At 43.4% G+C, this 68,890-nt stretch overlaps 6 protein-coding genes across 12 annotated transcripts in view; 2 read left to right on the top strand and 4 right to left on the bottom strand.

Moving 5' to 3' along the window:
• The window catches only part of Brca1 (BRCA1 DNA repair associated), a 67,434-nt gene extending 43,680 nt beyond the window's left edge, over positions 1-23,754 (top strand). For 2 of the 5 annotated variants that reach the window (XM_046446636.2, XM_046446634.2), the window contains exons 13-23: positions 2,354-2,477; positions 4,436-4,629; positions 6,427-6,737; positions 9,189-9,276; positions 11,066-11,143; positions 11,675-11,715; positions 15,646-15,729; positions 19,845-19,899; positions 21,481-21,554; positions 22,101-22,161; positions 23,407-23,754. In XM_046446636.2, coding sequence (XP_046302592.1) covers positions 2,354-2,477; positions 4,436-4,629; positions 6,427-6,737; positions 9,189-9,276; positions 11,066-11,143; positions 11,675-11,715; positions 15,646-15,729; positions 19,845-19,899; positions 21,481-21,554; positions 22,101-22,161; positions 23,407-23,531 — 1,235 coding nt within the window. In that variant the 3' untranslated portion in view covers positions 23,532-23,754. The remainder of the gene's footprint in view (positions 1-2,353; positions 2,478-4,435; positions 4,630-6,426; positions 6,738-9,188; positions 9,277-11,065; positions 11,144-11,674; positions 11,716-15,645; positions 15,730-19,844; positions 19,900-21,480; positions 21,555-22,100; positions 22,162-23,406) is intronic. The other 3 variants (XM_058579964.1, XM_058579963.1, XM_046446635.2) reach the window with 2 other exon arrangements.
• A 13,695-nt stretch (positions 23,755-37,449) lies between these two features.
• Positions 37,450-41,484, bottom strand: Rnd2 (Rho family GTPase 2). Its single transcript, XM_046446612.2, has 5 exons — positions 41,366-41,484; positions 40,813-40,900; positions 39,340-39,449; positions 38,489-38,623; positions 37,450-38,260 (listed from the first exon to the last, which is right to left on the bottom strand). The coding sequence occupies exons 1-5, from the start codon at positions 41,465-41,467 to the stop codon at positions 38,009-38,011; spliced, it is 687 nt and encodes a 228-aa protein (XP_046302568.1). The 5' UTR covers positions 41,468-41,484; the 3' UTR covers positions 37,450-38,008.
• A 1,472-nt stretch (positions 41,485-42,956) lies between these two features.
• Positions 42,957-50,177, top strand: Vat1 (vesicle amine transport 1). Its single transcript, XM_046446608.2, has 6 exons — positions 42,957-43,447; positions 46,511-46,718; positions 47,249-47,419; positions 47,525-47,614; positions 48,254-48,495; positions 48,645-50,177. Exons 1-6 carry the CDS (start codon positions 43,034-43,036, stop codon positions 48,726-48,728), a joined length of 1,209 nt encoding a protein of 402 aa, XP_046302564.1. The 5' UTR covers positions 42,957-43,033; the 3' UTR covers positions 48,729-50,177.
• A 146-nt stretch (positions 50,178-50,323) lies between these two features.
• Positions 50,324-58,045, bottom strand: Ifi35 (interferon induced protein 35). 3 transcript variants are annotated; one of them, XM_046446609.2, is made up of 8 exons: positions 57,832-58,045; positions 52,235-52,342; positions 51,999-52,097; positions 51,492-51,639; positions 51,311-51,417; positions 51,023-51,209; positions 50,816-50,922; positions 50,324-50,631 (listed from the first exon to the last, which is right to left on the bottom strand). In XM_046446609.2, exons 1-8 carry the CDS (start codon positions 57,850-57,852, stop codon positions 50,440-50,442), a joined length of 969 nt encoding a protein of 322 aa, XP_046302565.1. In that variant the 5' UTR covers positions 57,853-58,045; the 3' UTR covers positions 50,324-50,439. The 3 variants fall into 3 exon arrangements, with proteins under 3 accessions (XP_046302565.1, XP_046302566.1, XP_046302567.1); XM_046446610.2 differs by having other exon boundaries at positions 52,235-52,348; positions 57,832-58,044; XM_046446611.2 differs by lacking the exon at positions 52,235-52,342 and having other exon boundaries at positions 57,832-58,041.
• A 2,161-nt stretch (positions 58,046-60,206) lies between these two features.
• On the bottom strand, positions 60,207-63,315 carry Rpl27 (ribosomal protein L27). Its single transcript, XM_046446607.2, has 5 exons — positions 63,237-63,315; positions 62,905-62,987; positions 62,195-62,364; positions 60,431-60,541; positions 60,207-60,319 (listed from the first exon to the last, which is right to left on the bottom strand). Exons 2-5 carry the CDS (start codon positions 62,983-62,985, stop codon positions 60,271-60,273), a joined length of 411 nt encoding a protein of 136 aa, XP_046302563.1. The 5' UTR covers positions 62,986-62,987; positions 63,237-63,315; the 3' UTR covers positions 60,207-60,270.
• A 4,862-nt stretch (positions 63,316-68,177) lies between these two features.
• Positions 68,178-68,890, bottom strand: part of Rundc1 (RUN domain containing 1) — an 11,207-nt gene continuing 10,494 nt past the window's right edge. Inside the window, exon 5 of the mRNA XM_046446604.2 lies at positions 68,178-68,890. This exon is cut by the window's right edge and continues 1,810 nt beyond it. The gene's annotated coding sequence lies outside the window, so the exon portion shown is untranslated.

The following is a 68,890-nucleotide window of genomic DNA, read 5'->3' as shown; positions in this document are numbered from 1 at the left end:
TTTATTGGTTTTTTTCTTTGCGGGGGGTGGGGGGGTAGTATTTTTTTGTACTGAGGATTGCAGCCAGGGACACTGTACCACTGAGCTACATCCTCAGCCCTTTTTTAATTTTGTGATAGAGTCTCTCACTAAGTTAGTTGCCCAGGCAGCCTCAGACTTTCAGTCCTCCTGCTTCAGCCTCTGGGGTTGCTGGGATTATAGGCATGCTCCACTGTGCCCAGCTAGCATCTTGTGTTGTATATTTATGTGTTTATTTTTTCAGCTTGTTTGTTTGAGGAGTTGGTTTTTGTTCTGTTGTTTTAGTAAATGAAAATGTGAAGCAAAATGTGACCTGCTTCTTCTTACTTATCTTCATCTGACTCCTCCAACACATGCAAAAACACTGAAACCCCCATCTCACACAGACTTGATGTATAGGCAGTGGGGAAGGAAAAGGAAATGTGCTTTGCGCTTTCTGATACTTTTTATGTCCTGAGGGGTTTGGGTATAATTTATTTTGCTGCAGAGATAAAAATACACATATTCCTATATTCTGATCATTTAGGTCCAAAAAATAGAAATACATGTTTTTTCTAGCCTTGACTCAGCTGAGTGTTTTTAGTTATTGAATTGTATTCTTTTTTGTTATCATTTGTATTAACTCATTCATTTGTTCAATCAAACAGGGTGTTGTTGCCAGTCACAGTGGTGCATGCCTGTAATTCCAGCAGCAGCTCCAGAGGCTGAGGCAGGAAGATTAGAAGTTCAAAGCCAGCCTCAGTAACATAACCAACTTAGTGAGAGTAACCTAACCAACTTAGTGAGACCCTGTCTCGAAATAAAGAATAGGGCTAGGGGTATAGCTCAGTTGGTAGAGTGCTTGCCTCACATTCACAAGGCCCTGGGTTCAATCCCTAGCACCACAGAAAAATAAAGTAAAATAACAAATAAAAAAGGGCTGGGATTGTGGCTGAGTGGTTAAGTTCCCCTGGGTTCAATCTCTGGTACCAAAAGAAAAGAAACAGATTCTTTTTAAGTTGCCCAGGCTGGCTTTGAACTTGCAATCTGCCTCAGATTCCTGAGTAATTAGGATTACAGACCTGACCACCATATCTGACTTCATTTTTATTTTTTAATTGTTTAGTTCCATTCGGTGCTAACACCTGTCTTGTACCACTTATACCTGTAAAATTCTGTCCAATATTTAAGAACAAATTGGAGCAGGGCAAGGTGGCACACAACTTGTAATTCTACTGACTTGAGAAACTTGAGGCAAGAGGGTTGCAAGTTCAAGGCAATCTTGGGCAATTTAGAGAGTCTGTCTCAAAATAAAAATTAAAAGGGCTGAGGATGTAGCTCAATAGTAGAGTGCCCTGGTTTTTATCTGCCAACCTGGAGTAGACAATACATCCAATTTGATATTCACAGATTGCTGCTTTTACTTTTTTTTTTTTTTTTTTTTTTAATTGCAGTACTGAGAATTAAATCCCGAGATGCTCTACCACTAAGCTACCTTCCCAGCCCTTTTTATTTTTTGGTACTAGGAATTGAACCAGAGGTCAATTCCCACTGAGCCACATCCCTAGCCCTTTTTTTATATTTTATTTAGAGACAGGGTCTCGCTGAGTTGCTTAAGGCCTTGTAATTTACTGAGACTGGCTTTGAACACGTGATCCTGCCTCAACCTCCTAAGCAACTGGGATTACAGGAGTGTGCCACCGTGCCCGGATCCTTTTTATTTTTTGAGACAATCTCAGTAAATTGCCTGGGTTGGCCTCAAATTTACAAGCTTCCTGAATTGCTGGAATTTCTGAACCACCACACCTAGTGCAGATCACTGCTTTTAAAAAATAAATATCCTGCTGGATGTGGTATGTGTACCTGTAATCCCAGCACCTTGGGAGGCTAAAGCAGGAGGATTACAAGGTCAAGGCCAGCCTCAGCAACTTTGGCTCTAAGCAACTTAGCGAGACCCTATCTCAAAATAAAAAAAGGGCTGAGGATGTGTGGCTCAGTGATTAACTGCCCCTGGGTTTGATCCCTGGTACCAAAAAAAATTTTTTTTTAAATATATATCCTCTGGCTGGTGTTGTGCCTCAGTGGTAGAATGCTTGCCTTAGCATGCATGAGGTATTGGGTTCGATCCTCAGCACCACATAAAAATAAAATATTGTGTCCACCTAAAACTAGGGAATAAAATATTTTTAAAAAAATATATATATATATATATTTTAATATTTCTATATATACACACACATACATATATATATATATATATATATATATATATATATATATATATATAACCTAAATTATCCCCATCAGGACAAAGAATTAAAGTAGATTTCTTTGTTTTCTCGTTCCATTTAAACAGTGTTAACGTCACAGAAAAGTAATGAATATCCTGTAAGTCTGAATCCTAAAAAGCTTTCTCCTGACAAGTTCTGGGTATCTCCAAATAGATCCATTAGTAAAAACAAAGAATTGGAAATAAAAAGGTAAGAAATGTCAAGTTGTGGTCTTGAAGTAACATATGTATGCACTGCACTCTTATTGTTAATTTCCCCCTACTCTGCAGGTTTTTCCTTTTCTTTTTCTTTTCTTGTAGAAAGGCATTTATAACCTCTCATTGCTCTTTAATACTTCCTTTATTTAACTGTATATAGGCTTTTAGGACCTATACAATGCATAAGCTACACATGAGAATTGTACAGTTACTTGAAGGTCAGAATACACTATAGTAGAATTAAAACCTAGACTGGTCTGGTGGCACATCTGTAATCTCGCTATTTGGGAGGCTAAGGCAGAAAGATTACAAGTTTGAGATCAGTCTGGACAATTTAGCAAGACCCTGTCTCAAAATAAAAAAGGTTGGGGATATTGCTTAGTGATTAGAGCACCCTGTGTTCAATGCCTAGCACTACAAAATGAAAAAATAAAATAGAATAGAACTAAAACCTGAGCAAGCCTGCAGGATGATGGTAGATTTCCCCAAGACATCTCTTTCTCTGATTGAAATGTTTGCCTTTCTAGAAAAAATTTGCCTGTTGATTTACCTCAGGAAATATTTAGAGTATTATTAAAGGATGTATGTTCAAAACATTGTTTATATATGACTGTAAAGCACTTTATATTTTAAAAAATACTCAAGCCATTAGGGTCACATATCTCACCACTCCAGAAAGTATAAAGAATTCATATTTATTAAATCCCTACTGTGTGCCTTTGTGTATATGTTTCTTACTTAACTTTGGGAATGGTGCTAGGTTGTCAATAATCTAACCACATCCTATTTTCTAAGCCCTTTGGGCTTAACTGATGTCCTGGGAATTAAACCTAGTAGTGCGTTACCACTGAGGTACATCCCCAGTCTTTTGTTTTGTTTTGAAGCCAGGTCTCACTAAGTTGCCTCAAACTTGCAGTCTTCCTGCCTCAGCCTTCTGCGTTGTTAGGATTATGGGCATGCACAATCACTCCTGGCTTCTAACCAAGGATATATTTTTGAAGCTAGTAATTGTGATGAATAATGAAAAGATCTGGTTTCTGTAGGCATGAAAGCCATGTTTAGGAGTAATGTCCTCATTGTCTTGCTTTAACCATCCACTTAATATTCAGATTAAATAGAGACGTTTATCATAGACCCTACACATAATTGAACTTCCTCCCTCTACTAGACAACTAGCAATTCAGTTATTGCTCATCTTCTGTCCACAGGGTTTGACTTTAATGCCTAACTCATAGTAAGAAGCCAGTAATTAAATGTTCAAGTAATTAATGTCTGAGCCCTTTAAACCTATTGATAATTATTTTTTCAAAGTCCTAAACACCTGAAAGAGTAGAGGAACTGCTTATGGTTGCATATTCTAACAATATTTAGTGGTTGGCTTTTTTCTTTTTTGGGGTGGGGGGGGACAATGCTGAGATTGAACCCAGAGCCTCATACATGTTAGACAAGCTCTCTACCACAGAGCTACATCCCTGGCCATAATAAATGACTTTTGTTTTTGGACATTGAAAAGGCAAGGCATAAGGATGATTCTGTAAATTCTGCCCAAAGTAGGTAGAAAGAATAAGTATACAGATGTCAACATTAATCAAATTTCTATCTTCGTAAAAGGTCTGATTCTAATATATTCGTGTGGACTCAAGTAGAATACTATATGGAATTTGAGTGAGTGGTGGTGTATAATTTGGTAAAAATTACTGATGTGCTTTTCAACAGCTAGGAGATATATTGCCTTAGAGTAACCCCTCAGGGGAGATGTCATATGTCAGCCATGGCATGTTGGCAGGCAGCATGAATCCAGACTTCTAGGAGGTCATGTGAGCTTTTTTACTAGTCATTCCTTATTTCTCTGACAGTGAACTGTTTCACTTATGCTTGGCTGCCTGGGAATTATGATCAGTCCTTTCAGAGTTGGTGGTGATGGTTTTCTTCTTTCATCTATCTTTCCAGGTCTTCCCCCACTTCTAAATCCCAGTTGGTAGATAATAGGTGGTCTGTACATAGTCACACTACGAGTCTTCAAAACAGAAACTCTCCCTCTCAAGAGGATCTCATTAAGATTGTTGATGTGGAAGAGCAAGAACTGAAAAAGTCTGAGCCACCTGATTTAATGGAACAGTCTTACTTGCCAAAGCAAGATCTAGGTAATATTTCAGATATTCTAATGGGAAAAACACTTTTTATTTTATTCTAATCCTATATAAAGGCATTCTGGTTAATCAGGAATATAGTCATAAGCTAGGCACAGTGGTACAACTTCAGATATACTAACCTATCATGGATGCTTCTGTTATACTGAAGCCTAATTTTGAAAAATAGCTTGAGTTAACACTTGAATTACTCCAAGTTTACTTGAAAATTATTGTATTTTTTTAATCTGTTTATATTGGTTTAAGTAACAGTTTTAAGAATGAAGGAGTCAGGTATACTCTAAATATTTTACTTCAACTATTAGATAAAAGTTCTAAGGCCCTAGAGTAAAGTTTTACACCTGCTTCTTTTTTTTTTTTTAAATTTATTCTTTAGTTTTCAGCAGACACAGCATCTTTGTATGTGGTGCTGAGGATCGAACCCGGTCCGCACGCATGCCAGGCGAGCGCAGTACCGCTTGAGCCACATTCCCAGCCCCACACCTGTTCTTTATTGAAAAGAAAATGGAATCCCAATGCAACCTCTTTATTTATGAATTAATGAATGCAAATATCCATATATTTTATACTTTATAAATCTCTTTTAATGGATAGTATCTTGGATGACTTTTAAATCAAAGTTTTAATCAGTAATGAAAGTTTTTAATTAATCCTCGAAAACACATTATCATCAAAGGCTGTATGTGGCATCAAATGTGGCATTTGGCCAGGTTCATTAGGGTCAATTTTAAGAATCTCAGACCTTTTATTTATCTGCTTACTTTCTGACAGAATGACACTTTTTGAAATGTCTCAAGGATGGTGCCTACTGTTTCTAATTTGGTAGTGCTTTCTGTTGATTTATTAAATAGAAAATGTAATGGTATCATTGTAAGTGCAAGAAGGAAAATGGAGTCTTTCTCATATTTTTAACCTCCTTCTCCTTCCTTATAAAAGTACTGTACGTTCATTGTCCACAATTTGGACAATATAGGAAATAAAAAATGAGGGAAATTAAAATTACCTGTGTTCCTATCCATTAACAATGAAACATTGCTTTTTTTTTTTAGTTACTTTACGTAAAATTTTAATTTTAAAATACAGTCAAGAGCTGGGGATATAGTTGGTATATTCCCCATTGGTAGATGCTTGCCTTGCATGCACAAGGCCCTGAATTCAATCCCCAGCACCACAAAATAATTAAAGAAAAAAAAGCCAGGTACTGCTGTATAGGCCTACAGTTCCAACTACTTGGGGGGATCACTTGAGCCCATGAGTTTGAGGCCAACCTGAGCAACGTACTAAGACATCGTCTCAATCAAAAAAAAAATAAAATAGTCAAGATAAATAATATCTTTTCTATCATCTTTAATATATTAGAAACATTTCTTCATTTTATTGAACATCAGCATTTGTATTCAAACTGTAATAAGGGAAGAGTAACTCCTTTGAAATAAATGTATCACAATTTATTTAATCTCATATTGGACATGAGATCATTTCTAAAATTAAACTATTATAAACAATGTTGCAGTGAACATCCCTATGACTGAACCTTTGCATACATCTCTTATTTCCTTAGGATGCATTTCTAAAATTAGAATTGTTGACTGAAAGTGTGAACACATGTTAAAACTTTTGCTACATAATGACATATTGTTAAGCCACTGCACTTCCACCAACAATGTATCTGTGTATATTGTACCTGTTTCTGCTCTTAACCTAACTTCACCTTTAATTCTTAGCCAACACTGAAATCTTGTAATTCAAGATTCATTGTCTTATAAATTAAATTTCTCTGGTTCCTTTCAGAGGGAACCCCTTACCTGGAATCTGGAATCAGCCTCTTCTCTAAGGACCCTGATTCTGATCCCCCTGAAGACAAAGCCCCAGAGGCAGTTCATGTTTGCAATGTACCAGCTTCAACCTCTGCATTGAAATTATCCCAGTTTCAAGTTGGACAATCTGCCAACAGTCCAGCTGTTGCTCACACTACTAGTACTGCTGGGTATAATGCACGGGAAGAAAGTATGAGCAGGGAGAAGCCAGAATTCACATCTCCAACAGAAAGGACCAAGCAGAGAATATCCATGGTGGTATCGGGCTTGACCCCCAAAGAACTTGTGAGTGTAACTATATGTATCTCTGTAATGACTAAAATTTAACAACATGCTACAAATAGTTTTACATAGTTTAAATAGTTATGTATAGTTTTATATAGGTACTAGCAATGAATAACCTATAGGAAGAAATTTATGCAATAAACAGAATTATATGTGATTTAATTTTCACTCCCAATTTCTGAAAATTTGCATCTAGATAAAGCTCAGGTATGGGATTTCTCATATATTTACTTGTGAAAAAGAATTATTAAATATTAGCAGAAAAGGCATGCTTTTGAATATGATATAAAACTTTAGAATTAGAATTTTCTTTTTACTTAATAATTCAAGTAGGTATGGCTCTGCTCTCTGAGAGGCATTTTTTCCCCCCTCAGTTTGAATTTACTAACATGTTTCTGCTTAACAATGGTGTTTTTTCAGTGTGTGTTTGTCTTTATCCTGGCTCCTAATACAGGTATTCAGTAGCCTGCCCTATCATTTCTGCCCTATAACAACCTTTGCTATTAGAATTTTGGCATCTCCTTGGACCCCTTGTGCCAGAAATGGGAATTGTTTCACATTGTAGAAAATACCCACTAACATATTAAGACCCTTGAAATCTTGTTTGTTCTTAGTTAAGCTTCTTATAGATTTTAGGCATCCTGGGAAATTTACTTTCCCTGTAATTGGCATTGGTATTACTTCATAATAAAATAATGAGTGAATTTCTTTAAGATAAGACTGGGGTGATAGTACGTGATTCTAATCCTGACAACTCAGGAGGCTGAGGCAGGAGAATTGTGAGTTCAAAGCCAGCCTAGCAATTTAGCAAAGCCCTAAGCAACTTAGCAAGACCCTGTCCCAAAATAAAATTTTTTTTAAAAAGCTGGGGATGTGGCTCAGTGGATTCAATCCCCAGTTCCAAAAAAAGAAGACAAGATAACACATCAGACTATCAATTGGATTCAATAGTTGGTGCCATGAACTGCACACAGAGAGGCAACCAAGTCATTCTGAAGTATCTTTCATAATATATCCTTCTTAGGATAAGAACCATTTCTCATCCTAACTTCTCCATGGATAGTGACTCAGAATAACATTCTCTGGTCTGATGGTCTAAAGGGCAAAGAAGCAACCCGTGTATGCCCTGATAGATACAATATTTAAGTGCAAGAAGGCAGCTGTTGATGTTCTCACTTCACAGCAATTGGCTCTGAAAATTCTTATGGTATATCTGATTAAATGGCTCTTGATCACTTGTCCACACATTGAGAATTCCCGTATATCCATTGAAAATTAGCATTCCTTATTCCTTTGTTTTGAGAGTTCAGGTTTTCAGAGATGCCTAAAATGATCTAATCTTTTTTGCCATGGGCAATTCTAAGCTGCAGATTAAACTATAGTGGCTTGGGTACATGCTGTTTTTAAACAAGCAAAGAGGAAAACTTCGAGCTCTTTTCAGACTTGCTGAAGTGTGATAAATTTATGATGAAAGCTACTGACTGTATTACACATGATTAATTCTGAAGCCTGTATTAAGATGATCTTTTCAGCAGTTGCTCTTCTAACTGAATACTGTTTCAAGGCTGAGGTTTCAGCAATTAATCAGTTCAGAATTGCTAATGATCCTGGCAGAGGGCAGTGGCAAAAGGAGGAGGATGTCATTAGCTTCTCTAGTCTGCCTTTTTTCAGTGCCTCATGGCAGTATGGAGTGAGGCAGCATGAAAGAAAGATGGCCTGACCTCCATTACAATATTATACAGCACATAAATATTGAAGTGGGTGGTGATGGCTAGTAAATGATGGCCCTTGGTAAACAAAGTTATTTGCCGTACAGTAGCTACCAATTATGTCAGCTGTGCTCATAATGGTTCTGGTTAATTTCTTTCACTACCTATTGATTTTTATTTGGTTAATAGATAATAGCTAAAGGACTCCAGATTTCTTTTGCAAAGAATGAGTCTCTTCCAATCCTCCTTAGAGAGAATTGATAGTTTTCGCACTGACCTTTAGAAACATCTTCACTGAGTTTTTTTAGCTATCAGAGAATCGACTCTTGTTTTTTAGCCACATTTATCTGTAGCATAACTTTCTGTAGAGGCTAGTTACCTCTTACTTTATAAAGTGAAAGCTAGATTATAGATAAATCTAAATAATAATAAATCTGAAGTATAGTTGAAAAGAAATTGTATTAGGGAATCAAATGATATCTGCTATTAATGATAAAATTTATATTATTTGAATTTTTGGTTTAATTCCATATCTGTTAACACTGTTACATTATATTAGAATGTTTTGCTCTGGTTTGTACATAATTTTTATTAGATTATTCATTTTTTAGACTTCAAGCATGTTAAGATTTAAAAAATGTACATTTTCTGAGAAAAATGGAGATATAGAGCTAACATAATTAATACTTAATTCATGTACTAGATGTAATTTATTATAATACAGCATTTGATTTGATTTCAGATGCTTGTACACAAGTTTGCCAAAAAACACCATATCAATTTAAGTAATCTAATTACTGAAGAGACTACTCACGTCGTTATGAAAACAGGTATACCAAGAACCAACCTATCTTCCTTCCTTCCTTCCTTCCTTCCTTTCTTCTTTCCTTCTTTCCTTTCTTACTTTTTGAGATAGGGTCTCACCAAGTTGCTGAGGCTGGCCTAGAACTTTCAATTCTGCTGTCCCAGCCTTCTAAGTAAATGGAATTATAGATGTGCACAACTGCACTGTCCTAAGAACCTTTATAGAATGTGTTGCATCTGCTGCATAAACCACATGAAGAAATAAGAGCCAGATCTTGGGCTGGGGATGTGGCTCAAGTGGTAGCGCGCTCGCCTGGCATGCGTGCGGCCTGGGTTCGATCCTCAGCACCACATACAAACAAAGATGTTGTGTCCACTGAAAACTAAAAAAATAAATAAATATTTAAAAATTCTCTCTCTCTCTCTCTCTCTCTCTCTCTCTCTCTAAAAAAAAAAAAAAAAAAAAAGAGCCAGATCATGGTAGCACACACTTGTAATCCCAGCTACTTGGGTGACTGAAGCAGGAGGATGACAAATTCAAGCCCAGCCAGGGCAATGTAAGTGAGACTATGTCTAAAAATAAAAGAGCTGGGCTATAACTCTGTGGTAAAGTGCTCCTGGATTCAGTCCCAAGTATCCGGGGATTAAAAAAGAAGAAAAACTTCAAACTAGGTATAGTGGTACATACCTCCAATCCTAGCACATGGGAGGCTGAGGCAAGAGGATCACAAATTCAAGGGTACTAAAAGCAACATAGCAAGACCCTGTCTCAAAAATAAAATGTAGGGGCTGGGGTTGTAGCTCAGTGGCAGAGCACTTGCTTAGCATGTGTGAGGCACTGGTTCGATCCTCAGCACCACATAAAAAATAAATTTAATAAATGATAAAAGATACTGTAAGGGCTGGGGATATAATTCAGTTAGTAGAGTGCTTTCCTCACATCACAAGGCCCTAGGTTCTAATCCCCAGCACCACAAAAAAAAAAAAAAAAAAAAAAAGATATTGTGTGTCCCTCTACAACTAAAAAAAATATTTAAAAATAAATAGATAAAATGTAAAAACACAGCTGGTGCTGTATCTCAGAAGTAGAGCACCCTTGGGTTTGATCACCAGAACAACAACCAAAAAGAAAAAAAGACTTCAAAAATAGTGAAGAATTCTGTGAGGGAGAATGGCCTGCTGTGTTTAGCATCTAGTTAAATACATTTCTCTTGTTTAAAACTAAATGGCTTTTACTTGGTTTTTTAGTTCTTCAAAAGGATCTTTGAAATACTAGGAAATAAATAGAAGTGATTTTTCAGTTACTGCTTTCAGAAATACTTATGTAGGGAAGAAAAAAGCTATGAAGAGACTGTATTTTTCTGTCCCTCTCAGAGGAATACAAGGCGGGTAGGATTCCCCAGGTAGAAGTTATGTGGGTGAAAATTTGTCATGTTGACATTTCAAAATTAGGGTTTCAACAGTGTTTTCTTCTCTTTTCACATGTTACCATCCAGTAAAGTAGATCTTTTCCATCTGCATCAATTACCACTGCTGACGTGGATAATTCCTTGAACACAATAGTGGAGCTCTTGAGCAGGCCTTGGCATCTAGAAGATGGGACAGACACTTCCTCTAGTCTTTCCTATCTTTTTCTTCGGGCTTCCAAAGATCCACATCTGCTGGTGATAATTAGTGATGCTTCCAGCCCCGGATGCTATCTCCTGGGATGGATGATTGATCTTGAGAGCAGGAGCTGGGCTCTTTCTCTTCTTAGGTGCAACTTCCTGACTTTGTTTTCTTCTTGTAATCCTTCATATGCTTTTCATTTTGCAGATGCTGAGTTTGTGTGTGAACGGACACTGAAATATTTTCTCGGAATTGCAGGAGGAAAATGGGTAGTTAGCTATTTCTGTAAGTACAATACAGCTTCTCCCCTCCTTTCTTTAACACCTCAGAATTGCATTTTTACAACTAACATCTTAACACCTGAGGTTTTTGCTGATGCTGTGTCTGAATTACCAGAAAGGTCTTTATTGGTAACACAAAACTAGCCTTATCTTTAATGCATATTGCTTTGTTCAGTTAAGCTGGTGATGTTGGGAAATGGATTTCTTTTATAACTAATAAGACCTAATCTGCTTCTAGCAATGTTTGCATATGAACTGAGAATTTATTTAATAGTAGGCAGAATTCCATGTGCAGCAGGTACTTTTACAATGTTTAAATTAAGCATCAACTGTGTCTCCAGGAGGAAATTTCTACCATAAGCCTCGTTAAAGAACTATGGCTTCAGAGAGAACCTTCTTCCCATGCTCTTTTGTGAATTGCTCAACTTTCCACCTTCACATAAAAGATTGTGTTCTTTTTTTTTTTTTTTAATTTTTTTTTTAAGATTGTGTTCTTCTGCTGTATGTAACCTGTTTTTTTCTGTGATCTCTTTAGGGGTGACCCAGTCTATTAAAGAAAGAAAGATCCTAGATGAGGTACGTATTTGATATTACAAACTAATCAAGAGACATTTGGTATCATTGAGTTACACAGTTAAGAAAAATTTATCTGCTTCCTTCCATGAATGCAGCACTTTCCATAAATTTTCCTTGACGGTGGAGATCATCAGGAGTGATATAGAAACCTGTGAGGTGATGCATCCCAGCTACTCATAAGGCTGAGGCAAGAGGATTTCAAGTTTAAGACCAGCTGGGCACTTTAGCAAGACTGTCTCAAAATAAAAAATAAAATGGTCTGGGCATATAGCTCAGTAGTAGAGCACTTGCCTAGCATATGGGAGACTAAATTCAATCCAGTACCACAAAAAGAGAGAGAGAGAGAGATCCAGAACAGACCAAGAAATTCTGTGTTCTCATTCATTTATTCTAGATTTCAAAAGAAATAATTATCTCTTTGAGGGAAAGGGAAAGGAATTTATAAAACAAAGAAAAGATTCATAAGGACAAGGTTGGGATAGATCTTTTTTTTTTTTTTTTTTTTTTTTTTTTAGAGAGAGTGGGGGAGAGAGAGAGAGAATTTTTTAATATTTATTTTTTAGTTCTCGGCTGACACAACATCTTTGTTTGTACGTGGTGCTGAGGATCGAACCTGGGCCGCATGCATGCCAGGCGAGCACCCTACCGCTTGAGCCACATCCCCAGCCCCTGGGATAGATCTTACATGTGTACACAAACTAATTCTTCACCATTGTTAAAGAAAAAGACTTTATATTAATATGCAAATGTGTCTCCTTAGAAATCAGATTTCTTCAAAGAGATGTTGCTCTTGATGATACTGAGAACAGTGAGAGGTAAATAAGATAAAGTGTAGGAGGAGGAATAATTTTAGAACAGCCAAGAACTGCTGGTGACAATAGATCAGGCAAAATAAAATTAGCAAAAGCAGTTTTAAAATATTATGTGTTATTCAGTATATTCATAATTAATTAAGTGACATTTTTGTTGGTTTTAATTCAGTAACTATTAACTGGGAGCCTACTATGTGCCAAGCACTAGGAATACAATAATAAACAAACCCATCAATTCTGTACTGTTATATATTTATGTTCTATTGAGGGAAGATACTCAATAAAGATGAATTTAAGATACCAGGCAAGGTGGCACACACCTATAATTCCAGTTTCTTGGGAGGCTGAGGCAGGAAGATCACAAGTTCAAAGCCAAACTCAACAACTTAGCAAGATCCTGTCTTAAAATAAAAGAATAAAAGGGCTTGTGGATGTAGTTCAATTGTATCTCACCCTGGATTCAATCCCCAGTACTCAAGGTAGGGGCATTGGGACACAAGAAATGCTCTGAAGAACAACAGACTAGCAATCAGCTGGGGATAGGGTCATGGAACCCCTTTCTGAAAAGATTGAGCTGAGACCTAAATGAAAAGAAAGAATTGTTAGATGCAGTGGCACACACCTATAATCCCAGCAGCTCAGGAGGCTAAGGCAGAAGGATTGTAGTTCAAAGCCAGCCTCAGCAAAAGCGAGCCACTAAGCAACTCAGTGAGACCCTGTCTCTACATAATACAAAGTAGGGTTGGGGATGTGGCTTAGTGGTCAAGTACCCCTGAGTTCAATCCTCGGTACCCCCAAAAAAGAAAAGAATTGTTTTTGAGAAAATGTAGAGGACAACTGTTATAGGCAGAGGAACAGAAAACATTAAAGGTCTTGAAGTAAGAATGAGATGGGTTTACTAAAGAAAAATACACCATGGATTGGGGAGGTAGCTCTGTGGTAGAGCACTTACCTAGCATGTACAAGGCCTTACCTAGCATATACAAGGCCCTGAGTTTAATCCCCAGCACAGAAAGAAAGAAAGACCAGTGTAGCTGGAGAGTAATAATTGGTGAATTACGTGTACAGGGCAGAGATTGGACAAGGGCCAGATCAGGTAAGTTTAGGTATAAGCCATGGTAAGGAATTTTATTCTTAGAATAACGAGAAGGTAAGAAAAGGTAGGTTTGGGGGCTGGAGATGTGGCTCAAGTGGTAGCACGCTCGCCTGGCATGCGTGCGGCCCGGGTTCGATCCTCAGCACCACATACAAACAAAGATGTTGTGTCCACCGAAAAACTAAAAAATAAATATTAAAAAAAAAAAAGAAAAGGTAGATTTGGAATATATATAAAGCTAAGATCTGCTAATGGATTAAATTTAGAGGATAAAGTAAAGAGAAAGCAAAGAGGTAATTCTTGGGTTTGGGACCTAAACAACTGAGTGAATGTTAGTATTATTATAGTTGAAAAGACATGAGGGAGGAGCCCATTGGGAAGAGGGAGGACAGGAGTGGGATCAAGAATTCTTTTAGGGGGGGATAGTAGAGGATAGGAAAGGCAGCAGAATACAACAGACACTAGTATGGCAATATGTAAATCAATGGATGTGTAACTGATGTGATTCTGCAATCTGTATATGGGGTAAAAATGGGAGCTCATAACCCACTTGAATCAAATTGTGAAATATGATATATCAAGAACTATGTAATGTTTTGAACAGCCAACAATAAAAAATTTAAAAAAAAGAAAAAAAAAAAAGAATTCTTTTAGATGAGTAGATTTTTGAGATTTATACTAGACATCTGGAGAGAATGGTTAAGTAAGCAGTTAGACACATTGTAAGAAGCTCAGGGGTGCAATCAGGACTATAAACATGGCAGTTATCTTTAAATAAATGGCAAATTCATCACTAGACTCTTCTTATTCAAGTGACTAGGAAATATTAGGTGTTCTTTCCCCTAGTAATAGCCTGTGATTACAATCTCGCCTTTATTTTTCTTAGTAATACTCTTAGCAATACATGCAGTCTTCTCCATAATCTGAGTTTCAGTTTGAATGTGTGTGTTGGGCATGCATGTGTGGTTCTGGGGATGGAACCAGGGCCTCATGCATGCTAGATAAATACTCTACCACTGTCCTATATCCCTAGCCCCAGAATTATTTCTAAGCATTCTGCCCCAAGTTTCTCCCCAAAATTCTAAACTCCCCGATCCCATTAGTAGTAGTAGTAGTAGTAGTAGTAGCAGCAGCAGCAGCCAGGGATTAAACTCAGGGGCACTCAACCACTGAGCCACATCCCCAGCCCTATTTTGTATTTCAGTTACAGACAGGGTCTTACTGAGTTGCTTGTACATTACAGGGAAAAAAAAAAAAAAAACACAAGCAAAGAACAAAGTCATCCAGTCCAAGAAGCTTAGTTGGACGTGTCCCTCTAGGTTGTATGCATATATACACAATATCCCATTTTGTGTGATTGAGAATGTGGTGTGTATTATGCTTTTCCACACATCATGAATATTCACCAATTCAAAATCCCGAAGCTACATGAGTATTTTTTGATAACCAAGAATACGCTACACCAACTCAATCTGTTATCCTTTCTTGGGGAGTTCCCATTCTTTATTCTCTCTTCCTTGACCAAAGTAATGATTATGAAAGACCTGTAACTTTCTTCACTATAGTAAATACATATTTTATCATTTTAGCTTCATTAACTATAACTCTCTCAGTGGAAATCTGAAAAGCCCTTATTTCTTTAGATGGCAATATACAATTGATTTAAGAGATCAGGAATTCTCCAGTTATCTTTGTAACAGCACAGTATTAGCAGTTTAATCTAAATGCTAAGTGAATATTTTGAGAGAAGATAGATGTTGAAAATTAAAATACATTAAGTCCCAGTGAGGTGAAAAGTCAATTGTTAATTTCTGTATATGAAGATTTGCTTCAATGAATTGATTTCAGCAGCTGAGATCCTGGTCATTTCATCCGGTCCACCAAAAAGAATGACTTTATTTATTTATTTTTGGTTAAAACTCTGGCAATTCTGGATTCTTTAAACAGACCTGTTTGTTCCACTTCCACTGAAGGAGGCTTCTCTTTCTCTGATCCTGATGGTTTGGGTTTGGTTTCTTTCAGCATGATTTTGAAGTCAGAGGAGATGTAGTCAATGGAAGAAACCACCAAGGTCCAAAGCGAGCAAGAGAATCCCAGGGCAGAAAGGTAAAAGCTCCCTCCCTCTTATTGACAAGAACTCCATGGTTCTCCATTCCAGCCAGCTTTGTGGCAGTGGTTTTCATCAGGTTAGGCACTGCTAGAGCACCAGCTCAGTGTTTTCACACAGCTCTTCTTAGTTCTCCCAGCCCAACAAGGCTAATAATGTTTGTTTCTATTGTATGACCAAGAGAACACAGAGGTTCAGAGAGGCTGTATAATTTAGTGACTAGGAAATGTTAGGTGTTCTTTCTTCTAGTAATAGCCTGTGATTACAATCTTGCCTTTATTTTTCTTAGTAATACTCTTAGCAATACATGCAGTCTTCTCCATAATCTGAGTTTCAGTTTGAATGTGTGTGTTGGGCATGCATGTGTGGTTCTGGGGATGGAACCAGGGCCTCATGCATGCTAGATAAGTATTCTACCACTGTCCTATATCCCTAGCCCCAGAATTATATCTAAGCATTCTGCCCCAAGCCCCCTGGGCTTCAAATTCCAGCTGATAAGTGGCAGAGCTAGGATTTTATAGAAGTGTAAATCTAAAACCTTTGCTCTTTCCACTTTACCATGGTATCTTTCTTAAAGCAGTGTAGTAAATACTATGAGCAGGGGATATAGAGGGCTATCTGCTGGAGCATATAAGAGGAAGTGGTTAATAATCAACAATAGCTGGCATTTATAGAACGTTTACCATATGTTAGGGAATGTTCTAAATCCTCAACCATATTTTGACTATCAATTTTACAACAACCTTATGAAATATGTACTATTATTACCTATTTTACCTATGAGAAGAGCTCAAGAGTTTGAGTAAATGGCCCAAAGTCACATAGCTAGTTAGTAATGAAACCAGAAATTGAACCCAGTCTTCCTAGCTCCAAGTCTAAACTCTCAACCATGCCATGGCTTCTTAGAAAGTTACAGAAGGCTTTATAGAGGAGAAAAATAGATTATTCAAACAATTTTGTAAATGAGGCCCAGGGAGATTCAGTGGCTTTCCCCAAATAATATTGTAGCAGGTGATGTGGCCAAAACTGTGTCCTTTTCTCAGGGAGAAGTTCAAGCAAGATCTCACACTTGTCTGTCAGGCCTGAGCCAGCTGCTTTCTCAAGTTCCTAAGTGCTTGTGTTCCTGGTGTTCTTTTCTTCTTTTCTCAAGGAAAAAAAAAAATGCCACAGGGCATTTCAGAACATCCCCATTAGGAGCACCTTCTGTCCTTTTACACAAACTTAAGCAAGAACCAATAGAGAGAGTTTTCTAAAGAAAACTGCTTTGGGAGACAATCATAAATCAAGCCTGGTGTTCTCCACCCTGGAGTTCTCAACCCCATCCTCACGCTCTCAGCCTATCAAGTAACTGTTGCTAATGTCAAGAAAAGTACTTGCCCTATTTCTTCCTCTGCCTTCTGCCCAGGGGAAGCTCTGTGAGAACCAACCATTTGTTTTTTACTCCATTTGATTCAAGGCAGAATTAGCACCAGATTCCTCCCACCTTCAAAGGAAATTCCAGTGCTTTGAGAATTTTCCTGCTTTCCAGGATGCCATTGCTGGGCTTGGTGGTTTGTGCCTGTAATCCCAGTGACTCAGGTGGCAGGAAGATCACAAGTTCTAGACCTGCCTGGGCAAGTTAGCAAGACCTTGTCTCAAAAAGGGATAGTAGAGTGCCCCTGGTGCCACTGAGGGGAAAAAAGTACCTGGCCAAAGGAATGACATTCTAAAGGTACTAAATGTCATCTAGTATTTTCCTCTAGAAGAGAAATGTATTTGTAGAAGTAAAGCTTCAAATTCCTTATCTCATGACTAGACATTCTCATCAGTGTCAGCCTGGATGCAAAAATTCCTAATCTGTTGTACTTTTCATGGTACTATTTGGTTCCAGCTGGCTGCCTGGGGAGAGCTCTTAGCATTATGATCATCTAGGTCCTATCAACAGGTTGAGGATGCATTTTATTCATGCAGATGGGAAGAATGGTACAAATGGAAGCTGTCACTTAAAACAGAAACAGGCTTGTCCTGCTGTCTTTTCTTTTTCCTCTGCCTGTAAAGTATGTGTATAGGGAGAGGGGGACACATTGCTGTGTTTTTAACTTCCTGATTTTTCTCTATTTTTGTCTTTTAGAGGCCAGATAAATTTGAGGCCTATGTAATTTTCTTTTTAGTTGAATAGGAAGTAGGAAGAGGGTCAAGACAATGAGAGTTGTCCAAAATAATATATTTTTTTAAAAAAATATTCACCTGCTGGGCATAGTGGCACGTTTCTGTAGTCCCAGCTACTGGGCAGGCTGGGGCTGGAAGATTACTTGAGCCTAAGGGTTTGTGAACATCCTAAGCAACATAGTAGGACCCCTATCTCAAGAAAAAAAAAGAAAATATATATATATATATACACACACATACATATTCAGGCTGGGAATGTGGCTCAGTAGTAGGACACTTGCCTAGCATGCAAAAAGCCCTGAATTCCTCTCTTAGTATTGATTTTTTTAAAAGTGTGTATTTGTTTATGCATCCAACTGACACAAATTTATGGGGTATTTTTATTTGTTTTTTTTTTTTTTTTTTTTTTTTTGTACAGTGCTGAGAACCAAACTTGGGGCCTTGTACCTGCTATGCAAGCGTTCTACCACTGATTTATTTCCCAAACTCTAGATTTCTTTTAAATAATACCCAAGTCCTTTTCTAAAAATCTGTGCCAATGAATTTGTACTGTCCAACACAGTTGCCACCAACAACATAGAACTATTCAAATTAAGATTGAAATATGAAATTCAGGTTATCACTCATCCTAACCACATTTTAAAGGCTTAACAATCACATGTGACTTGTGGCTACCTTACTAGCACAGATACAGAACATTTCCAGTATCATTGAAAATTCTTTCGTTAGCACTGCCAAACACTTGTAAGTGGAAGTACCCCTAGGAGAAGTGTGTGATCTGTCTTCAGAAAACCAAGCAATCTGATCAACTTAAGATACAAAACCAGTCCTCGAGTTCTCATTAAGAACTGCGTATGCCAGGCACAGTGGCACACGCCTGTTATCCCAGCGGCTTCAGAGGCTGAGGCAAAAGGATCATGAGTTTAAAGCCAGCCTCAGCAAAAGTGAGGTGCCAAGTAACTCAGTGAGACCCTGTCTCTAAATATAAAAAATAGGGCTGGGGATGTGGCTCAGTGGTTGAATGCCCCTGAGTTTAGTTCTTGGTACCCACAAAAAATAAAGAACTGTGTATAGCTGGGCGTGGTGGCACATGCTTGTAATCCCAGCAGCTCCAGGAGGCTGAGTCAGGAGGATCACAAGTTCAAAGCCAGCTTCAGCAATGGTGAGGCACTAAGCAACTCAGGGAGACCCTGTCTCTAAATAAAATACAAAATAGGGCTGGGATGTGGCTCAGTAGTTGAGTTCCCCTGAGTTCAATCCCCAGTACCAAATAAACAACAACAAAAAAAATCCTCCTGGGCTCAAGTGATCCTCCTGCCTCAGCCTCCTAAGTGCTGGGATTATAGGTGGGTACAACTGTACCTGGCTAGAAAAATTTTAATTTGTTAATAAAAGAGATTTCTGTGCCTGGTGCAATGACACACACCCGTAATCCCAGCATCTCGGGAAGCTCAGGCAGGAGGATCATGAGTTCAAAGCCAGCCTCATTAAAATTGAAGCACTAAGCAGCTCAGTGAGACCCTGTCTCTAAATAAAAATACAAAATAGGGCTGGGGATGTGGCTCAGTGGTTGAGTGCCCCTGAGTTCAATCCCCGGTCTCCCCCCAAAAAAGAACTGTGTAGACTGCATAATATGCAATGGCCATTCTCAAAGGAAAGTGAGACAGAGAGGTATTTGGGAATCAGAAGAAAGTCAGGAGAAAAGGAGCATGTAAACAAAAACATGACTGCTTTGCTGACTGGTCTCATGGTTAGTACTGTGCCACTCTGGATAAACATCAAATTTCAACCAGTAGCTTTGAATCTCTTGCCATCCAGGTCTTATTAAATATAAAGAAGTAATGCACTCTACTGTATGTGTGTGTATGTATGCTTCTTTTGAGAGTCTTTATTTTTTATAAAAACCCATTTACTTAGTTATAACCATGTTTCTCTCCATCCCTTGTCCCTCTTTCTCTCCTTACAGATCTTCAGGGGCCTAAAAATCTGTTGCTATGGGCCTTTTACCAACATGCCCACAGGTGAGGATCTTAAAAGAAATACAGAGCTCCAGCTCCAGCCTCTTTCTTACATGGTGGAATAGTATAGGCAAGATCACACTATCGGAATTCTTCAGATCAATGAGATATTCTGAAGTTTATTCTGTTTGCCCTGCTCCAAGCAAAAGAGCCCCTAAATGTCATCGTAGGGCAAAAATCTAGGCCTTATGCCCCTTTCAAGAGCTTGAGGGCAGTGAAAAGTTAGGATTTAGGACACAGAGATGGGGTAAAATTGTTGTTAGTGCCCATTTGGACTAAGAAAGAGGTAGGGATAATAAATTAGGAAGAAGATACTTTGGGCTTGTCAATGTCAAGAAAGAGTTCTATTCTTCCTAAACCATCTTCATTTAATACAGAGAAGAAAGCACAGCAGTTGCATAAGCCCTGTGAGTCTGGGGCCATGCACAGGCCCAGAGCAGGGGCAGACTCTTGATGAATATTTTCTAATTACATTTGACATTGAATGTGATGATTAGGACTGCTGTGGGGCTCAACTCTGGTATTGTTTGACACTAAGGCCCTTGTGTATATATAGATTTTGTTCTTTCTTTTCAAAACAAAGACTACTCACCTTTGCTTCCTGTGCCCCACTTCTGCCCCAGGAGCTCAGGTCCTCTTGCTCATGAGAAGAAGGCTTTAGCATTTGGTTACTGGCAGATGAGTGGCTACAAGGGAGACTGGCAATATAATTTTGCTTCCTACTTCCACTGATTATTGTTGGATTTTTATGAAATTTCCAAGTGTTCATTGAAGAATTTCTTCTTTTTTTTTTTTTTACTTTGGTATAGTGAAAAGCAGGTATCTCTAGCAGGTACCATTTTTGGAATGAGTTAGTGAGTTTTGATTCAGTCAGACAGTCAGGAGCACCTCAGCAATTCTCAGAAATGAACTGACAGGGAAGAGCTCATCCATGGATGACTTATTACAAAGCATGTCCAAAGGGACCCAGAAGACACCCATTGATTTTACTGATTCTCCAGGTGCAAGTGGAACATCTCTTCAATCTCTTCTAATTTCTGTACCCCTGAGTCTGCTGATTCCATCTCAGCATGTAGCCTTTCCCCACTGATACACTGAGTCTCTGACCAGGATGATGTATATTTTTTTCACTGGATGAATTATCTTCCTGTCTCTTGACATTTACAGTAATTACCACCAAGTATGGTGCTCTCAATGGCTGTGATTATCAATTACCAACACAGAATTAGGATGCAGGAAGGGAAGGAAGGTGGATGTTTTGTTACACAGTATCTTATCTAGCAACTTAGCAAATTAATGGAAATTAGATCTTGGATTTTTTTTTCTTTCAAGCATTTTTTTTTTTTTTTAAGATTATAAAACCTTATCTTCCAAGTGGACTTATGGAAATGGATAGCCAGAGTAGGTGGCAGCAAATCAGTGGCAAATTGACTTAGAATACTTTACAGCCTTTCTGTTCTTTGGGGCAGAGATAGAAACTCTCCCACTAAGAAGTCTTGCTGTAATCTTTCCTCCAGGGATATGTGGTATAGGGTTATATATGTGGATCACCATGGTAATTTTGGGTCTGATTGCCCTGTTTAGATCAACTGGAATGGATGGTGCAACTGTGTGGAGCTTCTGTGGTAAAGGAAATTTCGTCACTCACCCTTGACACAGTAAGTATTTGCTGCCCTGTCCGAGGGAGGACACAGTATTCTGTCTTGCAATTGAGCAAGGCTGGTACCCAGCAGTCTCATAATTTCCCAAAATGTAGCCTCAGGAGCCTTCTCTGACCATGTGCTTGTGTCTTTGGGGCCTCCATCTATGAGGCCCAAGTAAGAATTTGATAACTACAAGTATTTATTAATACACTGAGAGGAGGCGTCTTCCTTCCCCTTCTTGCCATGTGCCTTTCCCCCTCTTTTCTGTGGCTGCTGCCAATGTATTCTGCTTTAGAAACCAAGAAGTGGTGAAGTGGCAGTGTCAACACACATCTGTGATCTCAGCAGCTCAAGAGCTGAGACAGGAGGATCACAAGTTCAAGGCCAGCCTCAGCAACTCGAGACCCTATCTCAAAAAATAAAAAGTACTGGGATTGTGGCTCAATGGTTAAGTGCCCATCAGTTCAATCCCTAATACCAAGACAAAAAAAAATGGTGATGTAACTATTGCAAAAGCCCTGCTCTGACACCCTCAATACTTTTTTCTTCCTGGGGATGCAGGGTGCTCAGCCAGTTGTGGTTATACAACCAGATGCCTGGACAGAAGACAATGGCTTCCATGGTAAGATGTCTGCATGCTCCTATGTTATTTGGGGTTCTGTTGGATGGGTTTGGTTCACCACTTATCACCTGGTGCTTGAGTAGCATAGTTCTCAGCACATTTTAAATATTTATTGAAAGAATGGATAGTTACAATGTCTTTTTAGCCAGGTATGGTGGTTTATGTCTATAATCCCAGGGACTTGAGAGGCTGAGGCAAGAGGATCATAATTTCAAAGCCAGCCTCAGCAACTTAGCAAGACCCTGTCTCAAAACCAAAAACAAAAGGGCTGGGGGTGTAGCTCAGTGGTAGAGTAGTTTTCTTTTTTTTTTTTTTTTTGTGTGTGTGTGTGTGCGTGCGTATGTCCCTGGTTTCAAATCCCCAGTATTGCAAAAAAAAAAAAAATAAGTAAATGTCTTTTTAATATTGTTCTTGTTTAGTTTTTTTGTTAGAGAAGTAATCATGAACTTTTTGCATGGGGGGGAAGGGTTTTTTGGGGGAGGGGGCATTATCATTTTGAGATGTGGGTCTTACTATGTTGCCCAAGCTGTCCTTGAACTTGTGATTCTCCTGCCTCAGCCTCCTATGTTGTTGGGGTTATAGGCATACATCTCTTGGCCTGGCGTTGAAGGGTGAAGGAGGTTTAAATATGAATGTTTGTCACAGAAAACATAATCTAGCACAAGAACAAAATAATTGCTAAAACCCAGCACTTGAAGATGATCACCATGTTTTGGTTTTTTATTTGAGATATTTTTCCACATCATGTCAGGTGTGGCACACATCTATAATCCTAGTGATTCAGGAGGCTGAGACAGGAAGATCACAAATTTGAGGCCTGCCTCAACAACTTAGTGAGGCCATATCTCAAAATTTTAAAAAAAGTTTTTTTAAAGGTCTGGGAACGTAGCTCAGTGATAAACCACCTCTGGGTTCTATCTCCAGAACCTAAATAAATAAACAAAATTAAAACAAAAGACATTTTTCTAATCTTTAAATTGCAATGCCATTTTGCTCTTTCTGGTGGCGTTTCCTTTACCAGATTGTAGCCCACGCTAATAAAATTGCCAGAGGCTGGTTTTCACCAGCAGTCACCCCTCAGGTTTTTGAACAAGGATTTATGTCCTCAAGCATTGCTTATGTGCAATAATTTGGCTTTTATGTGATTAGCCCTAAGAACTCACATAGCCACGTCCCCAGAGTAGATTGATTAGAATCTGTTCTGAGAGAATGAACTGACACTAATCTCTTTGGCTCTGTCCCCAGCAATTGAACAGATGGGTAAGGCACCTGTGGTGACCAGAGAGTGGGTGTTGGACAGTGTAGCCCTCTACCAATGCCAGGAGCTGGACACCTACCTGATACCACAGATCTCACCCAGCCACTGCTGACTGCAGCCAACCATGTGTCTAGAACCACAGGACCTCAAAGATGAGCTTAAGAAATGGCCTTTCCAGGGGCTGGGGATGTGGCTCAAGCGGTAGCGCGCTCGCCTGGCATGCGTGCGCCCCGGGTTCGATCCTCAGCACCACATACAAACAAAGATGTTGTGTCAGCCGAGAACTAAAAAATAAATATTAAAAAAAAAAAAAAATTCTCTCTCTCTCTCTCTCTCCCCCACTCTTTCTTTAAAAAAAAAAAAAAAGAAATGGCCTTTCCAGCTGGGTATGGTGGCACACGTCTATAATCTCAGTGGCTCAGGAGGCTGAGGCAGGAGGACTGAGAGTTCAAAGCCAGATTCGGCAAAAGCACATTCCTAGCAACTCAGTGAGACCCAGTCTCTAAATAAAATACAAAATAAGGCTGGGAATGTGGCTTAGTGGTTGAGTGCCCCTGAGTTCAATCCCTGGTACCCAAAAAAATAAAATAAAATAAATGGCCTTTCCACCTTAGGCCTGAGGAACTCCTCTTACTCTTGAGTCTTTCCATAGTTATTAAATATTTATACACATCAGCCTGAAAAGAATTTCTGGCTTTGTGAGGGTCCCTTAAAGATTTTCTACTTCAAATGTCCCTTTGAAATCTGCCATGAGAACAAAATTGTAGCAGCTTTTCACCTGAGAAGAATTTAAAACCATTTAAATTCCACCAATTGAGCTAGATACTGATTCATTTTTATCAGCCCTGTTTCTGGTACTGGACTTGTTGACTTAGGCCTAGAGACATATAGTGGCTTGGCCTCAAGAGAATAGCTGGTTTCCCCAAGTTTGTTTCTATAAAACCCTGTGTTCATAAAGGCCAAGAGTCAGGCCCTTCAGTGAAAGGATCTGTGATACAACTTAGAATCAGAACAGTCCTTGAGCAGCTCTTAAATGTTAGAGTAGAGCATTGGGGAAGAAATTCAGAGGCAGATAATGAATATGAATATGAAATTTGAGAGTGAGTTAAAGGAGATCTCCAAAAGTCTAGAGTATAAATTGCTAGATTTTTAAAGAATATGCTCTGAAACAGAATATTTTCAAGAACCCCCTGTATCCAGAGAGAGCTCTCTAATTCCTCATTAGCAAAAAAAAAAATGTTTATTGTTATTGCTCCAGTATATAATCCATTCCTCTTAAAATATAAGATCTTTGATACGAATATGTCATGCCTGTAAAATGATGGATCCCACGGAAACGAGCTGTTGCTTTCTTTGAGGTAATTTTTTTCCCTTTGCTCCCTATTGCTGAACCATAAAACTTCATAAATAATTTTCCTTGCTGAAGGAAGAGAAGTATTTTTCATATACTCATTATCCAAAACTGTTTATAGCTGTTGGAAGGACTAGGTCTTCCCTTGTCCCCCAGTGTGCAAGGGCAATGCAGACTTGATTGTACAAAATATATTTTGTAAATATTGTGCTGTGAACACTGAAAATAAACTCAGTAGCAAACACCAAGAATGTTCTTGGAGCTTATACCTGCAGATTTTCTCTGTGCTTCAACTTCTTGGGGCAGCTAAAGGGCCTTTTGTATTTTCTACTGTGGCCACAACAAATTATCACAAATGCAGTAGCTTACAGCAATATCTGTTTGCATGCGTGTGTGTGTGTGTGTGTGTGTGTGTGTGTTTAAACAGGGTCTCACTGAGTTGCCAAGGCTGACCTTGAACTTGTGATCCTCTTGCCTCAGTCTTCCAAGTAACTGGATTTACGGTCATGTGCCACTGCATCAGCACAACCTCTATTTATTATTTCTGTAAGTCAGAAGGCTGGAGATGTAGCTTAGTGGCAGAATGCAAGTTTAATATGTATAAGGCTCTTGGTTCAATCCAAAACCAAGGTGTTGGCAGGGCTGTGTTTATTTCTAGAGGCTCTGGAGGTCAGTCTGCTCATTCATGTTATTGGCCAAATTGTTCCTTGTGGCTGCAGAACTGAGATCCTTATTACCTTGCTATTTAGCAAGGGTCATTCCAGCTTCTGGAGGCCACCCATATTCCTAGGCTCCTGACTACTTTCCTCCATCTTCAAAACCAGTCTTGCCTGGGCCAATTTTTCTCATGCTATATTTCTTTGTCTACTTCATGTTTCTAACTCCTGCTGAAGACTGTTCTGTTTTTAAAGGCTCAGATGATTAAGTTGTACCTACTAGGTAAGCCAGGGTGATCTCTCTGCCTTGATGTCCCTTACCTTATTAGCTACAAAGTCCCTTCACAGCATTATCTAGGTTATTATTAAATAACCAGGAGACAGCAATTGAGAGAGGACAGCTTTAGAATTCTGTCTACCACTTCTATTTAACATGCTTAATCCACAGATAACACTCTGTTCATCATTTCCTGGCCCTTACACTATTCAGAGATTGGAATCCTCTTTGAGGCAAAGAAAATAGTCATCACACAATTCAGTACTGCTGTATTTGTGGAGGGTGAGGAAAGAAAGAAAATGGAGCTAACTGCCATTATTATATTTTATCTGTTAGTCCTCATCATAGCCCTGTAAAGTGGGTATTTATCACCTCTTGAAAAATGGGGACTGAGGTTCCAGTTCCTTATTTATAAGATGTTGCTCAAAAGTTTACATAGCTAGTAAGTGACTGTATGGAGATCTGAAACTGCCTTTTCATCCCATCATTCAGTTTCCCACCTGAATTAGTCATGAACCCAAGCCAGAAGACTTTGGTTAAAGTCTTAAGGGAATTTTGGAAGAGGAGCAGGTTGTATAAGGAATTGGCACTTGCTTCTTTGGGGGGCCATGGTGAGAAACAGTAAAAGCAACTCCATGACAGGCAAGTAGACGTATAGGATTGGATCATGGCTATCATTTCTACTCCCTTCCAGCCTTCCAGCTTCTGACTGTATTTTTCAGTTGTCAGAGCCTTCCAGTTCAGCCTCAACTACATCAGGGCCTCCCTGGACCAGTGCCAGCTCCCTGTCTTCCTGCCAGGGAGTTGATTGTTCTTGGGGTTAGTGGTAAAAGCAGGTGAGAAGCAAGCAGAAGTGCAATTGGTCCAGTCTTCTGTCTTAGTGTCTCATTTCCAGGGACCAGTCATGACTCACTGGGCCTTGGAGATGAACTTGGCCTCAGTCTTCTGCCCCCCATCACCTGATGGGTTAATAGAAAAAGCAACATCCATCTTGTAGTACATTACTGCCTTTCCAGGAATCCTAGATGAAAGCAGATTTTTTTTAAGTCTTTTATAATTATCTCAAGGTTTTCTAACAACTGTATACCCCATCTGATTCATGCTCTGCAAAACCTTCCCCAGAATTCAACTTCTGGCCTTGTCCTCAGAGTGCCTGGCCCAGTTTGAGTCCTATCTGATGCTGGGATAAATCTTCTTTCCCTTGACTTCTGACTTTAAGATGTCCTTCCACGTTTCCACCCCACAATCTCTATCCCTCTCTGGGCACAGCAGCACTTGGGAAATAGTTCCTACACTGCCTTTTATCTCATTTCACAAAATGAACTGCAAAGAAGCTGGAAGGAAAAGAGGAGGAGGATTATTGTGAGGGCACGGGGGGGGGGGGGCTAGAGAAGAGCTCCAGCAGATTATCTCCTTGCTAAAAAATGCAACCAGCATCATCAACAAAGTATCGGCTCAAAAACATGCAAGAAAGGAAAAAAAAAATCAGTGTTGGGGTGGTCTGAGTGGAAGGAGCCAAGCTGCCCAGAATGTATCCTGCAAAGGCTGTCAGGAACCGATAAGAACAGCCCCAGAGGCAGATGGCACAGAGAAGAGCAGGGTGAGGGGGAACTGCAGATCTGCTGAAAGAAGCCTGAGAGAATGGGGCCTGCTACCCAGGGAATGTGGGGGCTCACTTATAAATGGCTGCAAAATGGCTGAGCTGGAGACCTCTTCACCATATTTCAGTGAGGCCTCACTCCCACTAACAGCCTGTAAATCTGCCTGTAACAAGGAGAAAATTAAAGAAATGAATCTGGGCAAATAGAAAATTAAGGAGAGCTGGTAACAGCCAGCTCCTGCAGAGAGCAGGGGTTGGAGGAGTATAGAAGACTCTTATCCTGTGCATTAGGATGATCGGGAGAATCTAAGCCATTATTTGAAGGGCTGGAAGGAATTAAGATCTGGACATTTCCCCAGTATTATGGTACCTGGGAACATGAACTTTGAAAACCTAGTTTCCAGGACCCAAAATGATGTTGTAGCTTGAAATGCAGCTGAGTGCAGTGGTTCCCAAAGCATAGCCTCCATTCTCTTCCATGTGAGCAGTAGCATCACCTAGTAACTTAAGTGTGCAAGTTCCCTGGCCTCACCCAGACCTGCTGAATTAGAAATGGGATGGGGCCCAGCAACCTGTGATTCTACAGCAGACTCAAGTCCCAGAACCTTGGGCTGAGTATAAGTCATGCTAGTTGGTATAAAATATTATCTGTGGCCCCTTAACTTTTGTCTCCAGCAGAGGTGAATCTTGGGCCTGTTGAGAATAGTCTGTGGGGTGGTAAGTGGTTCTTATCTACAAGGTTACAGCAGCTGGCTTCAGTTAACTCCAAAATGGCTCTTTAAGCAAATACAAAGCAAAGGACAAAAGATTAAATTATATTAGCAACTTAGGAGCAGAAGGGCCAAACTACTTTAAAAAAAAAAAAAAAAAACAGCTAGAGGTTTATGAGGTTTTATTAATATTTAAATTGCAGTGAAACCACAGCTGCAGCCTTTGACTCTAGCATAGAGATATGCAAATGTGGCTTTCAAAAGCAAGGCAATTTTAGACAGCCCTCAAGGTAATAAGAACAAATAAAACAAATGATTTTGTAATTTACCTTTATTGACTGATGTTGCCGAGGCATGAAGAGCCCATACCCTGTGAGAGTCAGCAGCAACTGAGCTCTCCAAGGGAAGCAAAGAAAGCCCACCCAGAGGGAGAAATGCCAGCAGACTCAAGACTGGTGACAGAAAAGACCCAAAGAAGACAAAACAGAAGGAGGTCAATAAGAGGGAAAGATGACTAACTTAAAATTAGAATGGAAATCCATCCCTGGGGTCTGTGGATCATCTAATCACAGGAGCAACAGCAATGATAGTCATTAATAATTATCATTTATAGGCTGGGATGTAGATCCTGGGTTTGATCCCCAGTACCACACATACACACATACATAAATTGCCACACTCCTACTATGTTTCATGCACTATTTCCCACATTCAAATGAGGAAAATGAAGCTTCAAGAGGTCAAGCAAGGGCTGGGATTGTGGCTCAGTGGTGGAGCGCTTGCCTAGCATGTGAGGCACTGAGTTCAATCCTCAGCACCACATTAAAAAAAATAAAGATATTGCGTTCATCTACAACTAAAAATACTAAAAAAAAAAAAAAAAAAAAAAAGATCAAGCAACTTGCTTAAGGTCACACAACAAAAGGAAGGGGTAGATTCAAATAAGTATGTAAAGCTGAGGTCCTTGCTCTTTCCAGTGTATTGTGCTGGCAATCTGGAGGCAGTGAATAACCCCGAGGTCAATGACTGAGGGGAGACTATGACTGGTTCTGTGGTAGCCTCTGTGTGTGTGTATTTGTGTGTGTGCGTGCACGCATGCTTGGTTGTGGAAGAGAGAGTGAAAAGATCCATTTATGACTTTGAAGTTGCTTGCTATCCAATAGATGAGCCAAGAAAGCCACAGAAGACCTTTGCAGAGTTCTGGTAAGAGGCTCTTTGGAGTTCAATTCCCAGCACCATCAAAACACAAACAAAATCCTTAAAGATTATGTAATGACTTTGCCCACTCTAGGTGAATTTCTGGAGGAGATATCTCAACTGGGCTTTAAGGCTTGGGTAGGGTAGAATGTGGCCAAAAGAAGCCAGGAGATGCTAGAAAGACCATATGAGAACTCCCAGTTGTCAGAATTGGAGGGAGGAGCACCTAATCCAAAGAGAGGAGAAGAGATGGAAAGGTCCTCTAATGTACCTTTCTCTGACTCTTTCTACCTACCATCCCAAACCTAGCCTCTCCATGCAGAACCTGATGTCCCTTTTAGGCATGTGGCCTCCACATGTAGCAATCCATAGACTTTGCTCTTGCTGCCAGATGTGGTGGCACCCGCTTCTAACCGACACAACTCAGAAGCCTAAAGCAGGAAGATCACAGGTTTGAGGCCAGCCTGGACAACTTAGTGAGACCCTGCCTTAAAATAAAAAGGGCTTGGGGACTGGGGCAGTAGCTCAGTGGCAGAGCACTTGCCTTGCATGTGTGAGGCACTGGGTTTGATCCTTAACACCATATAAAAATAAATAAAGGCATTCTGTCCATCTACAGCTACAAAATTTTTTTTAAATAAAAATAAAATAAAAAGTGTTTGGTAAAAGCATCACAGTGTTCAAGCCCTTGTACTAAAGAAAATTAAAAAAAAAAAAAAAGGTTTTGCTTTTACTATATTTTTACTAGGTAAGTCCTGATCTGCCATCTCTGCCAATCAATACTTGCCTAACCTCTTTTCCAAAAACCTTCCCCAGGTTTTTCTCCCCATTTAGAATATCCCAGAAGTTTTATTTTGAGATGTGCTCCTTGATAATTCCTTATTAACAAGTTAGTACCATTTTTTCTTCATCATAACCCTGCTCCATACCTGGCAGATATGTTATTAGGTACTCAATGAATATTTGTTAAGGGAATGAGTTAAAGGATGCATGAATGAACTCCATTAATTAGTTTATCCAACTGCAAGACCCACCCTCAAAAATTTTGGAAAGCCACTTTTGCCATTAGGAATGCTAATTCCCTTCAATTCCTCCCACCCATCTTTTAGGGCCCTGATTTACTCCAATATTATTATCATTCATCTATTTATTTTGGTACTGGGAGTTGAACCCAGGGGTACTTTACTACTGAGCTAAGACACAGCCCTTTTTATGTTTTATTTTGAGAAAGGTTCATACTAAATTGCTTAGGGCCTCAATAAATTGCTGAGTCTGGCCTTGAATTTGTAATCCTTTTACCTCAGCCTCTGGAAACACTGGGATGACAGGCTTGTGCCTTGGCACCCAGCCCCAAAACAATGTAAGTAATTAAAATGTCTTCCTCTTCTAAACCCATTCCCATGGATTTTCTCTGATTTTTTTTTTTTTTTTTTTACTATCATGAAGCCCCACCTCTTTAATTAATCAAATCAACACCCACCCACACAGCTTCCCCTAACATCAATGAGTCAGGCCTTCTCCAGCCTGGACACTCAAGGCAGACAAACTGTTGTTGCCATCACTGAGAAAATAATTATGATGTTCATGGTAATCCCTTGGCAGTTTCAAAGCACTGCCAGTCATCTCTCCTTACTATGGTAGAATGCTAACCCTGCTTTACAGATGATAAAACTGAGGTCCAGGGCTTTGTCAAAAGGGTCAGTTCATGAGTTGGTGGCAGACTTGGAACTAACCAGCCCAGGAGTCCCTATTCATTAGACCACAGATGGAAATGCCCTCATTATGTTGTCTGGACTATGCCTGGGAGAGAAGGAATATGGATTCCAACAGGGGAGGAGGGGAGGCTGGAGAAGGTCAAAAAGAAAGCTTTTTCTTTGCAATGCTATAGTAGTTGGCACTAGATAATTCCAGAAAGGTTTTTAAAGCATTTTACATGTTCTAGATGAGGGGAGAAAGAATTCATCCAAGGGTAACAGACACACAGGTAAGCAGATGTTTTGCCATCTTTTCTTGAAAACCACATAAAAGCAAATGGTAGTGTATATTAGCAGAGGAAACTCAAGTTACAATTTGGAAGGATCTTCCCAGGTGTTAGGCTTTAAGACTCAGATAAGCTAGCATATGTGCCAAGTAAGTAGAAAATCCTCTTTTGGCAAGCCCTGTCCTTGGAGCCTAGTGAGGGGTGGGGTTTTCCTGGAGACACAGGGTTTGTGGGGGCTGTCTCAGGGTCCTCCATGGTCCTAAAATGAGAAGGCTGCTGATGGGATCATCCCCAAACTCACAGAAGCTCTGAAAGCCATGGAAACCAAGATCTGTGTAGAAGCTACCTCTGGTATCTAAACAAATACCAAGGAAATTGAGAGGGGGAAATGATCCTCTGAGAAATTTATTTCCTAAAGATATGTGGCCTCAGCTGGGCATGATGGTGTATGCCTGTAATCCTTAGGGCTCTGGAGGCTGAGGCAGGAGGATTGAGAGTCAAAGCCAGCCTCAGCAAAAGTAAGGCGCTAAGCAACTCATTAAGACCCATAAATAAATTTTATTTCTAGATAAAATACAAAATAAGGCTGGGGATGTGGCTCAGTGCCCCTGAGCTCAATCACCCGTGCTAAAAAAAAAAAAAAAAGATGCGGCTTCAGGGCAGTGCTGGCCAACAGTGTGATCTTCCTCCCTCCCAAAGGCCAAACCTTCTTCTATAGCTAGTGGCATCCTAGAACACAGAGAATCATTCTGTTCACTTCAGGCCAGCTCTGGGCTTTTCTTAGCCTTTAGCCTCTATTACTCTTCCACTCTGCTGAGGCCTCTATAGCTTTTCTGCCCCACAAGGAGCAGAGGGTCACAAAACCTGAGTGCAGAGAAGTGTTGGTCACTCCACTTTGGATGTACTAAATGCCATTGATTTGTATATCTTAACAATAGGTAATATGTGACATGAAATTCATTTAAGTTTTATTTATTTTTACTTATTTTGCCTAGTGACTTTCGAGTGCTGAATCACTGGGTGACAATCTCAGGTCCCTTTTTTTTTTTTTAATTTTTATTTTGAGACAGGGTCTCACTAAGTTTCTCAGGCTGGCCTCTCTAACTTGCAATCCTGCCTTAGCTTCCCAAGTAACTGGGATTACAGACATGCTCTATTTGCTCCCAAACTTTTTAAAAATTAATGTTATTTATTCAATTTTTTTTAATTTTTAATGTTTTAATTGTAGATGGACACAATACCTTTATATATTTTTATGTGGTGCTGAGGATTGAACCCAGTGCCTCACACATGCTAGACTAGGGCTCTACCACTGAGCCACAACCGCAGCCCATTTATTCAAGTTTTTGAGGGTGTGTGTATGTTAGTGTTGTGTACATGCCCTGGGCCTTGTGCATGGTAGGCAAGTGCTCTACTACTGAGTTACACTTCCAGCCCTCAATTGAAATAAATAAACAAATAAACAAAAAACAGGGGTGCTAGACCTGACTTTGAGGCTTTGATGGTCAGAGCTCTTTGCAGGGAGTGACAATGAGCAACAATGCCAGGGCCAGGCTGGGCCTCCCCCTCCTCCACCAGGTCCAGATGGGAACTGGGGCTCTGGAGAAAGGCCACACTGGGGCAGCGCTGGGCTCTGGGCAGAAGAGAGGCACTCAGTGAATGTGAGGAGGCCACAGCCGTCAGCTCATTTGCATCATAAGTGATTGGTTTTCCCTGCTCGTCCCTCATTAGGACACAATGGACAGTTGTTTGCTGGCGCAGCAGATCATTTACCAAGGGAGAGAGGAGACAGAGCACAAATGACTGATGGGCCATGGCGGGGAGAGGCAGTCACCTCCCTCTCCTGCCCTCCCCAGGCCATTGTTCTCATACAATGAGAGGGAACCTTGGAGAGTAAACTAAACCAGTCATTTGACAGAGAGGGAACTGAGGTGATAAGAGGGTATATAAGACTTGCTTAAGGTCAAACAGAAAGTTCATAGCAGAAATGGGGCTTCTAGAAGAATCTAGAGTCTAGACTCGCTCCTCCCCCCACCCTTTATTTTTGTGGTGCTGGGGATTGAATCCATGGCCTTGTGCTTGCGAGGCAAGCACTCTACCAACTGAGCTATATTTCCCAGGCCTGGGGGAGCCCCCTTTACTGCTGCAATACATTCCTTCTTCCCGTCTGGTGGTTCTATATTTCTGTGGTCTTTCCTGTTCTGAGCATTGGTTTCCATCTTCCTCTCTTCTATGTCTGCCTTATCTAATCTCTCCGTTCTTGCCTCTGTCTGTATCTTGTCCAGGCAGCCAGGATAATTACTAAACTTCTAATTAATCTCTGGCCTAACAAGGGTGGGTCTTGGCAGGAGAGACAGCAATTTGGAAACTGTCTAGGATCTGTTTTATTGGGGATAGGTGGGAAAAGAACAAGTATGTGTTGGGGACTATGGTAAACTAGGCATGTGACACATTTCATTTCATCCTTTCAATCTCACAAGGTAGATGTTCTTAGAAACAAGGAGAATGAGGCTCAGAGATATTGAGCAACTTTTGCAAGGCACCCAGCTGGCAAATATTAACTGTAGAACTTCTGTTCTTCCACCTTCGCACACCCTAGCACAGGTCTAAGGCAGGGTGAGGGGTCTGTTGATTCCAGGGTTCAAGTGAGACACAACCTTCCTGAAGGAGGCCACTGCTGTGTTGTTCTCTAGGCAGTGACTGCCTCCCAGCAAACTCTCTCCTGTTCTCTGACTCCCACCTTCCCCTAGGCCCCTTTTCTAGAATGATGAAATGTCACAAATGGAAGTTTTCATCCCTGGAGGGTTGGTGGGGAGTCAGTGATCAAGACAGAGAAACCTGACAAACAGATCTTGGGGGTCTCCCTCCTGCTAACACCCCCTCCCTGTTCCCATCTGCCCCTCCCCTCCCCTTTGTGGGTCAAGGCTGCCAGTGTCTGGTTCTGTTTCATTGTGCTCTGGGGGAAGAGGAGAGTGGGGGGGGGGGGTGAGGCCTCCGGGTTCATTCTGACACTGAATGAAAAACTCACCAATTATTCGTCCAATCTCATTAATATGCAGACAGACATCTGTTATTTAGGAGTCAACAGCAGAGGCATTTTCTTGGGGGGAGGGGCACTTGTGTACATGACTCTCTTGTCTCTAGCTACTGGGGGATATCTGCTTAGAAATCACCCCACTCCTCCAGACCTGGAGCCTCCCCTCTCTTACTCTTACCCTCAGCCTTGAGGAAAGCAGGAAGGGATTGACTAGAGATGAAGGGAGGCATGGGAACCTGGCTGGAAGGATGGAGGCAGGAGAGGAGCCAAAGTTATACAAGAAACTACTAGAACAAAGAACTAACCCCCTTCCTGGGGAAGACAGTAGAGTATGGGAAGAGAGCAATACCAGGTCCTGGTGTCTGCTGGGAAATGAAAGACATGACTTTGGGACATGACTCCTTCCCCACTTTCGCAGCCCCAATGAGGAGTTCTGGTGTAGCTGAGGAAGGTTACTATGGCAACATGGGGTCCTCACTAAAATTCTTCAGAGAAAGTAGTGAGGAAAGTTCAGAAAGATAGAGACCAAAGGACCCCAACCTTTGGAGGAGTGACTAAAGCTCTCTCCAGCTCCCAGGACAGGTAATAAGACACAGCCACTTCCATCTTCTTCCAGCTTTAGGTGCCCACACCAAACACTCCCTCGGGCCCAACTCAAGTCCTCAAACCTGCACAACTATCTTGGTTATAAAGGTTGACAACAGCTCAGGCTCTGCCAGAAGGTCAAAGCTTTTCTCTCATTTTTTTCTCCTCTCTGGAATCTTCTTCACTAGCACAACGAAGTAGATGTGATCAGCCCCCTTTTCTAGTATTAAGTCTGAGGTTCAGGCAGGTGCTGCCTTGCCAGTTGCAGCGTGTGGAGGTTAGTCTGAGTCCTCCCTCCTTCCCTTCCCTCCTCCCCCCAGCAGGCTGATTGCTGAGGTTAAAAAACACTGGCTGCATCACAGCATGATTAATTGTTTATTTCATTAAATGATTAACGAGGCTACATTGTTTCTCAAATGGGTGTCTAATTTGTGGGGGAAACAGCTGCAGAGGAGGAAGCTGGGTCTGACTCTTGCCTCTAGGGTGGGGGTGGCTCTAAGTTCCCCTCCCCAGTCTGCAAGGGCCTTTGAGGATCAAGGAAGAGCCCCATTCCTTCCTCTCATCCACTGGGCTCCCCAGCCCAGAGGCACAGCCTCCTCCCCAGAAAAAAAAAAAAAAAAAAAGATCTGTAGCCCAAACCTGAAGAGGGGACCAAAATCCATTCTGGGTGGTATTGGAAATGTATTAAACTTTGGGGGCTCCTCCAACTGATTTATCTTCCTAATTATGTTTGCTTTAGGCAGATATTGAAATGTGTTTGCATTCCCTGAGCGCAAATGACAGGGGAGGGAGGCTGGGGAAAAGCGCCGATACAAACACTCTGCACTTTGGCAGCTGCAGGCTTCAGCCTGCTTTGTACTTGAGCAATTCAAAGTGGAGAAGGATCCAGCCAAAAATCCCAAGTTGATTTTTATGCCGGGTCCCTGAGAGGGAAGGGTCCAGTCCTCTGGAACAGACAGTGACCCACCTAGCTAGGCCTAAGAACCCCAGCTATCTCCAGCACCCTCAGCCCAGGACTTGGGGTCCTTGAGGAGGTTCTTAAAGTCAGCCCCTAACCAGGTCTTGGTTGACAGGGTAGGATGTCCAGTGCCCTTGAAATTATCCTAGAATCCTTGAAATTGGCCAAGATGAATTAGAATAGGGGTCCATCAGAAGGGTTCGCTGAGCCAGGTTTTAGAATAGGGGTCCAACAGGAGGGTCCGCTGAGCCAGGGAATGGGTAGGGATTTCCTTTTGAAAGTCTGGGGCCTAGCATCAGGAAAGGGGAACTCTTTTATGTGCTGTACCTCAGAGCCCAAAACACTAACCCTCACCATATCATCCAGATAACCATCTATCCAAAAAACAAGTCTGATCACTCTCTGTTTGAAATCCATGGTGGCTGCTCACCTCCTCAGAATGAAGTCCTGGTTCCCTTGGCTGTGAAGCCACCTCATGTACCTTTCCAGGCTTGTCTTTTGCTCTTGCTGTCATGGGAACCCCACCATGCCGTGCTCATTCTCTTCTCCACATTTGCACCTGCTGTTCCCTCTGCCCAGAGTCTTTCTAACCTTCCCCATCTGGCAAACTCTTCAACCCTCAGGACCTGGCTTAAGAGAAGGACCTCCTGCAGCAACCAGTTCTTTTACAAACATCCTTTCTCCCTTTGCCAAGGCACTTTCACACCTAAGGTTCCTCTCCTCCCCACTGGGCTGGTCTGTGGAAGCTCAGAGACTGGTTCTTCCAGGCTTCCAAGCCCCTGTGTGACCCATAATGGTGCCATGCGCATTTGCTAAATGCCTAGGGCAGAATGGGCTGTGAATTAAGGTAGGATCCCTGCAGAAGGGAAGGGAAGATCTGTGTTCTCTCCCAATGTGTCTGGAAGAATTGGCTGGGGTTAAGACTGGGGGAGAAGGGGAGGGTCAAGTATAGTTCCTGGAGGAGAATGTCACCAAAAAGAGGCCAGTGGGATCAGAGCCAAGGAAGGAATACAGGACAATCTGAAACCAGACTCCTGAGAAAACAGACCAACACTGTCCTTCCTGACAACAACTGTTCTTGCCATACCCTCCACTGGTTTTCATTCTCTAGTGGATAGCAGGGGTGACCCTAAATTCATAGCTGATGCTCCCCTATAAACATCAAGGAACTCAGGATGGAATGTAGAAAGTCCCTGTCTTTAGGGAGACCCCAGAATCAAATGAGTGACTTTTGGAGAAACTTTATGCAGGGTCAACTTATGTAACACAGAGGCTCTTGATGCCTTCCTACCCTGTGACCCTGATCAATAGGTATCAATAGGCTCAAAGCCATGGGTGGAGATGGTGAGCAAGGGGCCTGCACCACTTTTGCAGGACCCCTCCCATGCTAGTGGCAGCCCCAACTGGGCTGGGTAATGCTAAGTGATTGCACATCAGTCCACTCCAAAACCCCTAATGGCCTGAGGATTGTCTGCCTCATTAACTGGAATGAAGAGTCCCAAGATATCTCGTCCCCTGACCTCTGGCTCCTAAAAGGACAGGTGTGATTCAACTCATGGCCTTTTTCTTGCTCCACCTGTGGGCATGGACAGGAAAGTCCCTTGCAGTGATTAACCTTCCCTCCTTGCTGCTAGAGACTAGATTGTTTTTTTGAGAAAGCAACAAAACTAAAGCCACAGCCGTTTTCCATGGACATGGGCTTTATTTGGGACTGTTGGGGGAAGGGAAGTAGAAAGCTAGGATTGGTGGGCTGATGGGGAAGGAGCTTCTCCTTGCTTTAAAATGTAGTGTGTGTTGCCTGGAGGTTAGAATGTGTGAGAACAGCTGTAGAAGTGAGAGGAGAGAAAAAAAGATCATAAAATGGACACTTTCCTTAGGGAAGGAAGCCAGGACTAGGATTTAAGGACCAGGGGTGGAAAGGGAAGGTACCCTTTATATAGGGACTCAACCAAAGTCATTGCTTGATGCCATCTTCCCTAATGCCCACATGCCCTATCCCAGTTCATGCCCCAGATGCCCACCCTGTTAGTTCCCTCAACTTCCAGAGGAGAGGAAGGGGGATGAGGATGTGGGGAATGGTAACACCCTCTGCCCTCCAGCTCTCCTGGCCAGGAAAACTTCTCATTCTAACTGCCCTGACCTCCTAGCCAGGGTCAGGAGGTCAGGAAGTCCAGATGCAGGCGGGGGGAACAATTGTGCCCCTCACCACCCCTCCTCACACTCCCCACCGCAGCCCCTCACATGAGGTTGCAGCTCTTGGCACGATCCTTGTGTATCTCGCCCTCATTCCCCCGGTCTGGCCGTCCTGACAGCTGAGTGGACCGCTGAAGTCCCCGGCGTGAGTCAGTACGGCGCAGCTGCCTATGGCCACCACGGCCAAGGGAGGCCACTGTGGCCACATGAAAGACATCCCTGACGCTGCGCTCAGAGGACCTGGAGGAGCATTCAACATAGGACACGGCCCCCACCTGCTTGGCCAGCACAGTGCCCTGGAAAAGAAGAGCATAAAAGAAAGTTATAGGGCTTATACTGCTGCTCAGCAAAGGGCATGGATGCTGTGGGCTGAGGTTGAAGGTCAGTGTTTGGGGAAGGCCAAGGGTCAGAGGTCAGAGGACAGGGTAAAATGAGGAGCCAGGTAGGGCGTTTTCAAATCAGAGGCAGAGAAGGGCAGAGTTGAGAGGTCTAGGTTAGGATTAGGTTAGAGGTCAAGGTCCCACCTGCTCATGTGTAACAGGGATAAGTCTCTGCTTGGACAGCTCCCTCAGTGTGGCCAGGTCCGTCCGCATGTCCAGTTTACAGCCAACCAGCACAACCTTGGCATTGGGGCAAAACTCCTGAGTCTCACCCTGCCACTATTTGGGAGAAGAAAATAGTTATGGAGGGATAAAGGGAGGCACAGGGAAAATTCCTGCTCCACACCAGGAGGATGCCCTTCCTTCCTCATAGCATGCAGAAACCAGGTATCCTTCTGCATTCTCCCATGTGAGAAAGGATCTGGGAATGTTGGGCTTGGGTTGACAGCACAATGGGGTTCAGAGAAGGAGATAATGAAGAGAGCTGCAATGGAGCTGTGGGAATGGGGCCCTCCTCTGCCCTTAAGGGCTAGGAAGGGTCTGCCAGCCTGGAATCTTCCCATTCCTACTCCCCTTTCCCATACTTTCTCTTGTGAACATACAAACCCCACCCTCCCTTGACTGGAAACTGGTGCTGCTAGCTGATTTCAGTCCATTCACCATGGGCTTTTCTCATGGAAATAGGGGCCTGAAGAGGAGGCCTCAGGGCTATCCTGAGCTCCAGGATCAACATTCTCATTCCCTTCATCTGGGGCTCCCAAACCAAGAAGAAGGGGAGAGCTGGTAGGGAATCCCTGAATACTTCTCTCTACTCTCCCCATATCCTCCAGCTATTGTTTTCAGCTGTGAAGGGGCGGGATAGGAGGAATGAGGGGAGAGTTGGGGTGGGGGGGAGCTTCACCCACTATCCAGCTTATAACCAAGCCCCAGCCATCACTTCTTCCTCAGGACCATACTGTCCAGTCCCTAGCTGCCCTGCTTCCCCAGTCTCCCACCTTCTTAAGGACACTGTCCAGTGTTTCTGGCCGGCTAATGTCAAAGCAGATGAGCACAGCATCGGAATCAGGATAGGCCAGAGGCCGCACGTTATCATAGTAAGAGGAACCTGAGGGAAGACAGTGAAGGGACAGACAAGGGTCCTGAGTGAGTGGCAGGCCTAGGAGGGAATAGTAGACTTAAGAAATCTTGGTTAAGGGATTCTGGGAGCAGAGAATGGAAAAGAGCAATCATTAATACACATCACAGAATTCTGGTATTATTCCAAGGAGAGGAGCAGGCAGAGGGGAAGTGAAATGGTGGGAAACATCTCTCTGGGTTTCCCTAAGAGTAATAATTCTCTACTCCCCCCATCCCCAAATACTGGGGACTGAACCCAAGAGTGCTCTACTACAGAGCTTGATCCCCAGCCTTTTTTTTTTTTTTTAATACTCATCTTCTAGTTGTAATTGGACACAACACCTCCACATTATTTATCTGTCCCTATGTGTTGCTGAGGATTGAACCCAGGGCCTGCATGCCCTTGGCGAGTGCTCCACTGCTGAGCCACAACCCCAGCTCCCTAGCCTCTTTTATTTTGAGACAGGGTCTCAGTTACCAAGGCTGACCTCAAATTTGTTATCTTCCTGCCTCAAGTTCCTGAGTAGTTGGATTATAGGCATATGCCATTGCACCCATCTAACAGTAATAATTCTTTTTTTTTTTTAATATTTATTTTTTAGTTTTTGGCGGACACAACATCTTTGTTTGTATGTGGTGATGAGGATCGAACCCGGGCCGCACGCATGCCAGTTGAGCAAGCTACTGCTTGAGCCACATCCCCAGCCCAGTAATAATTCTTAATCTTTTTGAGTTTCAGACCCCTTTGAGAAGCTCAGGAAATCTATCAACATTCTCACAAAATTCTGACTCTACTTTCTGAGCTTGTTTTGACAGACTCCCCTCCCCGCCCAGTGGAACCCAGGGTCTTCCACATGCTAGGCAAGTGCTCTACAACTGAGCTATACCCCCAACCTTTGACAAACATCTTCTAAAGCCTTAAAATAAAAACCCTCCTCATTTTGGGGGGAAGGAGCAGGGGTAGGGAAAGAGCTCTCCCATCCTCTTGGGAATGGATCTCAGATTTCTTTAGTTCAGCTCAGAGAAATCACTCTCCTTTACCCCAAGAAGGAATTCTAAGTATATCTCCTATACTCAGTTCCTAAAAACACTTGTTCCAAAATAAAAGCCATTCCTTCCCAACTTTCCTAGGTAGGCAGAACATAGCTGAGGGGCTTTCTCCTTCAGGACATGGTTTCTATTAGGCTGAGTGTGCTCTGCCTCAGTTTCCCTGGCTTTAAGCAGATATTTGATATTCTTTTCTCCTAGAATTGGATGGATGGGCTAGGATGACCTGGAATCTAAGGTTTACTCAAGGGAGAGGTCAGGCTGGGGGCCTCAGAAGTCAGGATGACCCCGAGGGACTTGGCTACCTGAAGTATCCCACATGTTGAGCTCAATGCGGCGTTTGTCGATCTCAAAGCTCGCAGTGTAGTTCTCAAACACAGTGGGGACATAACTCTGCAGATACAGATGGGTCAAGATGAAATCCTTTCTCCAGTTCTCACAAATGCCCTCCTTCCTCCCATACCAGGTCCAGCCCAGTCCCTGGACAGAAGTTGGTCTGGGGTTGGGCAAAGGGGAGATCTCGGGAGCTGCTGCCTCCACGGAATTTCTGCTAGGCTTCCAGACCCCTTCCTGATCCCTTCAGCCTTTAGTTCTCTCCCTCTCAGATGCCCAGAATCTCCGACATTACCCCCTGCGCGCCCTCCCGGATCCTCTGGTTCTCCCAAATCCTATCCATCTCGCTATGATCCCTAATTCCTTCCACCCCAATCCTCTGCAGTCCTTTCAGAGCCCCCAACGTCTCTTCCCCCTCTCCAAGCCCCTCTCTCTTGTCCCTGGTTACCTTGGCACCCGTTTCCATCCGTCCCCGGGGCCCCTGTCACCCATCCCCGGTCCCCTCTCAAAAAGCGGATTCCTCACCCCGGGGTAGGCGTCCTTGGCGAACACCTGCAGCAGCGCTGTCTTGCCGCACTCTGCATCCCCCACCACCACGATCTTGCAGCGGCCGCTCTGCCCCTCCATAGTCCCGGCTACGCGCCGGCCCCCCACGCCGCCCCCCTCTTGGGCCCCGCCGCCTCCTCTACCGCCACCTCCCTCGCCGCTGCAGCTGCAGCCGCTCGGGCCGCCGACACCGGCATCTCGCGGGCCCGCGCGGAGCCCCCGCCCGGGGCTGCGGCCCCCTCCGCCCCGCCCCTAGCCTGGGGGCCGCGCCCCCAGCCCCGCCTCCCGCCCTCGCAGCCGAGGGGCGGGGCCCAGAGGACCTGGGAGGAGCCTGGGGAACCCGGGTCCTTGAGCGGGGTTCTAGGTCCCTGGTGCAGTCTAAGAGGCTCCTGAGGTTTTGGGCTAGCCGAGACCTCGCTTATTTGAAGTCCTTGGGAGTGGGGGCAGGGCGGAGTTCCAGCGAAGTTCTGAGGGGTAGGGTGTGAGCGTCACATTCACGAGGCTGGGACCCACGCGTGCACGCAGGTGTGCCTGTGCGGATACGCGCGGTGGCAGCCATCCACTTCCTGAACACAGGGGGCGCGAGATGACTGGGAAAGGAAAAAGTCTTTGGTTTCGTCTCCCTCCTCCACTCTTGTGTCCTGGCGGGGGATTTGGGGAAAATGGGAATATAGACTCCTACACACCCACTCGGTGGCGGGTGACATCATAGCTTTCTGTCCCCATGGCGACGGGTGGCCGGGTCTGGGGCTGTAGTGACTTAACCGCGGGCCTGGACTAACAGGGAAACGTGGACTGAGTTCCTTAAACCAAGTGCTGAGTGAAAGTTTTGGGGAAGCTGCGTCCCCTGGTGGATGCTTGGGGAGAAGGAGAAAGGGAAGAAAAAGATGATGATGAACTAATTACTGACTGGAGCCAGAGCCAAGCCCAAAGGTCAATTCAGGCTTGACTTAGATTCTAACAGTAATCAAACCCATGTTTGCATCTGCATGTCATCGTTTATCTTTTAAAAATGCTTCTTTAAATCGGAGACACTAGATTTATTTTTGCTTGTTGTAAATAACCCTATAAATATAACTATAGCACCAGCACCAGCACCACTTTACAGGAGGCAAAATGAGGCACAAAGTGTTAATAAAGTCAGAAAAATTTAAAAGTTCGGTCTCCATGCTTTTAGTTTGCCACTGTAAGGCCACAGTGAATGAAGCCTGATTCTTTGCAGGGTTACTGATGGATAGAATCAGAGCTTGAGGTACAACCTGATTGGGTTCTGGTCCACAAGTAGCTGGTTCCCCAAATCTGTTGTAAACTCAAACTTTGGGACTGTCCTTCAGAATGCTTCTTAACATAGCTTTAAGTTTTCATAAGGTTTATTGTGAATAAGTAAGTTAAACACAATTTATTCATGTTATAAGAATGTCCTCATGTGTATCAGTGGTCCTATGCGACTGAACCCCTTTTTCCCGCTCTGGAAGCTCGCACTGCAGAGGCCTTGGCCCTTTAAGTCTGAACGCTAGGCCCCGCCCCAGACCCGGCGCCCCACCCAGCTGGTTGGAATCCGCAGCCGCGGCACATCCCGACCTGCGCCCCGCCCTCCCCAGCTGTGCACCCTCAGTCCAGCTGTGCTCGCTCGTCGGGAGTCCAGCCATGTCCGCCGAGAGAGAGGTAGCAGAAGCGGCCACTGTGGTGGTGGCGGCGGCCGAGGAAGGGGCCAAGGAAGATGTTTCTTCGCAGCCCCCGAAAGCTGAGGCAACTAGCGACCCGCAGCCGCCCGCGGCCTCTGAAGGAGCGGCCGCCGCCTCTCCGCTGCCCCCGCTGCGCTGCCTGGTGCTCTCTGGCTTCGGCGGCTATGACAAGGTGAAACTGCAGAGCCGGCCGGCCGTGCCCCCAGCTCCCGGGCCCGGTCAGCTGACGTTGCGCGTCCGGGCCTGCGGGCTCAACTTTGCAGATCTCATGGCCCGGCAGGGGCTGTACGACCGGCTGCCACCGCTGCCCGTCACTCCCGGCATGGAGGGTGCGGGCGTTGTGATCGCCGTGGGCGAGGGAGTCAACGACCGCAAGGTGAGCGGGCCAGTGCAGGGTAGGTAGGGACTGCGCAGGCCGCCGGGCAGTGGGGCACGAGTGGGCGGGCGCCGGGGGTGTGGCAGGGCGGGGGAAACTGGCACGGATCTGGGTAGACAGACATGGAAGACGTAGGGAAAAAAAAAAAACTTATGTTTTGAGGATCTTGGAGAAAGGAAATTTGTTTGTCGAGGGGACAGTTAGCGTTCCTTCCCCAGCCATTTTTAGTTGCTATACCCCCCTAGTGGGGTTAGGTGGGGTGTGTGTGTGTGTGCGGGGGAGGGGGGGGAGACAATAAGGCGCTCATGCGCATGCGCACTATGCCCGCTCACTCCCCACCCCATCCACACTTACACACTAAAACCACACCTGTCTGTACCCCTGCCCACCAAATACTCCCTGGGTAATTGTGGTCTGTGACCCTAAGTGACGGTTAGCGTCCTCTTTTCCGGAGGGAGCTTGAGGAGCTGGGTAGTCGAGGCTGGGCGGGGGTGCAGTGGCCTTGCCAGAGCCCTAGTCACATGCAGCCCCGTGGTCTGTGGGGGTGTGAGGCGGCCCCTCCCTGCGCGGGGCCATGGAGGAGGACACGCCCTTCATGGAAGAGTGGGAGCCGTGCTGCCCCACCGCCAGCAGCCTTACACTACCCGACTGGTGTTGGGTGGAGGAAGTGGGATTGGGTCTCCTAATCTTTGTCTGGAGCTCTCTGTCTCCCGTGACTGCAATATCTTCTCCTCTGACTCAGCCGGCCGGCTACAACCCTGAGATGCCTTAGGGAGCTTCCAAGCAGAAACGCTTCTGCCTTCCTTGGGGACCCCCACCTCAGAAAGCCCCCAGTGGGAACCATTTGGGGCAAAGTGGGGAGGTGTGGCACCGTGAGCAGGTTGGCCCAGCTCTGCCGGTCGTTTTTCCTTCTCATTTGTCATTAATCTTGGCCACAACCCCGGACTCTAGAGACTTCCATATGAGCAACTTTTTGAAAAACCTGGGGGGACACATCATGTGTTTAGGGGTTTCTTTTCAAATCTTGTGTGAGGAGCGGATGCACTCTTCCTATTATCTGACCTAGATTTGTTGAGGTTATTGTACATAAGCCCTTAAAGGTTTCTCCCTAAATTCAGCTGTGGCCCCACCCTCACCCTGACTTCTAAATAATCCCACCCCTGAGAAAATGCTAAGAGGAATTTGGGGAGGGGGAATTGTCATTCACGTTACTGCTGAAGGCCACACACCTATTCTCCCGTCCCCACCCACTTTCCGCCTGATAAATACAGGATTTCCTGACCAGGGAAGACTCTGATGTAAGAGCCTGGATTCTGTGGGGAGGGCCCTATCTCCCTCCTGTGGTCTGGGCTGAGAGGGTTAAGTCCCTGACCTGTGATGGGCTGAGGGTGAGCCATGAGCCAGGCTAGAGACTTGTTCTGGGCCAAATCTGGGACTGGCCACCACCCCGAATGGCTGCACTGTTTGCAGCTCTCCTAGGACTTGTTAGACCTGAGTCCTGGGATGGAGGGCTTTGTTCCCCAGACCTCAGGCCACAACTGTGGAGAAAGATCCCAGTCTTCTCTTAGTTCTCCTCTTCAGTGGAGTATAGGATCTTGAAGATGTGAAAAAGGGCTTGTGGCCATGGTGTATTCCTGTAATCTCAGACATACAGGAGGCTGAGGCAGGAGGATCACAAATTTGAGACCAACTGGGCAACTCAACAAGACCTTGTCTCAAAACAAAAAATAAAAAGGACTATGATGTAGGTCAGTGGTAGAGCGTCCCTGGGTTCATTCCTCAATACCACAAATATTAAAATTAAATTTTTAAAAAAAAAGGAGTGTGTAGGAGTCCCACTTCCTTTCCCTGTAGATCCTAAGTCTTGTTAATATAGATTCCCATCATTCCTGGCAGGAACTAAGAGAGACCTGGATTGTCCTGGAACAATACCCATACCTCCCTCTCCATACTCTTCAGAGAGCCAGGAGAGGCTCTTTCTTTCACCTGAGGACTACCCCCTCCTCCTTGCCCTTCCCTTGCCCTGGTTGGTAAGCTAGAAGGATTGTTATCTTTGTCCCCTTTTCCTCCTGCAAAGAGGCTCCTGTGCAAGTGGCTGAGAATGAGAGAAAATACCTTTTCCTAGTGCCTGGGATGGTGTGTCATTCCTTATGCATTGCCCCTCCCACATGATATCTGGGTGAAGGTGTTTTCTGAGCCCGTAATACTGGCTCAAATACAACTTTTGATGGATCACACCCAGCCCTAACCACTCAGAGACATTTACCTGTGCTTTGGCAAGGTCCTTACCACATGCTGCCCTCTTCCTTCAGTTATTTGTGTGACTTCCTCTTCTGCTATTATTGTTATCATTGTTATTACCTAACATTACCAAGTGCTTACAATGTGCTAGACATTGTGTTAAAAGTCCCTAACTGAGTTTTTTCATTTAATTCTCATCATTCCCCTACTTTACAGATAAGAAAAACTGGTTAAATACTTTTATTTGCCCAAGGACACATTGCCAGTAAACAGTGAAACTCATTTTTATAACCAAAAACAGTTTGATCTCTTCAATAATACTCATGCTGCCCTAACTGTAATCTTCTTGCATTCAGAGTTCTTACACAATAATTAAGTGCATGATCTGTAAAATGGAGATAAGGATAGTATCTACCTCAGAGTTGATGTAGGGATTATTTGGGTGCTTATATATAAAGCACAGGGCATAGGGCCTAGAGCCCTCAGTAAGCACTCAGTGAAGGGTAGTGCTTATTGTTGTTGTTGATAATGTTGTTATTATTACAATGACTTCTATTGCTGTTTTTACTGCTATTTCTTTTTTTTAATATTTATTTTTTTAGATGTAGATAGACACAACACAATGCCTTTATTTTTATGTGGTGCTGAGGATGGAACCTGGGTCCCACCCGTACTAGGCGAGTGCTCTACCGCTGAGCCACAATCCCAGCCCCTTTACTGCTATTTCATCTCAAAGAAGATGGCTGGGCACATAGTGGAAAGTCAGTAAATCACCTTAGGTGAATTAATTGACTGAATGCTGCTATTCTCCCATTCTTCAAGGCAGGGGATCGGGTGATGGTGCTGAACCGGTCAGGGATGTGGCAAGAGGAGGTGACTGTGCCCTCAGCCCAAACCTTCCTGATGCCTGAGGCCATGACCTTTGAGGAAGCAGCTGCCTTGCTGGTCAATTACATCACAGCCTACATGGTCCTCTTTGACTTCGGCAATTTGAGGCCTGGCAACAGCGTCTTGGTACACATGGCTGCAGGTGACAGGTCCTTTCTGTTTTCCCCTTTCCTTTCCAGATTTTCCTTCCAGGCTCTTCTAAAGCCTGTCTGGTTTGTTGTCATGGTAACACCAGGCTGCCTTGGCCTGTGGCACCTAGAGGCCTCTGCAGTATAGTTGCCATGGTAACATTCAGGCACCAGGTCCAGCCTAGTGTCCTTAGCAACATGCCCTCACTCCATACCTTCTCTTCTCCAGTGATCCTCCCTCAATTCTTAATTATGGAAATTGGACATGGGCCCCAAAGTGAATCTAGGCACAATAAAATTGATGGACTGACTGGGTCCTTGGGAGACTAGTATGAAGAATAGTGACTAGGTGACTCCATATCCACTTCTTCTGGATGTTTTTTTTTTTTTGTCAATGAACCTTTATTTATTTATTTTTTTATCTATCTACCTACCTGTTTATTTACATGGGGGTGCTAAGAATTGAACCTAGTGCCTTACCCATGCTAGTGGTACTCTACCACTGAGCTATAACCCCAGACCTTTTCTGGGTATCTTGCTGCAGGTGGTGTGGGTATGGCAGCTGTGCAGCTGTGTCGTACAGTGGAGAATGTGACAGTGTTCGGAACAGCCTCAGCCAGCAAGCATAAGGTGCTGAAGGAGAATGGGGTCACACATCCCATCGACTACCACACAACTGACTATGTGGATGAGATCAAGAAGATCTCCCCCAAAGGTAGGGGGTCAGGGTATGGGAGTGGGTAGGATGTCACAAGACCGGAAGAAGGTCTTTAGATCTATGGATCCTAATGTTGTTCCTGGGTCCCCTACTTTGTGACAGGAGTGGACATCGTCATGGACTCTTTGGGTGGGTCAGATACTGCCAAGGGCTACAACCTCCTCAAACCCATGGGCAAAGTCGTCACCTATGGTGAGTTCTTGAGCCAGAGATGGAGAGGATGTTAGGGGCAGGAGGGTGGGGTAGGTCTGATTAGTGGGAAACTGAGATATAAGAGCCTGTGGCTTTTGAATGAAGAAGGTGCAGAGACTTGGGGGCTCTACAGAGAGGATCAGGGTTACACTCAGGTTGCTGCCTGCTGGGTGCCAGCTACTTTCATTCTCTTTTGTAACTTTTCTTGTGAGTCATAGTAAATCATTGTGTTCTCTCTGTGCTCCTGTCTGGGGACAATTCCTGATACAGAACCAACCAGTCTGCTTTCCTTCTGACTTCCCCTGCTGGGCTTCTTAGGCAAGCTAGATTTTCATTTTAAAAAACTACTCCACACAAAAAGTTTAGGATCAGGAATGCAGCTCAGTTGTAGAACACTGGCCTAGCATGCATGGGACCCTGGATTTGATCCCAGCACTGAAAAAAAAAGGAAATAAAGATTAGATTCTGAGTGAGCCTGAGAGGATTTGGGCCAAGTAAGCAGAAGTAAGGAATCATCCTGCACTCCGTGGCAATGGTATGGAGAATTGCAAGGAAATACAGGGGTACATGAGCATGGATTCATACATTCAGGCATGTACTTGGCACCTGGATCACAGGCCCTATCACCCCACCCCTCAGGAATGGCCAACCTGCTGACGGGCCCCAAGCGGAACCTGATGGCCCTAGCCCGCACATGGTGGAATCAGTTCAGTGTGACAGCTCTGCAGCTGCTACAGGCCAACCGGGCTGTGTGTGGCTTTCACCTGGGCTACCTGGAGGGTGAGGTAGAGCTGGTCAGTAATGTGGTGGCCCGCCTTCTGGCTTTGTACAACCAGGGTCGCATCAAACCTCACATTGATTCCGTCTGGCCCTTTGAGAAGGTGAGTGTGGTGACCTTTCAGGGTGGCAGGACCTAAGTTGGCCTTGTGAAGGGTGTGGTCTCAAGGGAAGAGGGAGGGAAACAACTCCTTTGGGCTGCCTCTTGTGGGACGGGGACCAGATGGGATCAGAGTCTTCTCTTCCCTTCCAGGTGACTGATGCTATGAAGCAGATGCAGGAGAAAAAGAATGTGGGCAAGGTCCTCCTGGTTCCTGGGCCAGAGAAGGAGAACTAGGACAAGGGACTGAGGACCCTTGAGGCCTGGAAAGGGAAGGGAAAGTTGGGAAGCCCCATTTCTGATGACCACCAGACTCTCACATTTCATCCTCTTATCATAATGCTCTTCCCTCCCTCTCTCCCCAAAGGTCTCTGTGGTGATGAACACTTCCGGGCCCTGTTCTTTCTCTTTGGTCAGGGCTGCTCCCTCCCCCTTCCTGCCCTCAAAGAGGTTGGGAAGTGACCACTTGGATGTTTGGGCCCTGCCAAGGGGACAGGGAGGGTCAGAAGGAGGCTGATGGCTTCCTGCCCCCACCCTTTCCCGGGCCTGCTGTGCTGCTTTTGTGCCAAGGTTAGCTAATCCCTCCCCATCCTGTTGTATGTGCTTCCGTTTCTGCCTCATCTTCTCTCCCACCCCTGCCCCACCACCTCCCCAAAGAATTGAAATGTCAGCTCAGGATACGGGGCCAATCTGTGTGAGCCCAGCATGTACCTGTCTCTCCCTAATGTCCCTTCAGCCCAGGGCCGACCAGCGCCCACCTTTGGGCTTGATCAGTTCCCAACTTTGTCGTCTGTCCCCAATTTATTAAGCACAGTTGGATTACTTCCACTTCCAGGTTTTCTGCCATCCTTAACCAAGGCCGCCTCTTACAACAAGGACAGGAAACAGACCCATGTCCCAGGTCACAACTCTGGGAGGGAGGCAGAGCACCCCTACCCTTCACTGAGGTCTCTGGATTTGTTCTCAGTGCCTTAGCATCGGAAAACCTGTGCTTGTGTGTGTTTATTTGAGGGGGGGGATCCCTGTCTCTGGCTTCCTCCTTCCTGTCCTCCCCAGTGCCTTCCTTATTCTGGTGGAGATGGGGTTTTACTTCTCCCCAGTCCTACAACACTGCCAAAAATCTGTGTATGTGCCAGTGGGTGGGGGGCCAGCCATTAGCATCTTGGGGTCAGGGCAAAAAGTAGTTGCCTTCAACGTGGTCTGTGCCATGTCCTGTCTTTTATCAGACCTGGAGGAGAACAAGATGAGAAGCTTTAACAGGCTGATCTGGGAGATGCAATGTTATGTCTTGTTCTGGGACCAAAGTGAAAATCAAAGCACATTCCCTTTGTAGTCAAGGAGGCCTCACCACCTTCTCCCAGAGGGAGGCAGCTTTTCAGCTCAGCCCCAAACTTTGTTTACATGGTGGGGAGATAGAGCAGGAAAATAAAGGGGGGTGGTAAGGATCTGTACCATGGGAACCAAAGTGGGGACTTCCTAGGGAGGAGAATAACTCCCTCTGCTGAGTTGGCATTAGGGAGGATTATTGCCCCAGCCATTGCTAATGGGAGGTGGGGGGTGGGGGGATTCAGCCTCTTCCTTGTCTAAATGAGGCCTACATGTGGGAAGTGCGATTTCTGCTTTTGTGTACCCCACCCCATTACCGCAGCTGCCTTTGTGTTTGTGTCAATAAAAAGCCAAACCCTGGGTCCTTGATGTTGCCTTAGAGTGGAGGGGAAAGTGAACTCCTGGAAGGCCAGTGCTGATGGCAGGAAGTCAGGGTTCTTCCCTGTCCCAGTCTCCCTTCCATACCCAAATCAAGTTTCCTTTTATGAATGAAATGAGGAAGGACATCATGCCAAGTAGGCACTTTTACTCTTCCCTGGCAGCGGTTCACAATGTGTAATCCCTTCCCCCTGTCAGTAAACGTAAAGATCTATGCTTACCCAACCGCAGCTGGTTGGAGAACCTAGACTGACTCAGAGGTGAAGACTGCCAGGCCCTGCTTTCCTGGGGGCACAACTGCCAGGGCTTCCACCTCCCCACCCCCTCGAGTGGGCTTCTGGAAGTGAATCTCTAAGATGTCATGCATCTCTGGGCCATCGAGGACATCGGGAATGTTGAGTACCAGCACTGAGCGGAGAACTGTCTGGGATCTGATCTGAAAAATAAGCCAGGAGATGGTAAAGACTCATCAAGAGATTGGGGCAGCAGATGCCCTGTGAGAATATGGAAGGGTCAGGATGGTGGTGGGTAAGGTAGGTAGGGTTTAGAGGCCCTGATCCTTGGGCAGGTTTCTGGCAGATAGACAGGTCTAAATCCCCATCATCCACCCTCCCACTTACCTCAGCCTTCTGGATCTCCCCACTCACATAGGGAAAGACTCTCAGAGGAACCTCCTGCCTTCCCAATGGCACTCTGAATTGGCCAATCCGGCACAGGTTCTGGGCCACTGTGGGGAACAAGGAAGGGTAGACATTTACCCTCAAGCCCTCTCCTCTCCTGTGACCTCATGCACAATGAAATCTAATCTCCCTGCAGTAGGCCGTTACCTTCTTCCTTAGCAAAACCCAACACAACACTTCCTTGCAGCAGTTCCCGAGTCTCCACGTCCCCACCCCCATTCCTGGCTTTGCCAAAGAAGATCTCCAGCTTGTCCAGTAGCTCCTCCTCACTCAGCCTGAGTTCAGCAGGAAATCCACTAACCAATACCCTCTGGTCATTCCTCTGGCTGGACACCTAGGAAGAGACAGGCAGGAGTGATCCCAGACTCAATCTATTTCTCGAAGCCCAGGTACAGCACACCCTTTCCATATCCCAGGACCTTATCATTCTGTTACCTGGATAGTGGTCACCATGGGTAGCTCCAAGGGTTGGACCTGTACCCGCAGCCAGCACTCCTCCATGTCAATCTTATGTTCCTTTTGTTGAAGCACTTGATCAGCAACTGGATAGCAGGAAGAACATGGTCAGTACTGGGAAACCTCCCAGCCTCCCTCCTGAGATTCACCCCAAGCTCACCTTTGGGGTCATCGAAAATGACCAGAGCAGACCCTCCAGGCAGAGGGCAGCAGATCCGAAGATTGGAAACTAAAGACTTGGGCACTGGTCTGCCCTGCTTAGTGTGTCCTCGGAACACTAAGGGGAATTCTGGTACAGGGAATGGAATCTGGAGGTACAGAAAGGGAGGCTGATAGACTCTGAAAGGGTTAGAGAGGTCCCTAATCCCTCCTGAGTAGATGGTGCCCCCAATTCAGTTTGATTGACAGAGCTGAATACATTTACTGAAAGAAGAGCTGGATTGATGAATGGATAACATAGCTCAGTCCCATAATGGGCACTTTATATATAAGATTTTAGTTTGTTCTCATACAAAGCTGAGAGGTAGTTCTACTTTACAGATGAGAAAACTGTGGCTCAGAGAGTTAAAGTAACACATTGAGGTCACACAGCAAGGAAGTGGCAGGGCCCAAAGTAAAGAACTCCCCAGCTCTTTTCCAGCAGACTGCACGTCATCTTCCTGCTTACCTTGTCTTTGGGAGAATTCCTGAGCTCCCTTTTCAGCTGCTGCAACTCCTGCAGTCTCATCTTTAGTCTGACCTGCTCCTCCTGAAGGGTGCAGAGGGTCTATTGGAACACAAGGGAACAAGCAACTAGTCACCTGCCTTTCCAGAGAACAAGCAAGCCCAGGGGAAGAGTGTCCTTTTCTGGACTCCCCAAAAGCAGACATGATGATTGGCCTCAGAACAACCCAAACCCTTTACCTTGCCCTGGGCTGGTCCTGGCACACTCCACCTGGGGATGGCTAGCCTCAGCTGCTCTAGGAAGGGCTGGAGCATTGCAGCAGCCATGGCTGGTTTGTTACCGCAGATCTAGAGCTTAAAAAACACTCATCAAGCTCCCGCTATGAGACAGTGAGCCCTAACACAGGGCAGTGGAAATTAAGGGTCCAGCCCTGGGGCCTATACCAAACTACCTAAGATAGTCAATGCACAGTCACTGATTGTAAAGGTCAGCAGGAGTTTAGAGGAAGTAGTCCAGAGGGATTAACACAGCAAGGGAGGCCTCTAGGAGGAGTGGAGGTCGAGTTGCATAATGCCATAATACTGTTTGCTAACTTGTTTTTTGTGGGGTGGGGTTAGGGATTGAACCCCAGGCCTTGCAAATGCAAGGCACACATCTACCACTGAGTTATACCCCCAGCCTATTTGCTATTATTTACTAAATAACTTACAATATGTTAGGCACTGAGCTAAGGCCTTTTATATGGATTATATCCCTCAATTCTCATGACAGCTCTATATGATAGATACCCTTTTATCCTTATTTTACAAAAAAAAGAAAACCAAAATTGAGGTTAAATGGCTTGCCCAAAGTCATTTGGCCCTAGGCAGGCTGATTCCAGATTCCAACCAGTGCTGTACAGAGAAGAAATCAAGCCCAGAGCCAGCAAGAATTTATATATCTCCTAGCTTATATCTTAACTGCAACTTTTTCCATGTGCCAACCAGCCTTTCAGGCTGATGTGATTTGGAGTAGGTCCAGAGAGACAGCCAACAGCACAGGCAGGGAAATGGCACCAGGGATACAAATAAAATACACCTTTGTTTGTGGGCTGGAGTAGACACTGGCTGGCAGAGTTCACACTGTGGTTAGGAAGGTCAAATTTAACTGTGGTTAAACAAGGTTAGCTCAGAGAAGAGTGAGCTTACTTGGAAAGATGAGACTCTGTCCTGGTCACCTCTGTATCCCCAGTGTCCAGAAAAGTGCCTGACACAAAAGACTTTCACTAAATGTATGTTGAATGAATGCATGAAGTGAATGAATGATAGGGTGAGAGCATGTTACCAAAGGCACTGAAAAAATTCAGTGAGTTTATTTTTTTTTAAGCAGAGGAAAACTAGAGCTTGACCAAATTATGCTGGTTTATGAATAGTGAAAAAGGTCCCTAGCTGTGGTGGTACATGCCTGTAATCTCAGTTACTCAGGAGGCTGAAGCAGGAGGATTGCAAGTTCAAGGCCAGTTTCAGCAACTTAGCAAAACCCTGTCTCAAAATTAAAAATAAATAAGTAAATAAAGGATGAGGGAGGGAGCTCAGTGGCAGACCACTCCTGTGTTCAATCCCCAGTACAAAAAAAAAAAAAGACTCCTTGGAGTCTTGCCTTATTTAGCAGAGGGCAATGAACCAGAAACAATGCCAAGATTTTGGACCTGTGGGTCCCTGAGTTTTGTAGCCAAACAGGCATTATACCAACAGGCAAGGGAAGTGTGTCAGTGGCTATTAAGGACCTAATATGTATCAAGAATAGTCAGACTTATTCATGTATCATAAAACCACCTCCTGGCCTGAGGGTGTAGCTCAGTGGTAGAACCCTTGCCTAGCATGCAGTGAGGCCCTGGATTTGATTCCCCAGCACTGCAAAAATCAAAACATAAATAAATAAAAACAAAACAAGATGTTAAGAGCTTGCCTTTTTTCTTTTTTATGGTACTGATTGAAACTAGAGGTGCTTTATCACTGAGCAACCTACATCCCTAGCCATACCTTTATTTTGAGATGGTCTCTAAATTGCTTAAGGACCTTGCTAAGTTGCTGAGGCTGCCCCTGAACTTGCAATCCTCCTGTTTCAGACTCCTGAGTCTCTGGGATTATAAGCATGCACCACTGTACCCTGATATAAAGGTCCTCTGAGAGACCAGTTTTAAGCTAGGTGTGGTGGCACATACCAGCAATCCCAGCCACTGAGGAGGCTGAGGCAGGAAAATTGCAAGTTAAGGGTGAGGATGTAGCTCAGTGATAAAATACTGTTGGGTTCAATACCTAGGATACCCCTCAGAAAAAAAGTAAAAAGGGCTAGGGCTAGGGCTCAGTGGTAGTATATCCCTGGGTTCAATCTCAGCACTGCATAACAATAGTTTTAACGGAGGTGGGAGTGAGGTGGGGTGAATCAAGGTTGTCCTTGGGAGCTCCATTTCTGAAAAGAGTATTGATGATAACAAACACATTGAGCATTTGGTATGTGCTAAGTTTTTCCTATATTAATTTATGGGTTATCTAGTCTAATTCTTATCATTTTTTACCAAACCTAATGGTGTAATTCTTTTTTATTTTTAATTACTTGTTTATAGTACTGGGGATTGAACATTGCATTATGGTAGGTTGTTAGAGGTAATTACTCAAGATAAACTACATTCCTCAGTCCCACCCCTTTTCTTACTCTTTTTATTTATTTATTTTTTGGACTGGGAATTGAAGCCAGTGTGCTTTACCACTGCGCTATTCACCCCTTTTAATTTTTTTTTTTTAATATTTAACTTTTTGGGCTGGGGATGTGGCTCAAGCGGTAGCGCGCTCTCCTGGCATGCGTGTGGCCTGGGTTCGATCCTCGGCACCGCATACAAACAAAGATGTTGTGTCCGCCAAAAACTAAAATAAATAAATAAATAAATATTAAAAATTCTCTCTTAAAAAAATATTTAATTTTTAGTTGTAGTTGGACACAATGCTTTTATTTTTTTATTTTTTTTTTTGTTTTATTTTTTTTTTTTAATTTTTAATATTTATTTATTTTTAGTTATCGGCAGACATCTTTGTTTGTATGCGGTGCTGAGGATCGAACCCGGGCCGCACGCATGCCAGGCGAGCGCGCTACCACTTGAGCCACATCCCCAGCCCCACAATGCTTTTATTTTACTTATTTTTATGTGGTGCTGGGGATCGAACCCAGGGCCTCGTGCATGCTAGGCAAGCACTCTACTGTGGAGCCATAGCCCCGGCCCTTAATTTTTTAAAAATTTGTTTATTTTATTTAGTTCTAATCAGTTATACATGACAGCAGAAAGCTCTTCAATTCATTGTACACAATGGAGCACAATTTTTCACTTCTCTGGTTTACATGAAATTGTCACATCATTCAAGCAATCATACATGTACCTAGGGTAATGATGTCCGTCTCATTCTACCATCTTTTCTACCCTCATGCCCCCTCCCTGCTCTTTTTATTTTTTGAGACAGAATCTTGCTAAGTTGCTGAGGACCTTGATAAACTGTTAAGGTTGGCCTTGAATTTGTGATGCTCCTGCCTCAGCCTGCTGAGTAGCTGGAATTACAGGCCATGTGCCATCGCATGCATCTGGCTGTAGTACAATTTTTGTAGTATAATTCCTGTAGTTTTTTTTTTTTAATTATTTTTTAGTTTTAGGTGGACACAATATCTTTATTTTATTTTTATGTGGTACTGAGGATCGAACCCAGTGCCTCATGCATGCTAGGCAAGTATTCTACCACTGAGCCAAAACCCCAACCCCCTATAGTTTATTATTTATTTTTAAGAGAGAGTGAGAGAGAGAAAGAGGGAGAATTTTATTTATTTTTTATTTATTTATTTTTTAATATTTATTTATTTATTTTAGTTTTTTTCGGCAAACACAACATCTTTGTTTGTATGTGGTGCTGAGGATCGAACCTGGGCCGCACGCATGCCAGGCGGGCATGCTACCGCTTGAGCCACATCCCCAGCCCCAGGGAGAATTTTAATATTTTTATTTTTCAGTTCTCGGCGGACACAACATCTTTGTTTGTATGTGGTGCTGAGGATCCAACCCGGGCCGCACACATGCCAGGCGAGCACACTACCGCTTGAGCCACATCCCCAGCCCATCCCCTATAGTTTAATTCTTGTAGATAGGTAATCTTTTGAGGAGGTTTAATATAATTCCCATCTCCATCTCTCTTTTTTTTTTTGGTACTGGGGATTGAATGCTTTACCACTGAGCTACATCCCTAGCACTTTTTGTTATTTTTTATTTTGAGTCAGGGTCTCCCTAAGTTGCTAAGGCTGGCTTTAAACTTGTGATCCTTCTATCTCAACCTCCTGAGCCGCTGGGATTACAGGTGTGCACCACTATGTTTGGCTCTCATTTCCATCTTATAGGTGAGGAAATGGGATAAGACTGTTTATTTTATTTTGTTTTTGGATTGCTGGGAATGAACCTAGGGCCTTGCACATGCTAAGCAAGTACTCTATCACTGAGCTACATCCCCAGCCCTAGAGTACAAACTTACTACATCTAATGATTTGCTCAGGGTGACACACTTTGAACAAATTAGGATTTAAAATCAACCAGGCTGGCTCCAGAGCCTGTGGTTTTTTGGGGGCAAATGAAAAATTCCCAAGGGAGAAATTTCGTTATGTGGAACAAATAGGGTAGTATCAGGAAAGGCTGAAAAAACAGGACAGAGGGTGAGATTCACTCATTCATTCAACAGTGTTTATTTGTTTATTTTCGGTATTGGGAACTGAACCCAGGGTCACTTTACCTCTGAACTACTTCCCCAGCCCTTTTTATTTTCATTTTTAAAATCAATCAATCTATCTATCTATTTATTTATTTTTGATGGTGCTGGGAATTGAGCTCAGGGCTTGCACTCACTAAGCAAGTACTGTACCACTGAGCCACATCCGCAACTCCCTTTTTTTTTGACACAGGGTCCCACTAAATTGGGTAGGGACCTGCTAAATTAAGGAGACTGGCCTTGAATGGCAAGCACTCTACCAACTGAGCTATATCCCCAGGCCAAGGCCTTGAATTTGTGAACCTCCTGCCTCAATTTCCCAAGCTGCTAGGAATACAGAGGCAGGACATCATGCCAGGCTCAACAGTGGTTATTGAGTGTCTAATATATGTTAGGGACTGTACTAATCACTGGCAACCAATGCCAAACAGGGTATGCAGAGACCAGCCCTCATAGAGCTTAGTCTATAAGAGCATCATGAGTCAGAGAAATTTAACTCTCAGAGGGGGAAACACTTACTCCTGACCCTGGAGCAGGCCAGTAGTTAGGCTGGTATGGAAATATAAGTGAGGGGTATTTTGGGGAGGACAGATCTTTGGGAATAGGGCATGACTCATCATAGAAGTTCTTATTTGGGCCATAGGACCCTTTGAGTATCTTTTAAAAATGTATGGATTCTCTAGCGGGGCATAGTGGTTCACATCTGTAATCCCAGCAATTTGGGAAGCTGAGGCAGGAGGATCATAAATTTGAGCCCAGCCTCTACAATTTAACAAGATCACATCTCAAAACAAACAATAAAAAGGGCTGGGGAATGTAACTCAGTGATACAGCGTCCCTGAGTTCATACCAGGAAAAAAAAAAAAAAAAAGCATGGATTCTCTTCTAAAAAACACACATTCACACAAGAAATTCACAAGATCAAGACTTGCTGGTTGGGAGAGATAATCCCAGCTCAGCCTTGTTTCTTCCAGTCCTTCAGCAGGTCTGAGATGAGCAGGTTCACAAGTTCAAGATCCAGAGAAGAGCTCCTCTGCTCCCCCCACCCCCTTCTTCTCACTTACAGTATTGATGGTCACTGACATTGGTCTGGGGTCCGTTGGGTAAAAGTTGAGGCTTCAGAGCTGGTCACAGAGTGGCAGAGTCCACCACAACAAAATTCTTCTTATATGCTTTGAGGGACTTTGGTCTCCTCCAGCCCTAATGCGCCTGAAACAAACTTGTGAAGGTTCTGCAGGAAGTCTTTTTGCTTCCACTTTCATTTCAGGGAAATCCCAGCCCTCTATCAAAGCTTCTCCACCTCTAGGTGGAGCTTCTTGATGTTGAAAACTTGACTACCCAGTCATGCGCAGTGGGGCATGACTGTGATTCCTGTGGCTTGGAGGCTGAGACAGAAGGATAAGCAAATTCAAGCCCAGCTTTAGCAATTTAGAAGCCCTAAGAAACTTAGTTTGGCCCTGTCTCAAAATAAAAGGGGATGGGGATATAGCTCAGTGCTAAATTGCTTCAGGGTTAAATCCCCAGTACCCACTTCTCCTTCAAAAACAAAAAAAAATCCTGACTACCCAGCAATAAGGTTTCAAGAGAAGCCACCTCACAAGCAACTGCAAAGTAAATACTGGCCCCAGTCAACCATTTCCAGGTAATCTAGACAAACCTGTCAATAGAATTTTTTCTGTTCCTGAGTGTTTCTCCAGATCCTAGAATGATGCTGGGCACATGTAAACATTAATAATGTACTTTTAAAAAACTTTAGTTGTAGATGGACACAATACCTTTATTTACTTTTATGCTAGGCCAAGTGCTGTACCACTGAGCTACAACCCCAGCCCCTAATAATGTTTTTTTGGAGAGGGGTATAGGGATTGAACTCAGGGACACTATTTTGTATTTTATTTAGAGACAGGGTCTCATTGAGTTGCTAAGTGCCTCACCATTGCTGAGGCTGACTTTGAACCCACAATCCTCACCCTCCGAAGCTGCTGGGATTACAGATGTCACCGCACCTGCCCTAATAATGATTTTTATCAGTGGAGAACGCAAACAGGACAAAGAAAAGCTGTAGTTGAAGTTCACAAAGTGTAATAGCTGGTGTATGAATTGTGCTATGAGCCCAATATTCTGCTATACATGAATTAGCTCTGTGAAATCCACAGAATTGGTTCTACTTTCCCCATTTCACAGATAAGAAAATAAAGGCAGACTTAGAAACTTGCCAAAGGTCACAGATGTATTGAACCCAGGGACACTTAACCAGTCACATCCCCATCCCTTCTTGAGACAGGATCCAAGTTGCTTAAGGGCCTTGTTAAGTTGCTGAGGCTGGCTTTGAACTTGATTCTCCTGCTACATTCTCTTGAGTAGTCGGGGTTACAGGTGTGCACCACTGCCTAAGGCTTGTATTAGTTTCTAAGAATTCTTAACCAGTCCAGGATTTTTTATACTGCAGTTACCCAAGAGAAGTGAAGTGCTAATCTTTGGCAAACAGGCCTATTTGGAGTTTTTTTTTTTTTTTTTTTTGGGGGGGGAGCAGTATTACGGATTGAACCTTGGGACTTGTGCATGGTAGGCAAGCATTCTACAACAGAACATTTCTAGCCCAAATGGGCCTTTCTGAATCCTAGTTCTACCAAGTGACAGTCCATCTTGAGTGCCAAAGAGTAAAACAGGGTCAGATTAAAAAAAAAAAAGAGGTAAAATTCCAGATCTATGGCCAAATCTTTCCTGTATTGCACAATGGTGATACAATACAGTTCCCAAGTCCCTTGAATCAAACTTTCATGCCAGTCTCTGCCACACTGGCAGAGGGTAAGAGTCTCCTCATCTCCTTTAAAAGACTGCCGTGGGTTTAGGTCTTCATCAGTTCTTCAGAGTAGTTTGCATTCTAGCGTCACTTGCTTGAAAAATTTGCTGAAGGAGGTTGCCAGCAGTGCATGCCTGTAATCCCAACTATCCAGAAAGCTGAGGCAAGAGAATGGCAAGTTGGAGGCTAGTGGCAGCAACTTAAGGAGACACTTTCTCAGTACCAAAGACAGAAACACTAGAAATGTAAACTCTGATTCACCAAGTCTGGGGAAAGCTGGACTTTGGCAATCTGTGGGTCAACAAATCATGCAGGTAATCTCCTGTGCTAAGGTGTCAAGTGGGGACAAGTCATGGCTTAGGTTCTCCAGATTTGTTATGTGTAGAAACCAGGAATGCTAAGGAATTCTGCACAGTGGTATACTACCTCAACTAAAAATGTCAGGAGCAGCCTTTTGGGGCAGCAGACCACACTTTACCTATAGAAGGCAGTCACATCATTAAAACATTATCAATCAGTGGACAGAAGTAGTCTTTAAGTCTTACAAAGATTTTTAAATATTCACCCACAGTTCTCTATTTACTAACCAGTTATCTTATCCTATGAATGTTCTCCTTTACCCAGTCTTGTACAACATGTAGACAAAGGTTTTTTTTTTTTTTAATTTTGTTTTTAATGATGGAAACAACAACAAAAATATCTAAAACCGAAGCTTCTGGAAGAACCATTTGTTCTTGCCTGTCTTGTACCTAGAAAGGGGAAAAAAAGGGATAGAGATTAAGAATGGAACAAGAAGACCAAACTCTTTCATGTACATTAGTAAAACTATATGCCAACACATACTACCAGAAACCACTTACCTCTCTTCAAACTTAATCTTGGCTTCCCGACGGGCCTTACGTTTAAGAGCAGGGTCTCTGAAGACATCCTTGTTGACGACAGTTTTGTCCAAGGGGATATCGACAGAGTACCTGGGAACAATGGTGGAAAGGTAGGATTAACTAGGGCTTTCACATAACCAAGTCCTCTGTGACACTGGGGTGGTCAGGGTCTGACTCCATAGCAGCTCTCATCAAAAACTGCTAAAGGGGCTGGGGTCAGCAATAGAGCACTTGCCTAGCATGTGCGAGGTGCTGGGTTCTTTCCTCAGCACCACATAAAAATAAATAAATAAAATAAAGGTATTGTGAACAACTACAACTGCGGGGGGGGGGGGGGGGGACAAAAACAAAACCTGCTAAAGTTGGGGCTGGGGCTCAGTGGTAGAGCGCTTGCCTTGAACACGTGAGTCACTAGGTTCAATTCTAAGTACCATACATAAATGAAAAGTCTAAAGAGCATGGTGGTACATACATATAATCCTACATCTCAGGAGGCAGAGGTGGGAGGATCAAAAGTTCAAGGCCAGCTTAGGCAACTTAGTGAGACTGTCTCAAAATAAAAAAGGGCTGGTGATGTGGTTCAGTGGTTAAGTGCCCCTGGGTTCAATCCCCAGTATCACAAAAATAAATAAGCAAACAAACAAATAAATAAGTAAATGCTGATGCCCCGATAACATTCTTTGGAAATCCTCATTTCTAAATATTCATTTACACAGACTCAAGTCATTGAAAAATCTCCTTCTCGACTTTCCACAACTCCTATTTTTTGAGCTGAAAATCATTATACTGGTCCTTTTATTTTTTTAAACTTTCAAAATGGCAGTTGGCTAGGTTTCTATTTATATCCATTTCACTTAGTATTATTCATATTGTCAAAGTAGCCAGTAAGGAGCTACCTATATCAATCTCACCATAGTCCAGCACCCAAGAAAGAGCAGTCATATCTTTTAAAATTAAAATTTTAGGTCTGGGGATTGAAGTCACATCTTCACTAGGAAAGTACCTGATCACTGAGCTACATCCCCAGACCCAGCCTGCTCAGCTTTTAGGTTAGTAAACCAAAGCAAATGGGCAGTTCTAGCATGAATTTTAAGATACATGCTGCCAGGCTCTGGCAATAATTGTTCAGGACTCTTGAGGAGGGACAGTGGCAGACAAGGTAGTGGGGATTGAACACAGAGGTGTTTTGCCCCTAAGCTATACCCCGTTTTTGAGACAGTGTCTTCTAAGTTGCCAAGGCTGGCCTTCAAATTGTGGTGATCCTTGTATTTAAACCTCCCCAAGTAGACACAGGCCACCATACCCAAAAGGACTTGTGCATGCAAGGGAAGCACTCTACCAATTGAGCTATATACTCAGTCCAAGGACTCTCAATTCTTATAACCAGTGTACCAAGATAGTCTATGTTTTTCACGGGCTTACTAGGAACCTATGCCTGTGTTTATCATAAAAGACAAGGTGACGATCTTTAGCTAACATAAAGACAGATAAAGAGCAATTTCTTTCTTTCTTTCTTTTTGTTACTGGAGAATTGAACTCAAGGATGTTTTTCTACCACATCCCAAGTCCTTTGCCAAGATAGGCAACTATGCAAGAACCTTCTTTTCCTCAAAAAAGAAAAAAATAGTCCAGACATGTAGTTCAGTGGTAGAGTACTTGCCTAAGATGAGTGAGGCACTGGGTTTAATCCCTAGTACCATGAAAATATAAAAATCACACTCCTATCAATTCTTAAATGCTCACCTTGTGGGCATGAGGTGATTGTAATTATAAACTTTCACAAAAGACTTGATCTTTGACCTTTTGGCGATTTTCTTCTTGCCCATGGCAGCTGTCACTTTGCGGGGATAGCGGTCGATTCCAGCCACCAGAGCATGGCTGTAGGGACGGTCTGATGTGCCATCATCAATATTCTAAATAAACGAGTATTACATTTGTTATTAACTGAGTGCCCGTTTAGGCCCTGTGCTAGATATGTGGAATATGTGTATGTGTCACAACAGCAAGACAGGTGATGTGTGCAACTGGTGTAAGGAAAACTTTAAAGAGGTCACAAAAACTGTGGGTAGGCAGCAAATAAAGACTAAAATACACTGTTACCATTTTGACTAAACAGTTTCTCTTACAGAATTGCAGCACTTACCTGTTTAGTCTTAGCAAATTAAGTCCTCTAAACCTTAGCATTAGAAAGGAATTCTTTCATAGTTAAAGCAGAATTACATGAGTACACCTATAAGGCGTCCAGTAAAACGTAGACCACTATTAAGCCTCTTTGGTGGAGAACGTCTCACATTTGTTTTTATTTTGCATCTTCCCTTCCTCTCTTAAAAACCCTCATGCATCTCCATTCCCCTGAAGTAGGTCTTAAATTCCAAGCCTGTCCGCCCTCCACAACCCCTCCACAACCGGCCGGGTCCCCGGATGCAAGGGGGAGGAGGCCGGTGGACTGATACCTTCACAATGACAGCTTTGCGTCCAGAGTAGCGTCCGGCCAGGACCAACACCACCTTCCCGGGTTTCATGAACTTGCCCATTTCTGCAGAGAGCAAGGAGAAGGGAACGCTCAAAAATTCGTTAAGCCAAAGACTCCCGAGCCAACGCCTGCGTGGGCCCGGAACTTCAGACTGCTCACTGCCGTCTTGACCCAAGCCACTCGCAGGCACTGGTCTCGGGAGGGAATCCGCTACGAAGCCGTCAGAGGCCTAGGGACTGAATGCACCCGGCAATTCAGCCCGCAAGCCGAGGATGGATGCGGATTGAAGTCCCTGAGCGAACCTCTACTCACCGACAGCAAGCAGCCGGGGATACAGCAGAAAGGAAGAAAGGATACTTCCGCTAACCTTTCACCCTGCGGAGGAGTGACCTCACTTCCTGGCCCGCCTCTCGGGCCTCGCCTTGATGCGTGTGTTGCGCCCAGTTTGTACTGCGAGAGGAAGCTCGGAGGAGAAAGCAGCGTTTAGCAGCTTGCTTAGTTGAATCGAACAACTTTGTGTGTGTGTGTGTGTGTGGACTGAGGATCGAACTCAGGGTCGCTCTACCCCTGAGCTACATATACACCCAGTCCTTTTATTTTATATTTTTTTTTTTACTTGTACTTGGACACAGTATCTTTATTTATTTTATGTGGTGCTGAGGATCGACCCAGGGACTCGCACGTGTTAGGCGAGCGCTCCACCGCTGAGCCACAACCCCAGCCCATCCTTTTAATTTTTTCAATATTTAATTTTTTGAGGGGTGGGGTACTTGGTATTGAACTCAGGGGAACTCAAGCACTGAGCCACACCCCCAGGCCTTTTTCATATTTTATTAGTAGCAGGGTCTCTCAACTGAGTTTCTTAGCGTCTCACGGTTTCTGAGGCTGGCTTTGAACCCACCAGTCTCCTGAGCCGCTGGGATTACAGGCGTGTGCCACGTGCCCCGCCCCTTTTTATTTATTTATTTATTTAAAATATTTATATATATTTTTTAGTTGTAGACGGACACAATATCTTTTTTTCTTTTTTTTTTTAAGTTGTGGTTGGATACAATACCTTTATTTTTATTTATTTATTTTTGTATGGTGCTGTGAATGGAACCCAGCGCCTCACACGTGCTAGGCGAGCGCTCTACCACTGAGCCACAATCTCAGTCCCCCTTTTTATTTTTTGGTATAAGGTCTCACTAAATTGTGGAGGATTGCTTCGAATTTGCTATCCTTCTGCCTCAACCTCGGTTTTGCTGGGATTGGGAGCCTATGCCACTGCTCCCGGCTTAAATTAAAGTTTATTAGCAGCTCTAGCAGTAGATGAAAGAAATCCAGTCTGGTTTATGCTAGCCAGGGCAGGGAGGGCGTGTCTGCTCCACTGTCCCCTTTTTCGTAGTTCTCTTCTCCGACGCTAGGAGGGGGACACAGTCTGAATTTTCCTCCCCCGACCCCCCCCTCAAGGGAACACAATAGGACATTTATTAGTGCCCACTGTGTGCACTATCAGGAGACAGGAGGGAGAGACAAGATTAAATAAGAGCACTTGACTGCAAGATTTAGAGTCTAATGACGTCAAATCCATTGCTGACTAGAATAAGCATGAGGGAGGCAGAGGAGGGTAATACCTTGTGCCAGGCCAGGTTAATCTATTTTCATACATTGTGTGATTTGGTCCTCAGAACAACATTAGGTAATAAATACTATTATCTTTCCATTCAGCAATTGAAGAAACTGATTAAAATATTTATATATATATTTTTTAAGTTGTAGATGGGGTGGCCCACGCCTGTAATCCAAGCAGCTAGAAGGCTGAGGCAGGAGGATCTTGAGTTCAAAGCCAGACTCAGCAATTTGGCGAGGCCCTAAGCAACTAAGGAAGGCCCTGTCTCCAAATAAAATAAAAATGGGCTGGGGATGTGGCTTAGTGGTTGAGCGTCCCTGGGTTCAATCGCTAGTACCAAAATAAAAATAATAAAAAGGGCTGACGATGTAAATAAGTGATAAATTGTCCCTGGGTAAAATCCCCAGTACTCCTTACAAAAAATTAAAAATTTGCCCAAAGCCCACATCCTCGACAAGTAAGTGGTAGAGCTGGGTCTTGGACTCACAATCTCTGACTCCTAAATCCATACTGTCAACATACTGAGCACTTGCTCTGTGCCATGCAAGATGCTTGGCACTTTATATAAAGTTTGACAGCCTTCTTAATACAACTCTGCATCTTGGGTATTTTCCTCCCATTCAGACACTATGAAATTATGATCCAGAGAGGATCAGTTACCTACTTGAGGTTGATCCTTAATCTGGCACAGATGGGATTCAAATGTAGCTGAGTCAAAGTCTAGCTAGCTCTCACACTTAATTATTTCTTTTTTTTTTTTAAATTTTAATATTTATTTTTCAGTTTTTGGCTGACACAACATCGTTGTTTGTATGTGGTGCTGAGGATCGAACCTGGGCCGCCCGCATGCCAGGCAAGCGCGCTACCGCTTGAGCCACATCCCCAGCCCCCTTAATTATTTCTCATTACTGTCTGCCATCACTCACTGAAGAAGTGTTTTCAGGTGTTCTCCAAATTAGAGAAACTTTAGGTTTTAGTTATCAGAACACTGAAGAACTGGGCTGGGGATATAGCTCAGTTGGTAGAGTGCTGGCTTGCATGCAAAAGACCCTGCGTTCGGTACCCCATCCCCCCCAAAAAAAAAACCCCTGAAGAACCTATGACTCTTCTCGAGCACATGTGGACCTATTCCAGGTCCCACTTTTTTTGTTTGTACTGGGGAGATTTTGAGCCCAGTCGTGCTAATTTACCACTGAGCTACATCCCCATCCTTTTTTGAGACACATCTTACTGAGACTGGCAACGGAATTTTCCTTGAAGCCCTCAGAACCCTATTCCTATGGTTTATTACCCTAATTGTGTACTTATATCTCTGTATCTAATTAAAATCATCAGTAGCTCACTGGCAGAATGCCATTGAGTACAATCCCCAGTACCTCCAAAAAAAGAAAAACAAAAATCCCTTGTTGGTTCTCTATTCCAAAGTTTGAATTCTCACTTCTTTCCTATTTTTACTGCAGGAAGAACTCTTCCCTGCTCTTCACATACCCTCTCAAATCACTCAAAGTATCAATCTCTAAGTCCTGGAGTCTATTCTTCCTCTCCAAGACTACTTTTTTTTTTTTTTTTTTTGGCAGTTCTGGGGATTGAACCCAGCGCCTTGTACAGGTGAGGCACTCTACCAACTACACTACATTCCCAGGCTTCTCTCCAGGACTTTTGTTCAAATCCTATCCATTCTTCAAGGCCATTTCAGAATTCTACCTGGCAGAATTAATCTCTTTTCTTTGTGCTCCCTCAGGAACCCAATGAATACTTACCTTTATTCTAGAACCCAACACATCTTAGTTTGGATTAGTGGTTCTCAAAGTACAGCCCCCTCACCAGCATCAGCATAACTCAGGAAGCTGTTAGAAATGAAACTTCTCAGGCCCCACCTCAGAACTACTGAATAAAAAACTCTTGGAGTGGGACCCAGTTATCTCTATTTTTAATAAGCTCACCCAATTTCCACATTGGTATCTCCTTTGCTAGACTGTTCCTAAGGGAAAATAGTATGTAATCTTTTATTTTTTTCCTTTGCAGTACTTGGTTTGAACTCAGGGGCACTCTATCACTGAGCTACACCCAGCCTTTTAGGATTATTATTATTATTTTGTACCAGGGATTGAACTCAGGGGCACTTGACCACTGAACTACATTCCTAGCCCTTTTTTGTATTTTATTTAGAGACAGGGTCTCACTGAGTTGCTTAGTGCCTTGCTTTTGCTGAGGCTGGCTTGGAACTCTCAATCCTCTTGCTGCAGACACCCAAGCTTCTAGAATTACATGTGCATCACTGTGCCTGACCCCATACCTTATTTTGAGACAGGGACTAAATTTCCTAGGCTAGCCTTGAATTTGTGATTCTTCTATCTCAGCCTCCTGAATAGGTGGGATTACAAGTGTGCTCCACCACACCCAGCAGGCCCAGCCCTTTTGCTGGATACAAATTCATCTCTTTCTTCTCAAATCTTCATTTCCTTATACTTGCATTGATTGTCCTTCCTTCCCCCTCCCTTGTCCTGTCTCACCCCAAGCACCTAGCAGACATCTGACTGTTGGAATGCTGGTAGGACTGCCTGTTATTAAACACCTCTAGGTTTCATGAAGGACTTAGCAGAGTAATGCCTGTTAGCATAGTTCTTTGGCAGCTGAAATTGCTATCAAATATGCAGAAAATATTGTTTCCTCTGCAAAGTGAGAGTAAAGGGGTAGATAGGAGAGAAAAAACAAAAGACCTAGAAACTGCACGATACAATGAAGTAACATGAAAAAGTCCAGAGGCTTTGCATTCAGGCAATATGAATTCAAATTCCAGCTCTTTCGTCATCATGTAAATCTTGAGAAAATATTCCTCTTCAGTTCAGGGTCTTTAGCTGTAAAGTGAAGAAAGTACTGTCCCCTTCTTTTAAGTAGCAAGTATTAAATTAGGATGACACAAAAATGTTTCCCATCATGTCATCACAAAGACTTAGTGTAATTGAGTTTTTGTGAAAATCAGAAAAAGACAACACTAGGGTTATAAACCTATCCTAAATAACTTTGAGACAAAAGGATTTAAAAGTTCCAATTTAAAAGCAGCATGTGTGGTAACATCTATTGTGGGGATGGAATTACAGGGTTACATAAGAGGGATAATGTCTGGGGCAGTTTTTAGTGGACTTATTCTGGTGGCAACAACACCTCGCCACTGCCCCCCCTACCCCAAACACTACTGTCACCAAATCTGAGTTGATCCAGGACAGAGGTGAAGCAGACAGTTTCTAATACTGATATGGATCAGATGGACTGTTAAAGCCAGACAGACTTATAAACTAAAGTTGAGGGGTTTCACAGTCTTTGCAGAGAAACTACATAAAATACTATGATTTTATTAGCAGCCACAGATGTACCATTTTTCACAATTTTTTTTTTTTTGTGGTGCTGGGGATGGAACCCAGGGCCTCATGTGTGCTAGGCAAATGCTCTACTCTAAGTTACATTCCCAGCCCCTTACACTTATCTTGTTTCATAGGAAAATTAGACTAATTCTAATGAAATATCAATAATGTACCTTAAATAAGTAATGATGCTGGAAAAGTTTAAGTTAAAATGTCCTACATAATAGTGCAGAAACTAAGTGCAGCTGGCAATTTCATACATGAAAATAATGCTGAATATTTAGTGTTTGGAGCAATATATTTTACCCATCTTTGGACAGTCCTGGAGCAGTACCCACCACAAGCTGAATGAAAGAGAAACTAAAAAGGCTAAAATATTGAAGACCCAAAAGGACCACTCTAGAGTCAGTTAATAATGAAACACTGGTCTGTAAACAGTGATCTGCCATAGTTCCAATCCCCAATGCAGTCCTCACTGCAAGATCAGATCTCTTCCATCATTTAGCCTCCAGGACAAGTGGTGCTTAGAGATTCACAACCCAGGGTGCATAGCCCCTAGTTATTGATACCTACTCCTATACATATTTGAGCAGCAAGAATTCTCTTGAGAAGTATATCTTGAAAACATTTCCTTCAACAGACCGTCAGTCTTATTGAGAGGAACACAGAAGAAAGTACTTGCTAGAGGACATAATATCAGACGTGGGTTCCCATTCCTCATAAACAACAACAAAAAAAAAAACCCTGTTTGCACTATGAGGACTACCTTATCAGGAAGATTTCAGTTCTTACTATTCAAGAAAAGAGGCTTATATTAACTTGTGGTTAACTCCCTTTAAAAAGTTATTTTCAACCAGGTGCAGTAGAGCATGCCTATAATCTCAAGATACTCTGGAGCTGAGACAGAAGGATCAAAAGTTCAAGGTCAGCCTCAAGAACTAGGCAAGACCCTGTCTTAATATAAAAAATAAAAAGGGTTGCGGGTATAGCTC

Source organism: Marmota monax, unplaced genomic scaffold (genome assembly GCF_021218885.2).
Source record: "Marmota monax isolate L192 unplaced genomic scaffold, Marmota_monax_Labrador192_F-V1.1 WCK01_AAM20220418_F8-fsc00346, whole genome shotgun sequence".
NCBI classification, from domain to species: Eukaryota; Metazoa; Chordata; class Mammalia; order Rodentia; family Sciuridae; genus Marmota; species Marmota monax.
Note: the sequence above shows the minus strand (reverse complement) of the source record. Positions and strands in the feature narration are given on the sequence as shown.

What these genes read in the sequence shown, in the direction of transcription:
- Rnd2 (XM_046446612.2), bottom strand. Translation starts at nt 41,467, where the DNA reads ATGGAGGGGCAGAGCGGCCGCTGCAAGATCGTGGTGGTGGGGGATGCA. An exon ending in TGGACAGTGTCCTTAAGAAG is followed by an intron (nt 38,624 to 39,339) that starts GTGGGAGACTGG and finishes TCTCCCAAATAG; the next exon opens with TGGCAGGGTGAGACTCAGGA. An exon ending in TCCCTGTTACACATGAGCAG is followed by an intron (nt 38,261 to 38,488) that starts GTGGGACCTTGA and finishes CTTCTTTTCCAG; the next exon opens with GGCACTGTGCTGGCCAAGCA.
- Vat1 (XM_046446608.2), top strand. Translation starts at nt 43,034, where the DNA reads ATGTCCGCCGAGAGAGAGGTAGCAGAAGCGGCCACTGTGGTGGTGGCG. An exon ending in AGGGAGTCAACGACCGCAAG is followed by an intron (nt 43,448 to 46,510) that starts GTGAGCGGGCCA and finishes CCATTCTTCAAG; the next exon opens with GCAGGGGATCGGGTGATGGT. An exon ending in CAAGAAGATCTCCCCCAAAG is followed by an intron (nt 47,420 to 47,524) that starts GTAGGGGGTCAG and finishes ACTTTGTGACAG; the next exon opens with GAGTGGACATCGTCATGGAC.
- Ifi35 (XM_046446609.2), bottom strand. Translation starts at nt 57,852, where the DNA reads ATGTCAGTGACCATCAATACT. An exon ending in CAGGACCAGCCCAGGGCAAG is followed by an intron (nt 52,098 to 52,234) that starts GTAAAGGGTTTG and finishes GTGTTCCAATAG; the next exon opens with ACCCTCTGCACCCTTCAGGA. An exon ending in CCATGGTGACCACTATCCAG is followed by an intron (nt 51,210 to 51,310) that starts GTAACAGAATGA and finishes GTCTCTTCCTAG; the next exon opens with GTGTCCAGCCAGAGGAATGA.
- Rpl27 (XM_046446607.2), bottom strand. Translation starts at nt 62,985, where the DNA reads ATGGGCAAGTTCATGAAACCCGGGAAGGTGGTGTTGGTCCTGGCCGGA. An exon ending in GCAAAGCTGTCATTGTGAAG is followed by an intron (nt 62,365 to 62,904) that starts GTATCAGTCCAC and finishes TCGTTTATTTAG; the next exon opens with AATATTGATGATGGCACATC. An exon ending in AAGATTAAGTTTGAAGAGAG is followed by an intron (nt 60,320 to 60,430) that starts GTAAGTGGTTTC and finishes TCCCCTTTCTAG; the next exon opens with GTACAAGACAGGCAAGAACA.